Consider the following 72089-nt stretch of genomic DNA (forward strand, 5'->3'; position numbering starts at 1 on the left):
CAAGTCGTATATAGATATATGTAACAAAATCAAGGAAAAGAAAAGCCAAACAAAGAATTTCAAGTGGCAGCCCAAATGTTCGACCTGTTACCAGGCCTTCGTCATGGGCGTGTTGATACATATTATATGTGTGTGTGTCTGCAAGTGTGAGTGCTGCGAGAGACGCTCAGGATGTTTACATGTGTTTTAATGCAATTCTAATTCTAAGTTTACAGCAAATATGAAGCGGGCTAGAGTTATTAGTTTTAAGTGCAACCGTTTAATTCTTAATACATGTGATGTTTTTATGTCTGTGTTCGCCTGACACTGTAAGGCAATTTTCCTTGTTTTTATGAGGACAGTAAACATTTTGAGTCTTGAGTCTATACACTGTACTTTGACTGTGACATCTAACTGACCAGTCTTAATGAGGCCTTAGTGTCTGCCCATAAAATTGCTTCTTTTGACCCAACACTGGTACAGTGGAACTCGCATTGTACGACCCCGATTTAAGACAACCCTTCTTTTAGGACCTGTATTGTACTGCTGTTTGGCTCACGTATTCAATTCTCTTTTCGGTTTTGTTGTGTTTTTCCTTTCTATAAGTTTTATTAAATGATTGATTGATTTGTTTGACAGTATTATGAGACCCGAACGGCGGTGGTTATCAGAAGAAATGGGCTGCGCTTTGTCGGCAGTGAAAAACGGAGATATGGGTTTGCGTTGCGCATCAAGAGCATAATTATAATGGTGTTACTGTCACAACTCTTAAAAGTGATTTAGAAGGAAACAAACAAATTTGCAAAAGAAGAAGTAAAGTTCACAGGAAGACCTTCTACATTAACATCAGAGATAGAACAAGAACTAATCAATAGCATTCTTGAAGCTGAAATAAATTTGCCAACGTCACCTCCATCGTTGTTTTGTACACTGTACAATCATGGAGATTCTGGTCATTATGATTGCTTGGTGTCAGCAGCAAATGTAAGCTTACCTGCTGCTGATGTCCTGCAACGCACAACCACAAGCTCGTCGAAGAGATCATCACGAAAAAAACAATCTTCTCCTTTCAAGCAAAAGCTGGAGATTTCACTTGCAAAAAGGCGTGCAGGTCAACAGAAATGAGGAAAGAATGAAGCTACAAAATCTTCTGCTCAGAGAAACAAGAGGGGAATATCTTCTGATCAGAGGAAAACAAGGAGAACATTCTCGACGATGCGTTCTATCCCGGGGGAAAGCACTTGGTACTGCTTCATGTGTGGCACCAACTCCCCTGAGAACATGATACAGCCAGAGGTGCACACAGTGGGCACACGAGGACTGCGCTGACAGCAGCGGACAAAAGGACTTCGAAATCTGTACTTAGCAATTTTTGTGTGTCTGCAAAATCAGTTCTTAAATCTGTTCTTAGTTATTTGTTTTGAGACTTTATGCGTAATGATTTTTACATTTAGTCAATTGGGCAGGTAGCCCTTTTATATCTATTTGTCAACAGAAGAGGGGTACAAATGAAGCTGCGAAATTTCGTGGTACTGCTTCATGTGTGGCACCAACTTCCTTGAGGATATGTTATAGTGCCAGAAGTGCACACAGTAATCACACGATGACTGCGCTGACAGTAGAAGACAAAGGACATTGTCTGCGAAATTGGTTTTTTGCCTATTTTATTCCTTTTTATATTTAGTCAAGTTTTGACTAAATATTTTAACATCGAGGGGGAATCGAAACGAGGGTCGTGGTGTATGTGCGTATGTGTGTGTGTGCGTGCGTGTGTGTGTGTGTGTGTGTGTGTAGAGCGATTCAGACTAAACTACTGGACCGATCTTTATGAAATTTGACATGAGAGTTCCTGGGTATGAAATCCCCGAACGTTTTTTTCATTTTTTTGATAAATGTCTTTGATGACGTCATATCCGGCTTTTCGTGAAAGTTGAGGCGGCACTGTCACGCCCTCATTTTTCAACCAAATTGGTTGAAATTTTGGTCAAGTACTCTTCAACGAAGCCCGGGGTTCGGTATTGCATTTCAGCTTGGTGGCTTAAAAATTAATTAATGACTTTGGTCATTAAAAATCTGAAAATTGTAAAAAAAAATAAAAATTTATAAAACGATCCAAATTTACGTTTATCTTATTCTCCATCATTTTCTGATTCCAAAAACATATAAATATGTTATATTCGGATTAAAAACAAGCTCTGAAAATTAAATATATAAAAATTATTATCAAATTTTTTTTTTCGAAATCAATTTAAAAACACTTTCATCTTATTCCTTGTCGGTTCCTGATTCCAAAAATATATAGATATGATATGTTTGGATTAAAAACACGCTCAGAAAGTTAAAACAAAGAGAGGTACAGAAAAGCGTGCTATCCTTCTCAGCGCAACGAATACCCCGCTCTTCTTGTCAATTCCACGTGTTCTGTGAGTTCGACAGCTACTTGACTAAATATTGTATTTTCGCCTTACGCGACTTGTTTTTATATTTAGTCAAGTTTTGACTAAATATTTTAACATCGAGGGGGAATCGAAACGAGGGTCGTGGTGTATGTGCGTGTGTGTGTGCGTGTGTGCGTGTGTGTGTGTGTGTAGAGCGATTCAGACTAAACTACTGGACCGATCTTTATGAAATTTGACATGAGAGTTCCTGGGTATGAAATCCCCGAACGTTTTTTTCATTTTTTAGATAAATGTCTTTGATGACGTCATATCCGGCTTTTCGTGAAAGTTGAGGCGGCACTGTCACGCCCTCATTTTTCAACCAAATTGGTTGAAATTTTGGTCAAGTAATCTTCGACGAAGCCCGGGGTTCGGTATTGCATTTCAGCTTGGTGGCTTAAAAATTAATTAATGACTTTGGTCATTAAAAATCTGAAAATTGTAAAAAAAAATAAAAATTTATAAAACGATCCAAATATACGTTTATCTTATTCTCCATCATTTGCTGATTCCAAAAACATATAAATATGTTATATTCGGATTAAAAACAAGCTCTGAAAATTAAATATATAAAAATTATTATCAAAATTAAATTGTCCAAATCAATTTAAAAACACTTTCATCTTATTCCTTGTCGGTTCCTGATTCCAAAAACATATAGATATGATATGTTTGGATTAAAAACACGCTCAGAAAGTTAAAACAAAGAGAGGTACAGAAAAGCGTGCTATCCTTCTTAGCGCAACTACTACCACGCTCTTCTTGTCAATTTCACTGCCTTTGCCATGAGCGGTGGACTGACGATGCTACGAGTATACGGTCTTGCTGAAAAATGGCAGCTACTTGACTAAATATTGTATTTTCGCCTTACGCGACTTGTTTGTTTTAAGGTTTTGTTTTTCAGTCCTTTTTAGACCTAGCCCTTATTTATCTTTTTGTTTTACATTTAAGGCTTAAATTGTTATCCGATTTGTTATTTCCTTGGTAAAAATCAAAATATGATGTTGAAAAAAAGACATTTACATAAAATGGCTTAATCTAAATGTTATGACGTATTTATTTATCTTGTGTGTGTGGCAATGTGTGCTTGTTTGTGTGTGAATGAGAGTGTGTGGGTGTATATATGTGTGTGTGTGTGTGTGAGACACAGACAGAGCTAGAAAGAGAGTAAGGGTGTGTTTGTATGACGGTGTTCCGAGTTTGACAACACAGCGTCCAACCTGGAACAAATGCAGACATTTTTATTATGATCAGTCTGATGAGTTGCCTGACTTTTATTTTGTTTTATGTGGTTCGTTTATTTACTGATAGAGTCTAGTATGTGACAATATAAAGAACGCTTTGCAATATCCATTTTTTTTGTCTGGTACGGCTGTTTCTCCTTTAACTGTTCCAGGTTTAGTGACTTTCCCCTACTATCTATGTCTCTGATATAATGTCATCTAAAAATTTCTATTGGTGACAATTCAGTCCATAAATGATATAAAGAAGTACTAAAGCACATGTTATATTGGTTGTTTTTTTCAAATAAATTCTTGATATCCATAATCAGTCCATGTCACACCCATTTAGTTTCCATGTAATGCGAGGCATATTCTTTTAAATGCTTGTAATGAACAAACGAAACAAACCACTGTGCACTTGTTCCAAGATAATTCTTTCCCTGCGGTAATCGATTTCACAATGATTAAAAGTTCTTCGTTGAAAAAACCCAAACAGTATTCACTCGCGCAACGGATATGGTTTTCACCGGAACATGGCTTTATAAAAAGACCCAGACATCGATCACAATCATAAGAAAATTGTATATCCTTTTCTTATTTGTTTTAACTAGAATTTGACAGAAAGCTCAAGTGAAGGCATTTAGGCAACTCTACTCAAAGACAGACCAATTATGCAGAGTTTTCGTGTGACTTTAGCTCCCCCTTCTCACATTTTATAGAAGAGATTTTGTTTGTTTGTTTGCTTAACGCCCAGCCGACCACGAAGGGCCATATCAGGGCGGTGCTGCTTTGACATATAGCGTGCGCCACACACAAGACAGAAGTCGCAGCTAGCACTACAGGCTTCATGTCTCACCCAGTCACATTATTCTGACACCGGACCAACCAGTCCTAGCACTAACCCCATAATGCCAGACGCCAGGCCACTAGACTGCCAATTTTAAAGTCTTAGGTATGACCCGGCCGGGGTTCGAACCCACGACCTCCCGATCACGGGGCGGACGCCTTTCCATTAGGCCAACCGTGCCGGTATGTAGAAGAGACCGAGAGCAATAGAATGGACTCAGTCTCTGCTGTAAAACTGCCTATGAACTATGAGTTATGTTAGGATCGTGACGCATGAGTAGCAGGCAACACCTGTTATTATCCAAGCATGTCAAGTCAACAACCTTCATCCGTTTTCCATGGGAAATAAACTTGAGTGCAATATTTCTTTACAGGCTCAGTTACAAGTACAGTGGAACCCCATTTTAAGACACCACCCCCCCCCCCCCCCCCAATCAGTTAAAGGTACTGAACTTGTCAAATCCAGGTGCACGGAGCCCCCGGGGCTTTTAGTCATACGTCAGGCAGCTATCCGTTAGAAGAACTACCAAGTTTCATTGACTTGCACCCAAAGAGTCAAGAACTGCGATTTTTTTACGAATTAATTTCGTACTCGGACCCGGCTGGTCTTGACCTATTTTTTGATCACATTATTCTGACACCGGACCAACCAGTCCTAGCACTAACCCCATAATGCCAGACGCCAGGCCACTAGATTGCCAATTTTAAAGTCTTAGGTATGACCACTCGGCCACCCAGTCCCTTTATCTCGTCATAACCTTTGTAAACTTACCTCTACCTTAATTAAGTCTCCCACCTTTTTCACATTTTCTCTTCATAACCTTTGTAAACTTACCTCTATCTTAATTAAGACTCCACCCCCAGCGGGTTAGGGGGAGTTCCATATTGGTTGGGACGAGAAAGAATTTACCCGATGCTCCCCAGCATGTCGTAAGAGGCGACTAACGGATTCTGTTTCTCCTTTTACCCTTAAGTGTTTCTTGTATAGAATATAGTCAATGTTTGTAAAGATTTTAGTCGAGCAGTATGTAAGAAATGTTAGGTCCTTTGTACTGGAAACTTGCATTCTCCCAGTAAGGTCATATATTGTACTACGTTGCAAGCCCCTGGAGCAAATTTTTAATTAGTGCTTTTGTGAACAAGAAACAATTGACAAGTGGCTCTATCCCATCTCCCCCCTTTCCCCGTCGCGATATAACCTTCGTGGTTGAAAACGACGTTAAACACCATGCAAATAAAGAAAGAAAGAAAGAATTGAGACTCCCACCTTTCTCAGCTTTGGGGAGGTCTTAAAGGGGGAAGGAGGGTTTCATTGTACTCAGATAAGCAGATGTTAGACACAAAGAAAACAAGAGGCGAAGCCTTCGAGGCTCACGTAAGAAATCGACAAACAGTAACACAAACTCAATCACTCCGTCACACACACACACACACACAGTAAGCATGTGCAAGAAAGCGAGACACTAGATCTAGATCTGTCTGTCTGCATGTAGCCTACTTACAGGGACACAACTGCCAACTAGTCTCGGCCCGCTCAAAATAAAAAATAACAATGACCGAGACTTTCAGTAATTCCTTCGCGTGACGTCTAACCCTCTTACGCCATACAATGTGACGTCTTCAAATGACGAAATGTTAAAGTTTCTACCACAGACATACACACGCACAAACAAACACACCCGCACAAACGCACAGACAGACAAAGTTACGATCCCATAGGCTACACTTACGTGAGCCAATCAATATCCAAAGTGAACGGTCTAACTTGACTTCTGGAAAAAGATAATGTTGCAGACACGGGTCTAAGGGAAGTAACTCCGTATGAACTCTCGTTCAAAGTGTATAGTAAATTATAAAAGCTGGTGTACTCTGTGGTCTCTGGTGTTACACTCTTATTTCGAGCCGCTATACATTCTGTTTAACTTTGTACAAAAGTAAACGTGCCAAATGAATTCACATGTCTACATGTTGATTAACTGTTTTAAAAAAAGGAAACGAAAACATTCTTTCTTTATTTATTTGGTGTTTAACGTCGTTTTCAACCGTTCAAGGTTATATCGCGACGGGGAAAGGGGGGGGGGGGGGGGGGATGGGATAGAGCCACTTGTTGATTGTTTCTTGTTCACAAAAGCACTAATAAAAAAATTGCTCCAGGGGCTTGCAACGTAGTACAATATATGACCTTACTGGGAGAATGCAAGTTTCCAGTACAAAGGACTTAACATTTCTTACAACACTTAACAAGGGTAAAAGGAGAAACAGAATCCGTTAGTCGCTTCTTACGACATGCTGGGGAGCATCGGGTAAATTCTTTCTCGTCCCAACCAATATGGGACTCCCCCTAACCCGCGGGGGGAAGGAAGTAACTCCGTATGAACTCTCGTTCAAAGTGTATAGTAATTATAAAAGCTGGTGTTGTATGTACTCTGTGGTCTCTGGTGTTACACTCTTATTTCGAGCCGCTATACATTCTGTTTAACTTTGTACAAAACTAAACGTGCCAAATGAATTCTGCACATGTCTACATGTTGATTAACTGTTTTAAAAAAAGGAAACGAAAACATTCTTTCTTTCTTTATTTGGTGTTTAACGTCGTTTTCAACCGTTCAAGGTTATATCGCGACGAGGAAAGCGGGGGGGATGGGATAGAGCCACTTGTTAATTGTTTCTTGTTTACAAAAGCACTAATCAAAAAATTGCTCCAGGGGCTTGCAACGTAGTACAATATATGACCTTACTGGGAGAATGCAAGTTTCCAGTACAAAGGACTTAGTCGCCTCTTACGACATGCTGGGGAGCATCGGGTAAATTCTTCCCCCTAACCCGCGGGGGAAAACGAAAACATAAAATGTATATGAAACTCTCTTTTATTTCTATCAAATCATATATGAAACGGCACTCCAAACTTGACAAAACATCCATAATTATGATATATACACAGGTAAACAGGTGCTCTATCTCTACTTTTCATTTACACACACAAACATACACACACGCACTCATACACGGAAAATAACTTATGCCCACATTCATGTGAACATACATCAAAACTAGTACACTCAATAACTATCACTAACCATGCATCTGCTTATTTATCATGACAAAACGTAGCAAACTTCTCCAAAATGTCTACAGATCCATTGGTCAACAAATGCGTTATTGCTCCCATAATATCAGCAAATGCTACATTTTTTCATGTGAATGTAACGGAGTGTTGGAACACAAAAATCACCTTTGGAGACAAAGTCCAGTCAAACAGGATTGAGAATTTTAGAGCTAGTTTTTTAGCCCTATTAAAACTGTTATGGGAACGCAAAGGTTCCCAAGAACATACAAGCAGTAGTAAAATTGATATTAAAAGTCCTGCGGTTTTTTGCCATTAAGGACTTGAGCAGACCGCAGCAGTCAGACCCAATCACAAACAGAACTCTACATTGCACAGGTGTATAAGAAACGTCGAGCTATTAATAGCTTGCGCTCTTCAACGGCCGACAACTGCAGAGCCTGCTGTGAAGGCTGACGCAGTAGTCTCCCTGTCTCATGTAAAAAGTTGTTTTCACCTCGACCGACTTGCTCAGGCTTTTTACAGAGGATAAAAGCATCCTTCAAGTTAAGTCCATGCAAAAAAAATTAACAGCTTGGCTGCTTTCTGTGCAGTGGGAAATTTTGTCCAATTAATTTCGTGACACCTGTGTCATTCTGCTGAATTAAGCGAAAAATGTAAACTCTGCACGGAATTAATGCAGCCATGCTGTTAATTTTTAGTATATGTTCAAGTGAACGGATGATCTTTTTCCATGTGAAAACGCGTGTGAAGATCTGTGGCGGTGAATATCATCGTATGCACAGGAAAGACGGTACCTTTAAACAACGAGATTCATTTTGAACAACATTTCACAAACAAGTGAATATGATCATCCGACAACTAGTTTACATCATACAGTGAGGACCGTTGACTACCAACTTAAAACAAAAATAAAAAAGTAAAAAAGCCAGGGCACTTACACATTTTCCCAGCTCAAGATACACTGTACGTGCGGTAACTAGATTTCAAATGCTGAAATAAATGCCCACAACGAAACAGAACCCACCTGAAACCACCATGCTAGCTTTCGTATGAACAAAAATTAAATGTTAAATCATAAATGTGTCTATCAGTATCAGCAACTCGACCCGTACCTTCATTGAGAAAAGGTTTACTACCTGTATCTCTTTACTTTTGAAGGAATGTAGAAAATGCATGGATGGGAACCCACATTTCTTCCAATACTGAATCAAAAAAATACGGATCGGATTCAAATCACACACAAAACAAAACAATAATAATAATTGTGATAGAAAAATCTGTATAATATGGGGGGAATCCCTCCCATGATATTAATAACTATCTAACTGCTTATGTCGCTGCCCTACACGCCACCAGGCGTGAAAGGCAGTAAGTAAGTAAGTAACTGCTTATAATTCGGACAATAAATAAACAAGAAGAGCAAACGCTCGATCGAGTCACTTTCGCAGTTCTGAATATTATATGAGGCATCAGATGGACAGGAAGAAATTGCTATTCACAACACAATGAGTCACGTTCACATAAAATTTGAGCCCGGTCACTTTTATAGTTTCCGAGAAAAGCCCAACGTTAAGTTGTGTGTTGCCGAACAGAAAAGGCTAGTTATCTCCCTTGTTTTTCTGATAACGTTCGTAAAAGGCTACAGATGTAAATACTTTGATGTAAAGAATAATCCTACAAAGTTTCAATCACATCCGATGAACTTTGTCAAAGATATAAAATGTCTAATTTTTCCTTTGACGCTGACCTGTGACCTTGAAAAAGGTCAAAGGTCAACGAAACCATCGTTAAAGTGTAGAGGTCATTGGAGGTCACGACTAAACAAAATATGAGCCCGATCGCTTTGATAGTTTCCGAGAAAAGATATAAAATGTCTAATTTTTCCTTTGACGCTGACCTGTGACCTTGAAAAAGGTCAAAGGTCAACGAAACCATCGTTAAAGTGTAGAGGTCATTGGAGGTCACGACTAAACAAAATATGAGCCCGATCGCTTTGATAGTTTCCGAGAAAAGTCCAACGTTAAGGTGGTGTCTACGGCCGGCCGGCCGGCCGGACAGACTAACACTGACCGATTACATAGAGTCACTTTTTCTCAAGTGACTCAATAAAAACTGTCAGAAATTACTTTCTCTTCACACTATATTTACTACATTCAACAAGGTTGATTCCCATCACCTAAACTAAAGACACAAATGAAACCAACAAAACAGATAAATTAACTGATCTGAAACAAATTCACACATGCACGGCTGTGACTTTAACTTTGTAATAAATGTATCACACATCGATATGCAACAATGCTGTAATCTTCATTATTTAATTATTTACTCAACATCGGAACCCATCCACTTCAGCTCCATCCTTTTCTCCCACTCAATAATACCACTCTTGTTTTCTTTCTGTTGGATGGACAAATTCACACATGCAGGGATATGACTTCAAGTTTGTAATACATGTAGCACACATCGATACACAACAATGCTGTAATATTCAGTAATAAAATTATTTACTCAACATCGGAACCCATTCACTTCAACTCCATCCCTTTCTCCTACTCAAAAATACCACATCCTTTCTTTTTTCTTGCCAACTTAACTCTCTTCTTGAACACCAAGTCCATCCTTTATTAATTTTCACAAGAAAATCCACTCGCATTTTCCAAGCATTTCAACAGTTCTTATGAATCAAAAAACAAGAAAGGTATTTTATTTGAATGTTACATTTATAACAAAACAAAACATTACGTTTATTGATCTTCGACCCAGCGGTCTTGACAGACAAACAAACACTTAGAATACACACACAAAATTATCTGACAAATTGTCCATATGCTCAATTATCTCGATTATCGAGGGATTATCTCACTTGTGTCTTCCAAGCGAGCTTCTGGACAATTTTGTTTTCTTTTGTTTTGTATAAATATAAAGTTCCAATAGCATACCTTTCTTGCTTTTGGATTCTAAATTTTGGAACGTTGGCAGTCTATTTGTTTTTGGATAATAGTTCTTATGATTACACAGGCAGTCACGCTGAACTTGCGAGCTAGTAGTTGAGGAGTTTCTTTATTGCCGTCATACACTGCCACTTATCGGGCATGTAGAACGGCTCGAAGACATGGGGGAAAGGTGTGTCGTAACCACACACTCTCTCAATGGGAGCCTCCAAGTTCAGGAAACATTCACTCTGCAAACACACACAAATGGAGAGATTCATGTAGTCAAACAATGTACATCGACTCTTTAATTGCAAAACAGATGATCAATGAAAACTTACAGCTCTTTACATTACTTCAACAGCTGTGTCATTTTAAATCTGACAAATATAAATATGCATTCATTGTTTTCTGGTGGTACAAACTGATTTTGCTTATTAACTTGAGACGAAAGCAAAGTTCAATAAAGTTGAAAAGTGAAGACGTTGTGCACCCTGTATACACACACTATACATGTTCTCTCTTTCACACACACATACACTCTCTCTCTATCTGTCTGTCTTTCTATCTGTCTGTCTACCTGTCCATTTCTCTCTCACATGAAAATTGAACACATACACACACACACACACACACACACACACACAGACAACCACACACACACAATCAAATATTAAAACCAAAAGAAGAAAAGTGGTCAAAGTTAAATGTCACAAAAATGTGCAACGTAATTCAAAACCTCAACATGCAATGACAACAACACCTCGATCTGTCTTACCTGAATTGTGGTAGCGATTTCTGCAGCAAACCCCATGGTCATAGGGGCTTCATGGGAAATCAAGACACGCCCTGTCTTGGCCGCAGACTGAAACAAGACCAATGAGAATATTCATTTAGCAAAATGACAAAACCAGTCTTGAATTCAATGACTGCTGACACAGAGTGAGAAGGATCGAGAAACGAGAGCCAAGACCAAGAACAAAGAAGGACACTGCTGCTTGTTTTCATTTGTTTAAGCATAGACCTTTCTTGCCTGGCGAAACAATGTAGCTTAATTTCTGATACAACATAGCATGCTACGCTGAAAGGTATACAGTTGGCAGCTCTGTATTTCCGGAAAAAAATCTATTATGCAATTGCAAATCTGATTAAATGTCACACAAGAGGTTTGAACAAAAATGTATGCCAAGGAGCAATCTTCAACAATCTGAGCTGTCCTGCACATACTAGCAAGAGTATACAATGCTCTTTAAACTTTTTAGAACACGTGTGTAACAAAAACTTTGATGTGTCCTATTACATCTATTGTTCATGGATGTGTCTGAGTGTGTGTGTACTTGCCTTTCTATGTCTGTATCTGTGTTCTCCTGCTCAACCAAAGCTGTGCTGTGCCTTTTAGCCCATATTGTACTCATCATGAATCACTGAATTCATGAGTTTTCACTGTACAGTGAAACCCCCCTTTTAAGACCCCCTCCTGGCGGGGATGTAGCTCAGTCGGTAGTGCGCTGGATTTGTATCCAGTTGGCCGCTGTCAGCGTGAGTTCGTCCCCACGTTCGGCGACAGATTTATTTCCTCAGAGTCAACTTTGTGTGCAGACTCTCCTCGGTGTCCGAACACCCCCGTGTGTACACGCAAGCACAAGACCAAGTGCGCACGAAAAAGATCCTGTAATCCATGTCAGAGTTCGGTGCGTTATAGAAACACGAAAATACCCAGCATGCTTCCTCCGAAAGCGGCGTATGGCTGCCTAAATGGCGGGGTAAAAACGGTCATACACGTAAAAGCCGTGGGAGTTTCAGCCCATGAACGAACAAACAAACAAACAAACAGACCCCCTCCCTTTTAAGACCTTGTTTTCTCAGTTTTCTTGTTCTTCTTCTTCTGCGTTCGTGGGCTGAAACTCCCACGTACACTCGTGTTTTTTGCACGAGTGGAATTTTACGTGCATGACCGTTTTTTACCCCGCCATTTAGGCAGCCATATGCCGTTTTCGGAGGAAGCATGCTGGGTATTTTCGTGTTTCTATAACCCACCGAACTCTGACATGGATTACAGGATCTTTTTCGTGCGCACTTGGTCTTGTGCTTGCGTGTACACACACGGGGGTGTTCGGACACCGAGGAGAGTCTACACACAAAGTTGACTCTGAGAAATAAATCTCTCGCCGAACGTGGGGACGAACTCACGCTGACAGCGGCCAACTGGATACAAATCCAGCGTGCTACCGACTGAGCTACATCCCCGCCCGTTTTCTCGTTCATAACCTCTGTAAATGTATCCCATTTTTGGCTCACGTAAGTGTAGCCTATGCGATGCTAACTTTTGTCTGTCTGTGCGTACGTGCGTGCGTATGTATGTATGTATGTCTGTGGTAGAAACTTTAACATTTGACTGACCACCGAAATACTAATTTTACCTGGTTATTATTCAAGCAACAGCTTCAAAGTATTGAAGGAATGATCAACATTTCGTCGGCACGTATGTAGTTAAAGTGTGTATCCAACGAAAACGGGTGGTGGGGGGTTTTGGGGGGATAAAAACAGCTGACTGGTTTGTGTCGTGTGTGGTATGTAGACCAGGTCAGGGGTCAAGGTTAGGTCAGATCGTGTAAAGGATTGTGGTATAGATACAGTTATCACCGAGCTGCAGTTCGCCGATTCGGAGAAGACGATTTCACATTGTTCGGTTTCGTAGCTCCAGAAAAATAGATAAAGAAGATACCAAAGGAGATTTCCTACAGGTTAATCTGCACAGCGCGTTTCCAGTGTCTGCGCGAGGAAGCGCTGTCGAAAGCGCAGTGTCGATCTGGCCAACTGGCAGTCGTGTCCCCGTAAGTAGGCTACAGACAGACAGATCTAGATCTAGTGTCTCGCACTCTTGCACCGTGTCACCTATGCTTACTGTGTGCGTGTATGTGTGACGGAGTGATTGAGTTTGTGTTACTGTTTGTCGATTTCCTACGTGAGCCTTGAAGGCTTCGCCTCTTGTGTTTGTTCGTTCATGGGCTGAAACTCCCACGGCTTTTACGTGTATGACCGTTTTTACCCCGCCATTTAGGCAGCCATACGCATGCCGCTTTCGGTGGAAGCATGCTGGGTATTTTTGTGTTTCTATAACCCACCGAACTCTGACATGGATTACAGGATCTTTTTCGTGCGCACTTGGTCTTGTGCTTGCGTGTACACACGGGGGGTGTTCGGACACCGAGGAGAGTCTACACACAAAGTTGACTCTGAGAAATAAATCTGTCGCCGAACGTGGGGACGAACTCACGCTGACAGCGGCCAACTGGATACAAATCCAGCGCGCTACCGACTGAGCTACATCCCCGCCCCTTCCCCTCTTGTTAAGACCTTGTTTTCTCAGTTTTCTTGTTGATAACCTGTGTAAATGTATCCCCTTTTTAAGACCTGATTTTCTCCGATTTTTGGAGGTCTCAAAAGGATGGGTCCACTGTACCAATACTCACGTTCAAAATTGTGTCCTTGTCCCAGGGAAGAATGGTCCTCAGATCGATCAGTTCACATGATATGTTGAACTTGTCTTGTGCCATCTCTGCCACTTCTCGCAACACGTGCACCTGTGTGCCCCAGCCGATCAGCGTCACGTCAGTACCTGTACAAGTTAAACACAGATACAACGTTTTCTTAACAATTATAATAATATAATAATAATAAATGAGCATTTATATAGCGCAACATCATAACTTTTCAATGCTGTCTTATTATAGATGTACATGCCTCTAGAAATGTAACAATTCGATCAAATGTTTTATGTACGCAAGACCTACTCATAAGCGCCATGGGAGTTTTTTCCCAAAAGATGTATCATGTCAACTGTCTTGACAATGTAATTTAAATTTAACTCAACAATGAAGAGTCTGTGAAGCCCGCTACTAACTACAGCCAAACCACGCCGAACTAGTTCGGCGACGTCATCAAATCAGGGGATTCCCCTATTTTTTGGTTGCAGCTGTAACCTTCGCGGTTCGCTGATGCAATCCTGCAAACAGTCGGCGCGTCATCGGCGAACTGACTTTTTATTGATTGAATATTTTTGTATCTTCATCCTTGAAGAGTGACAATACTGACGGCTAGAACACTGTCAACCGATCACGAGTCTTCTCACGTGATATTTCTTGATCATATGACCGGTATCACCGATAAATTTCACCGCTAGTTAGTTCACCGAACCAGGCAAGGTGTAACGTTCGCCGACCTAGTAGTTAGTAGCGAGCTTGAATCTTAACACACACACGCACACACACACACACACAGTGCCACATCCACACACACACACAACACAACCACACACACACACACACACACACACGCATCCCCCTCCCCCCCTCCCACACACACCACGCATCCCCATTCACAATCTATATCTATATACGGCTTGTGTGTGTCTGTCACTTCGCGATGCACGGCCAAAGTTCTCGATGGATCTGCTTCAAATTTGGTGGGCATATTCAGGTAGACCCCAAACACAATCTGGTCGATGAAAATTTTCAACACGTGCTCTAAACGCGGCGCGGTGAACCGATTTTGGTTTTTCTGTAGATCCATTTCCAGTAACTCTTCCTTATCTTCTCCAGTGTTTTGCGCGTTTATCTCCCTTCCTTCGTGTGGCGTCAATCACGTCAACATGTGCCCTAAGCCGGCGAAGCTGGCGAACCGCCACGCTGCATACTCCGTCTCGCGATCCACCCGGCGAAGCGGGTAATCATCTAGTCCTTTATATACCTTCCAACATGACTTCCGCCTTGGACAGAGGAATTTCATAGTCGCCAGTAGGAACATCCTCAATAGCAGCTCTGTAGAGAATCTTAGGCTCAAAGAAGACGCAAGGATTGGGGTCCCTCATGCATGCCAACAACAAACCCTTGGCCTGGATCGGGCCTCTGGGGATTACCACCTGTGTCACAAACACAAAATATTTCAGTTTAGTGCACTCGTTATTTGTCAAAGGAACTATTCCCCAGCTAAAAAAACCATCAGTATGTATATAAAGGCAGGGCCGGACTAGGCTAAGAGGAGGGGGGGGGGGGGTTGCCAGTGGGGGTCAGGGGACGAAGCCCCCTGAAGCTGATGGGTAGGTCATATTCTGAGATAGCAAAATGGTCGCTCCTTGCATGAAACGGCATAAAATAAACAATAATAAAAAATGTTTTAAATAAGTGAGGTACATGTTTAGGCTAGGGGGGAGGGGGGGTTGCGCAACCCTCATAACCCCCCCGGTAGTCCGGCCCTGAAAGGCAACGATTGGATAAATTGAACATCTTTTAAAGCCCAAAAATTCTCTCACTTTCGCACAAAAATTAAATAGATGTTTTGGGAAATTCTTTCCTTCTCCTTTTGCTTCCTTTGGTTGTTCTCTGCTTTTTGCTTTTTGTTTTGCTTTTTGGTTTACTGTTTTCGAATGCGGACCCGAAGAAACCTCCATATGCAAAACTTTTGACACCAAATTTGTGCTGTCCTCATCTTGGTAAGTAAAGATCTCTTTTGTTATTTGTTACCCTCCACAGCGGAATGAGTTGCATGTCACCTTTGCTTATTTTCATATCTTTACATATTCCTAAAGAGTTTTTTATGCTCTATCCAGTGGTGAAAACCGTTTTAGAAAAGAGCGAAAACTTTTCGAGTTACAAGCCTGTGACTAAGGTGACCCTCACACTGTTACCAGACATCCCCCAGACTTATATTAAGCCTAGCGCAGAACCGCGCGAGGTGACATGCGACTCAATCTGTGGTGGAGGGTCACATTTAACATTGTTTGTCTCACCCACATTTTGTTTTTAGATTATAACATTTGAAGAAGAAACAAGTCGCGTAAGGCGAAAATACAATATTTAGTCAAGTAGCTGCCATTTTTCAGCAAGACCGTATACTCGTAGCATCGTCAGTCCACCGCTCATGGCAAAGGCAGTGAAATTGACAAGAAGAGCGGGGTAGTAGTTGCGCTAAGAAGGATAGCACGCTTTTCTGTACCTCTCTTTGTTTTAACTTTCTGAGCATATCTATATGTTTTTGGAATCAGGAACCGACAAGAAATAAGATGAAAGTGTTTTTAAATTGATTTGGACAATTTAATTTTGATAATAATTTTTATATATTTAATTTTCAGAGCTTGTTTTTAATCCGAATATAACATATTTATATGTTTTTGGAATCAGCAAATGATGGAGAATAAAATAAACGTAAATTTGGATCGTTTTATACATTTTTATTTTTTTTTACAATTTTCAGATTTTTAATGACCAAAGTCATTAATTAATTTTTAAGCCACCAAGCTGAAATGCAATACCGAACCCCGGGCTTCGTCGAAGATTACTTGACCAAAATTTGAACCAATTTGGTTGAAAAATGAGGGCGTGACAGTGCCGCCTCAACTTTCACGAAAAGCCGGATATGACGTCATCAAAGACATTTATCAAAAAAATGAAAAAAACGTTCGGGGATTTCATACCCAGGAACTCTCATGTCAAATTTCATAAAGATCGGTCCAGTAGTTTAGTCTGAATCGCTCTACACACACACACACACACACACACACACGCACGCACGCACGCACATACACCACGACCCTCGTTTCGATTCCCCCTCGATGTTAAAATATTTAGTCAAAACTTGACTAAATATAAAAATGAACAACCAATATTCATATCCTACATGTACAGATTTATATCATTTTGTTCTCCTGAGGTTGTGTTTTCTCTGCCATAAATGCATGCGTTGTTGCTTAAGACACAGATTTAGCTCACAAAGAGAGCTAGGCTTTTGCAATGAATCAACAAGTCGCGTAAGGCGAAATTACTACATTTAGTCAAGCTGTGGAACTCACAGAATGAAACTGAACGTAGTCCGCCGCTAGGGCAAAAGGCAGTGAAAGTGACGAGCCTGTTTGGTGCGGTAGCAGTTGCGCTGTGCTTCATAGCACGCTTTACTGTACCTCTCTTCGTTTTAACTTTCTGAGCGTGTTTTTAATCCAAACATATCATATCTATATGTTTTTGGAATCAGGAACCGACAAGGAATAAGATGAAATAGTTTTTAAAACGATTTCGGAAATTTAATTTTGATCATAATTTTTATATTTTTAATTTTCAGAGCTTGTTTTTAATCCAAATATAACATATTTATATGTTTTTGGAATCAGAAAATGATGAAGAATAAGATGAACGTAAATTTGGTTCGTTTTATGAATTTTTTGTTTATAACAATTTTCAGATTTTTAATGACCAAAGTCATTAATTAATTTTTAAGCCACCAAACGAAATGCAATACCGAATTCCGGCCTTTGTCGAAGATTGCTTGGCCAAAATTTCAATCAATTTGATTGAAAAATGAGGGTGTGACAGTGCCGCCTCAACTTTTACAAAAAGCCGGATATGACGTCATCAAAGACATTTATCGAAAAACACGTCCGGGGATATCATTCCCAGAAACTCTCATGTCAAATTTCATAAAGATCGGTCCAGTAGTTTAGTCTGAATCGCTCTATACACACACAGAGACAGACACACACACATACACACATACACAATGACCCTCGTCTCGATTCCCCCTCCATGTTAAAACATTTAGTCAAAACTTGACTAAATGTAAAAAGGTGACACATTACTTCTGTGCATAAAAGTGTGTGTGTGTGAGAATGTGTGAGAGAGAGAGTGTGTGAGAGAGAGAGAGAGAGTGTGTGTGTGTGTGTGTGTGTGTGTGTGGGTGTGGGTGTGTGTGTGTGTGCATGCGTGCGTGTGTGTGTTTGTGTGCTTGTTAACCTTGAGACCAGGGCAATGTGCGAAGAAAGCCTCCACGCTCTGTGAGTGGTAGAGGGCGCCGTGACCCACTGCCATGCAAGGAGTACGCACTGTCAGACTGCCGCAGTCAAACAGGTTGCCGGTGCGATAGCGAAACATGGCTGCCTCATTTCTCAACTGAAAATCAAACAAACACTTTAATCAGATTAAAAAATAGCTGACTTTTTTGTGTGTGTTTTTTTCTTCTTCTTTTCCTCTTCAGTAACAAACTCCCCTATCTGACTGTTGAATTTGATCATGCCCTAATTACATTTAGAAGAATGTTTTTAATTAGTACATATATTTAAATATAATATTAATGTTGTAGTCTTTCGTTTGTCTTATGTTACATGCACCACCACCACAATTTCTCCGTGTGAGATAATAAAGTTAATTTGTTTTGATTTGATTTGATCGTCTACTCACCGGTACTGATCCTACCATTATTATTCTTCTAGTGTTTGTGGGCTTCAGCTCCAATGTCAGGATATTACCCGTGCTTATTTGATCTTGTGCTTGCATGTACACACAAAAGGTGTTAAGGCACTGCATATAGGTTGACCTGGGAGATCGGGAAAAATCTCAACCCTTATCCTACTAGAGGCACAGCTCGGTTTGGAACCCAAACCTTCCACATGGAAGGCTGAAGTCTTAACCACTAGGCTACTGCACCCATCGAACAACCATTCTATAGACTAGGAGGCAGGGCGGGGGTAGGGTGTGTGAATGTGTGCTGCTGCATAACTAAAACTATGCAAAGAGTTATCGATCTCTACCTGGTCAAAAGCGGGAAATATGTAGTCAGCAAACTGGATTTCAGCAATGGCTGTAGATCCAGCTACTGCCATGCCAATACCAAACGCCACAATGCCTTGTTCACTGAGCGGACTGTTGAACACACGATCAGCTCCTGAAAAAAAGAAAAAGAACAAATTGTCAAAATACTGTATGACAGACATGACATGGGCAGCGATCACACTGGCCATTTTTCTAAACTATTACAGTGGAACCCCCCTTTTAAGACCTCTAGAAATCTGAGAAAATCAGGTCTTAAAAAGGAGGGAGTCTTAAAATGGAGGGAGTCTTAAAATGGAGGCAAATTTACAGAGGTTATGAACAGAAATCTGAGAAAACAGGGTCTTAAAAGGGGGCTGCCACTGTATATTTCTTTGCAGGTGTGTTAACGCTATGTCTCACAGAAACAGCTCTCTCTGTTATGCCATTACCAATCAAATCATATCTAAGGCACGATGATTACATTATAACTCCCAGGAAACCCGACCCCTGATGTGATCAATGTATAAATTGTTATCAACTGAAGAGGCATTCTACAAAAAATGCAAAAAAAAAAGTATATTACATTCTCGCCTGACTGGATGATAAATCACACAATATTCGTCAGTTATCTCCCACTTTACTGAATCTTCAACTCAATTCTGCAAAAGATTTCAATTGTCAGGAAGCATACTGTATGTCTCTCCAGCTTATTGTAATATAGCACAAATCTCGATATATTTTTCCTTATAATCAGTACTTTTAGTGTTGTTTTACTCACCATACTTGTCTCGAAGACCAACCGTGCAGCGGAACACACCACCAAATGCAACATCTTCTCCAAATATCACTGTAAAAAAAATGTGTACATTGTTTGTTAATGAAATAAATAAAAGTAGAAAGATTTAGTAGATATATACCAACAAAAAGTATTTAGATTTTCAGAAAACTAAAACAATCCTGTATTCTTGAGCACTTACAATGCTGCAAGGAAATTAATGTAACTAATTAAGTTTATATAATTAATGAAGTAAAATTTTTGGTGTATTATAATTGCACGGCTCTATAAACAGAGCATTTCATAAAACTTTCTTTTTTACGTTCATGTAACAACACGTACAGTTACCCCAGTTTGCAAAGGGACATGCAACAAAGTCAATTTAAACTAGAAGTTTGAACAAAGAATGAAAAGAATAACAGTTTTATTAATTATAGCTATATGAGTATATCAGTATAATTAGACGATGCTTGAAATTTTTTTCGTTTGTTTGCTTAACGCCCAGCCGACCACGAAGGGCCATATCAGGGCGGTGCTGCTTTGACATATAACGTGCGCCACACACACAAGACAGAAGTCGCAGCACACTGACTTCATATCTCACCCAGTCACATAATTCTGACACCGGACCAACCAGTCCTAGCACTAACCCCATAATGCCAGACGCCAGGCGGAGCAGCCACTAGATTGCCAATTTTAAAGTCTTAGGTATGACCCGGCCGGGGTTCGAACCCACGACCTCCCGATCACGGGGCGGACGCCTTACCACTAGGCCAACCGTGCCGGTCATGTTTGAAAATAACTCTGCTGGGTTTGTATGGGTTGGCAAAGAGTGAATACTCTTGCTTTTATTAAGGCAAACTTTACACGTGACATTATAGGCCAGTCACTAGCGATGGAGGGGTGTGTCTAAAACATTTTGACAAGGAGCATGTGTTGAAAGCAACAGTTTTCACTCTTTTACAACTCATTCAAAACTGACAGAGTTCATTCCAAGATCAGACCTGAGCACACTCAAAACGCTCATCAGTAGTAAACAAACCAAATTTCAGTAGTTTTTAAAATGTTTCAGTAGTAAGCTGTTGTCTTGAGAATAACTGGACTTCCAGCACTGTTGTGCCGTTTTCTTCTTTTTTGGTGACAGAGCTGGTGTCTCCTCTTCACTATCTGAATCTCGCACTCTTTTTTTCTTTTCCATGTTTCACTTCAATCACAAGTTGCCACGCAGACGCTGGACGAACTAAGTCTAAGAACAAAGACTCAATGCTGAGAACACGCGCGCTTCCGGTAAATCGGAAAATGTCTTTTCAGCGCAACGGCCAACTAATTGGTCAAAACATCTTAAAACAGAAAAAAAGTACATTTTTTGTTGTTGAGTAAATCATCGGAATTTCGAAATTTTAATTAAAAATCCGTAGCACCGTATTCTGCATATAAAAATCGGAGAAATTATGGAGAATCCGTACATGTGCACAGGTCTGCAAGATCGTCTATTTTGCCAGGAGAAGATGTATACCTGCTGTGGAGTCTTTTTCAAGACAGATATCCAGTGCACTTGTTATGGACTGAAAAAAGTTCATCCGAGTTGTTGCGCCTGAAAAATGCGGACAAAACCATGCACATATTACACAAAGAACCGCTTTGAACAAAATCATCAGGGTACAGTACTATCCAAATTCTAAACTAAAAAAGGCTCAATAAAGGCATGTGCAGTTTGTAATGAAAATTAAAAAATTTCCTAATGTACAGTAATAATTACATCAGAAACAACAATATGTTAAACCCAAACAATTAAAAAGAAGGAAACAAAATGACAATTTAAAAGAAATGATAAAAATGTCACTGAAAATAAAAATAGAGAGGTTCAATATGTGTGTGTGTGTGTGTGTGCATGTGTATACGTGTGTGTGTGCTTGTGTGTGTGAATGCATGCCTGCATGTGTATGGGGGTGTGCACATACATAAATTGTGCACACAAAAGTGTATGATTAATTTATGTGAAAGGAATCTATACTGCCAACTTATTAAAAAAAAACACACACACACATGTACACTTCAAAATTCAAATTCTCAAATGAGAACACTTTGAGTTTGATTATATTTTGAGTTATGCTACAGCTTCACAACTTTCTTGCATCTTTTGTACGACCACTAAGCAACTGAAGCTTATTAAATTTACACACGCACACCCATCTGTACACACTAAACACGACAGCTGGGTTTTTGAAGTTCAATGGTTCATATAGCAGTCTCACACTTCACGGTTCTCCCTATAAGAAGCACCAGATATACTAGTGTATCGAAACCAAGTGCTAGGTACACATTGAATGTATGAAGCTTTGACGGTGTCCCCATTGGAGAAGGATGCTACCTTTCTACTCTGTTTCTCTGCTTGTAGCTTTGCCTCTGCACTGTGCAGGGCCGGACCCAGGGGGGGGGGGGGGGGGGGGTTCCAGGGGTTCCGGAACCCCACCCCTGGAAAAAGCATGTACCTTGCTTTGAGTGTTTTTTATTTACTAGTTTTAGCACCAAAACAATGCTGCTCTTAACCCTCAAAACAAGGCCCAGAATGCACCAGATTGCACAGATTTTAACCGTTTTTCAAAAATTTTCCGGGGGAGCATGCCCCCGGAAGCAGGCGCGCGCTTGTGGCTTCGTCACTTCGCTAATTTGCCCCCCCAAAAAAGGAGGAACCCCCCCCCCCCCCCCCCCCCTTACAACTCATTTGGTCCGGCCCTGCTGTGGGATCATATTAAAAGTTAGGATAGTCAATAGTACTGGTCAAAAGATCAGATATAGGCCTCGCGGCCTTAGACATCTGCAAATTTATCTTATCTTATCTTATTAATAACACTGTTGTAACGGTGATCTGTGCAGTGCCCTTGCTGAAAACTTGAATCAAAATTTGTCACAACGCGTTCACGTCCTTACCATCAGAAGGGTTTGGAGAGTCTGGAACATAGCTGAAATGCACGCCTCTCGATGTAACCAAGGCAACGTTTCTGCCATGCAGTCTATGCTGCAACGACAAACTCCTGACAGCAGACACAAATGTCCTCAGTGTCAACGCCATGTTTTGGTTTTAGAGTGCTCTCCCCTCGGAACATGCGCAAGTTGATCTTGCAAAATGGCGAAAAGGGAAAGAAGTATCGTGGAATATTTTGCCGAACATGAACGCTACCGCTGTGGTTACTGCGGTTCATCTGACACAAACTACTCGCACGGTGAGTGTTGATTAATGTGACAGGCTGTTTTTGGTCTTTCAAAAAGTACAGCTTGCAGTCTTGCTCTCAAAACTTCAGTCAGTTGTCAAGGAAAACAACTCCTGCAGTTTTACTGGAGTTGATTGATTAACAATTCTGTTGAATGGCAGTGTTTGCATCACTGATTCGGATTTTAAGAAGAATCGTTCTGAGAATCACTTGCCAAAATTGTCTTTTTAAAAGTAAGACTAATGGGCGAAGTTTATGGAGAAAAGCAGACTTGATGCTTTGCACTCTAGCCACCCAGGAAGAGGAAAGACCGTAGTAGGAAAGACCGTGTAGTTGGAATCGTTCCTATTTATAGTTCCTTGTTCATCATGTTCCGGAACCGTTAGAAATCAATACTTAGAGATACTTTTTTGAGAACAGTATTTGCAAGTTTGAATATGGATTGTAGACTGTGGAAAGACAAAATTAAGTACATACACACACTTGCGTTTGTGCATGGTTAATCAAATCAAATTAACTTTATTATCTCATGCATGAGAAATTACAGTGGTTGTGCATTTTAAAAAAGAAAAACGAATTACTCCAACATTATTAAAATTTAAATACGTGTGCTCACTAATAAGAATTAAGATTATTATTGACTAAACAATTGTTTTTAGATCTTGTCTTCATCACAGACATTGTCTTTGCAATGTAGTGTGTATTTACATGTAAACAAATGTGTCTGTGTGCGGGATGTTTTTAAATCTATGTTTTATCCATTCCAGGAATGTGGGCACATTCCATGACAGTACAAGACTATCAGGACCTCATTGACAGAGGATGGCGCAGGTAAAGACAGACCTGGGAACCCATACGATTTTACCGTATATTGTATGCATGATTCATTGATTGTCTAGCAGACCTGGCTGGGAACCCATACGATTTCGCCGTATTTTGTACGCCTATTTGTCTAAAATATGATCAGTACCCTTTGGTAATGGTGTTTTTTTCTCCACCGAAATATATTTGACAAATTTCTCTATGAATGCTTAGTTATGTTAACAAATGTGTGACATGAATCTGTACACTTTTCGTATACATGTATACATGTTTACTGTATTGCGTTTTTTTTTTACCCTGCATTGTTTTTTCCCTGTCTTCAGAAGCGGCAAGTACTGCTACAAGCCTACCATGAACATGACCTGCTGCCCTCAGTACACCATACGCTGCGATGTACCGAATTTCAAACTGTCGAAGTCGCAGAAAAAGATCATCAAGAGGGTTAACCGGTATCTCATCACTGGCCAAAAACCTGGCAGCAAGGATTCCGGAGACGACGATTCCGCAAACGCCGGCGATGAAGGACCAAGTGGTGACAGTTTTGTGCCCGGGAAGAAGAGTGAATTTTCCCTGTCGGCAAGTGACGTAAAGAATGATAGGACAGGTGCATCTGAGAAACCGAGCGCATCAGAGAAGAAGGGGAATGTTGGTTCGGAAAGCAAGAAGGCGGACGTCAAAGAATCTGTTGACGAGAAGGCTGATAAAAAGACGTCACCAAAGTCTGCTCCAACAAAAGGTACAGAAAGGAGAGGCATTGATGGAGCATCTAAGTTAATGCATGAAGATTTTGAAACTGTGGAGTATTAATTGTTACAGTGTAAGAGTAAGCCTACACAAAGCAGACAAATAGACAATAAGATGCCATTGTTCACATTGAGTGTAATACTCCATAATACATGTATACATGTTCATAGTCTAAACAAAAAAGTGACTGTGGGTGAGATGAACAAAGTTTTAAAAAAAACTAAAGAATTATGTACTCACAAAACACATACAATACTAAATCAAATGTTTGCTTCTCGAAGCTTCTTCAGGACTAACAAACAAACACAAGACACAGTAAAAAAAAAAAACTAATCTAAAAAACTAACAATTTGTTTTTTTTCTCCAAATTTTGTGTTCATAACCTTTGTAAATGTATCTCAATTTTAAGACTCCCTCCTGTTTAAGACCTGCTTTTTGGAGGTCTAAAAAAAAGAGGTTCAACTGTACGTACACCTTTCAAATCTTGTCCTGCTTGATTTCAAGAGATTCCTTTCTGATTTTCAGGCCAGGGCCCAGACAACAGCAAACCTCCGTGTCGCAAGGCCAAGCAGATACGTCTGGAGAGAAAGATGCAGAAAAGTGGGCTCTCACTGGATGAGATCAAAACAAAGGTCTGTTGAATTTGTCTTCAGTGGTTAACACTTTCTACCCCACCTATGTTGACCAATTGTTTTTTAGCCGAGACCAGTTGTGCTGCAGCAGGTCACTCAGAATTGTAGTAACTGTGTAGAAATTGTGTCGCAGGAATGCAGGCGTTAGATGGACGTTACAGGAAGCGACTGAAGCTAACAGTCTGAGCTAATATATCCATACCTGGTTTGATAGAGCCATCCAGGAACAGACTACTTCCAATTCAGTAGGGGGGCGACTATCCTCAACCCGGTCCCCAGGTGGCGGATAGGGGAACGGCCCCCAGATATGGGGGCCAGCTGCGAATATAGAATAAGCAGTCCCGGACCAACTAGCGGTGTCTCTACCAGGACAGGGTGGGTTGGCAGATGGCACTGACTCCCCTATTAATGCCCTACGTGTCCGATGACGGTTACACCATGCGGGTGAGGGCCGCATTAAAAGATCTAGCATTAAAAGATCTAGCCCCGGGGTGGGACTCCCGGTAAGAAATCCCCCATGTGTTCCCAAGGTTAGGTTTTTGAGCCAGGAACTAAGGGCGGGGTAACCCCGAAAGAAACCTAAGGGCTGAAGTCGGAGGATCTGGGCCAACAGGCGCACCTTAACCAACCACAGATCCACGCAAAAACGCAAAATGAAATGTCGATGGTCGGAAATGCACGCGATGGTGCTCGCCCTGTGAAGTCCCGCCAGGCAGGTGCAGCGCCGGGCTCCATGAAAAATAAAAAAAGAACAGCGAACGACAAGAAGAAGAAGAAGATAAAGCCATATGTGTGGGTACGGATATATCCGTACCTGGGAGACAATGAGTTAAATTGACAGAGCGACAATTTGACTGGCATAAAGTTAGGAAGTAAGCCTAGAGAGGGGTGGGATTTGTAAACAGATCTGCACACATACTTTTTTTCTGTGAATACTTTTATGACATGATAATTATAGCCTATTTTTGATATCCCAATTCATGAACTATATCTCAGGTTTTGGGGGCTAAAATAAGGGGGGGAACCCCACTGGAAGCTTTTTTGTGTCTACCTTGCTCATCCCTGAGAATAAGTTAAGATGTATTTGTGATTGTTTCCTCTTTAAAACTTTTGTTATTATTTAAATTTTGTTCTATTTTTTAGGGGGGGGGGGGGGGGGGGCGAAGGCGAGTGCTGTCATGTCTTTTTAAGAATTCTGTTCAGCAATGCTATTATTCAGTGATTTTGTTGACCTTATGCATCTGCGCTGCAGTAATCAAGAGAGCAGAAGCAACTTGGTGGTTTGGGTTCATGTTACATGTGTTATTGTTGTTGTTGTTAACAGAACCAGAACAAAACCAAGGAGGGGAAAAGTTTGGAAGATATGCTGAACGAACCGCTTAAAGCTGAAAACCCAGCTCACCGATTGGAGGTAAGTCCTTTCCCACGGTTCTTGATAATAATAATAATGAGCGCATTTATTCGGTGCAAGTGCTGCTATTGTTTTAAGTAAAATGCAATACTAAAATACTGAAAAATAAAATACAAAATAAGTGCACAAATAAACATCTTGTGCTTCTAGATCCCTTCTGTCACGGAGGCATCTATATCTATATACGGCTTGTGTGTGTCTGTCTGTCTGTCTGTGTGTTCACGATTCACGGCCAAAGTTCTCGATGGATCTGCTTCAAATTTGGTGGGCATATTTAGGTAGACCCCGGACACAATCGTGGAAAATTTTGAACACGTGCTTGCTCTCAGCGCGCAGCGCTGAACCGATTTTGATTTTTCTGTACATCCATTCCCAGTAACTCTTCCTTATCTTCTCCAGCGGGTATTCATCTAGTGTCATATATATATGACAACTACCTTACCTGTAACTCCTGCACAACTGTAGTTTGTGTGTGTGCACGGACATTGCAGATGAAGCTGATACGTTCCAGCCCGAAGAGCCGCGAGTTTCTGGAAACGTACGTGCACGCACACAAGGTGTACCTCAAATACCAGACCACCATCCACAAAGACCCTCCAGACAAACCCAACCTCAAGCAGTACACACGCTTCCTGGTCGACTCTCCCCTGGAGGTGAATGTTTCTCTCTTTCTTCATCCTTCTCTCACTTCTGCCTGTCTTTGTCCTGTAGGTCAAACTGGTCAGGACCAGCCCTGCGAGTGACGAGTCTCGCTTGACCTTCAACAAGTCGCATCAGCTGTTTAAGAAATATCAAATGACCATTCACAAGGAAGAGGCGCACGAGTGCACTAAAGACGCGTACCAACAGTTTCTGGTCGACTCGCCCTTAGAGGTGACATTTTTTTGTTATTTTGATGTCAAACTTTCTTTGCCTTTTCTCTTGCATGGATCGAGCTAGGTTAGAATTCTGAATCATTCTTTTCTTCTTCTTTTTTAAGCAAAAGAAAAGTGTGTTTTTTTCAATTTTTTCAAAGTTTTCATTTCTTGAAATTTGATATTAAATTCTAATAGAAATACCAGTAATATAAGTAGGGGTTTTTTGTTTTTGTTTTTTACATTTTCATTTCTTATGTTTTCATAGACGTCAAATTTTGCCTATTTCCTAAACAGTTGAGCAGGGTTGTTGCACCAGTTTTAACAGTTGCTTCTTTGCTTTACACTACAGTTATATAGTAATGCTGCTTGCCTTGAATTAAAATTAAACCATACTTTTATCTTAATTATTGACTTGTTATTAGATGTCATAGATTTTAATTGATTTTCATGACATTATTTTACGAACGTTGCTACTTCTTCCTTTTGTTTTCCATCTCCTTTTGTCTTTTTCTTAATCTGGTGTCTATTCATCTTTTTGTTCTTCTGTCTTTTTTTTCTGCAGTTTATGATTCCAATTTAACAGATCTCATTATATTGGCAAGAGCTTTACAAAACGTTATTCTGATGGTTTTAATATCTGACAGGGGAAAGGGTGTCTAACCTGCAGCTTTCACCTTTGAGCTAAACCTTAGCCACACAAGCCAGATGGTAGTACATGTATCTCAGACTAATTTTTGTCCATAACCTCTGTAAATTACCCCCGTTGTAAGACTCCCTCCTTTTTCAGACCCAATTTTCCCAGAATTTTGGAAGTCTTAAAGTTAAAAGGGGGGTTCCACTGTAAAGATACATGCAAATAATCATCACTGTTTTTGTGTACAGCCAGTGATAGCTGAGCCAGGCGAGAGAGGCTTACCTGAGGGCTACGGGTCCTTCCACCAACACTACATGCTGGACGGCAAGCTAATCGCAGTGGGCGTGATTGACATTTTGCCAAACTGCGTTTCTTCCGTCTACCTCTACTATGACCCTGATTACAGTTTTCTCTCTCTGGGAACGTATTCTGCTCTCAGGTAGGTTTTGTGTCTGATGGGGCTGTCAGTCTGTTATATCTGTCTCTCTCTCTCTCTCTCTCTCTGGGAACGTATTCTGCTCTCAGGTAGGTTTTGTGTCTGATGGGGCTGTCAGTCTGTTATATCTGTCTCTCTCTCTCTCTCTCTCTCTCTCTCTCTCTCTCTCTCTCTCTCTCTCTCTCTCTCTCTCTCTCTCTCACAGACACAGAGAGCCACACATACTTGTTTATGCACACACACACACACACACACACACACACACACACACACACACACACACACACACACACACACACATCAAGCAGATGATCCAATAAACCTTGCCTCTCTCTCTCTCTCTTTCATTCTCTGTCTGTCTCTAACTCTCCCTCTCCCCCTCTCTCTCTCTCTCTCTCTCTCTCTCTCTCTCTCTCTCTCTCTATCGCTCTCTCTCTTTCTGTCTTCACACTCTCTCACAAAAACATTGACACACTCACACACAGAGCTTCTCCTCTGGGTGACAGTCACTATACTTCAGACAGAGGACAGTTGAATAAACTGTCTAAATCTTCTCTGATCCAAGAATGTTTGCCTTACATGGGTTGAATGGCATGTAATTGTGTATGCACTGTGTCTTTGACAACAGAGAGGTGGCGTTTGTCAGAGAGCTGCACAGGATGGTCCCAGCACTGCGGTTCTACTACATGGGCTTCTACATCCACTCCTGCCCCAAGATGAGATACAAGGTTTGTGTGTGTGTGAGACAGACTGTCAGATAGACAGACCATAAGAGTGAGAGATAAGATAAAACAACAGAGAGGTGGCGTTTGTCAGAGAGCTGCACAGGATGGTCCCAGCACTGCGGTTCTACTACATGGGCTTCTACATCCACTCCTGCCCCAAGATGAGATACAAGGTTTGTGTGTGTGTGAGACAGACTGTCAGATAGACAGACAGTAAGAGTGAGGGATAAGATAAAACAACAGAGAGGTTGTGTTTGTCAGAGAGCTGCACAGGATGGTCCCAGCACTGCGGTTCTACTACATGGGCTTCTACATCCACTCCTGTCCCAAGATGAGATACAAGGTTTGTGTGTGACAGACAGTCAGACAGATAGATAGATAGACAGACAGACAGTTAGTAAGAGTAAGATAAAATAAGAAATATTGGAGGGAAATGGGTGTAAGCATTCTTCTTCTGCATTTGTGGACTGAAATTTCTACGTACACTAGTGTTTTATGACCGTTTTTACCCTGCCATTCAGGCAGCCATACGCCGACTTTGGGGGAGAGTAAGCATTCAAAAGTGCACTTTTACATGTAGTTCTCGTCTGATTAGGGGTTTGTTCTACATAACACAAATATACATTCACTAGATGAATACCCGCTTCGCAGGGTATGGCTTCGCCGGGAAGAAGTCGAGCCGTTAGCACACGAAAGGGAATAAGGCACCAGCAGGTCTGCACATACCTGGGAGATCAGAAAAATCTCCACCCTTAACTCACCAGGCGGTCACGGCCAGGATTTGAACTCACGACCTTCTGATTAGGAGGCCGATGTCTTATCCACTACGCCACTGCGCCTGTCAGACCCTGACAGTGTGTTCTACTGCAAAGACCATGTGGTCCTCATACTTGTGAACGTTTCGTGTTGTCTATTATAAAACATTTAATAAACTAACCTTGTTGTCGTTGTTTTTGTTTTGTTTTATTAGTTTTTTTTATGTGTTTTGTTTTCTCTCTTAAATTTCATGGACTGTAACGACCCTTTCTTATTCTTTTTATGGACAGGGTCAGTATTACCCATCATTCCTGGTGTGTCCGGAAGCCTACACCTGGGTTCCCATTGAACGCTGCGCCCCAAAGCTGGACGCCAGTCATTACGCTCGGCTAGAAGAACCTGGAAAAGGTAGGCAGAAATCCCAAAACTGATAGACTGCAGACATTTTTAAAAAACAGATAACTTCTAATATTCCAAAATTCTGAATCAAAAAGTAAGAATATTATCTGATGAAGTGAGCAAAATTTATCTGATAATTTAAAAAACAAAATCTAATTCATTTCGTCATTCCTTTCGGCAACGGTACTGCCTTGCCGGAGATCGAAAAACATTTCCAGATAAGCTTAATGTTCATCTCATATTAATTGTTCCGTTGTCTGTCTACTATGAAGGCCATTTGGTCGATGATCTTGTGAATGTATGTATTTGTTTTTTGTAAGACTCCCTCCTCTTTAAGACCTAATTTTCTCACATCTTGGGAGGTCTTAAAAGGGGGTTCCACTGTACACTACATTGGGGTGTGCACGTTAAAGATCCCATGATTGACAAAAGGGTCTTTCCTGGCAAAATTGTATAGGCATTGATAAAAAATGTCCACCAAAATACCCGTGTGACTTGGAATAATAGGCCGTGAAAAGTAGGATATGCGCCGAAATGGCTGCGATCTGCTGGTCAATGTAAATGCGTGATGTATTGTGTAAAAAAATTCAATCTCACACAGCATAAATAGATCCCTGCGCCTTGAGTCCGAGTCTCGAGATACGCGCGCGATATAAGACTTCATATATATATACAAGCAGGATCCCCAAAATTAACAACAAACTTGAAATGCATATATTTGCTGTGTGCAGAGGACCCAGAGACCCCAGTGGACATCAACAGAGTGTTAGTGCTGCACGACCGCGAGGCCATGGCGTACGAAGTGTACAGCTTCATGGAGAAAGATGCTCACGACGAAGATGAGGTCAAGGAGTACGCCGCTTTGGTTGGAATGACCTGCGCTCAACGCATGCTGCTCTTCAGGAAATAAGATTGTCAGGATCGATTTTGGTACTGCGCTAGGTGTAGGACGTTTTAAGATGAAGGACGTTTTAAAATGATGGACGTTTTAAAATGATGGACGTTTCAAGGGAAAAGATATTTCAATGTGATAGACATATCAAAGGTAAAGGACATTTCAAGGTCAAAGCCATTTCAAGGTTAAGAACATTTCAAAGTCAAGAACAGGTTTTATTGCATGCTGAGTACACTAGTTAAAGGGTAAAAACATGGAACTTAACTGATTTTGCATTTCTAGATACAGAACTGATTTTTGTCAGACACTTTTTTGGTTCACTAAGTACAAGCCCATTGTGCAATTTTCTAACAGAGAATTTGTTAGTATATATACATAAAACAAGCATCATCTTTATGCCTCTCTGAACAGTAATGTAAGGAGCATGGTCTAATCACTGTGTACATGCATGTGCTCATCTGCACACGTTTTTTCAACCTTTGTCCTTTCTCTTATGTTCCACACCAAAGCTGGTCTGGTTGAACTATATGTCATCTAGAACAGAGCTTCAGGTGCAGGGCCGGAATGTATGTGTCGGGGATAGAGACTTCAGCTCGGGATAAACTCTAATTCAGCCCACTGTAAAAAAAAAAATCCCAATGCATGAGTCGAGGTTAGCTCTATCCTCGTGCTAAAATCCGGGTCAAACTATCCCCTTGTTTTGAAGCTGACAAGTCTTTTATCCGGGGGTTAGGTGAAAAACAACATGGCAGCGGTCGCACTTCAAGTGCGAAGAAACCATGTTTTCACATACAGGAATAACCTGTTTAATGTGTTTGATGATATGAACTGTAAAAAAAATGTCGATTTTGCCGCGGAAATTTCTGTGATCACTGACAGTGTTTAAAACGAATTTGAACTTCAAGTCGAAATGGCGATCCACCCACCCCCTCCCTTTCCCTCCAACTTACTTCACTTGAATCCTAGAACAAATGTCCTTGTTGCGCCGCATTTTGCCTTACCTAAAGTGAATTTGCACAAGAAAACAACAACGCGAAGAAAACAATGGCACGAGAACAAGACCGGAACCAAGTTCGAAGAAACATTTCGTTACGCTTTTCATGACGTCAAGGTCTACTCGGGTCATTTAGAACAGAGCGATGTCACCTTTCGAACGTGGATTCCTGAATTTTTTTTTCTGTTTATTTTTTCGTCTTTACACCTGTTCCTTGTCCCGTTGTGCTCTCACGCCGCCCCGTCCCTGCACTCACTGTTCCAACCACCTCTGAATTTCGTTCCACTGCCAGACTTGTCGATTTTACAGACGCTCCAGGGGGGGATGTCGGGTCGCTGCGGTAGGCTACCCTCGGAAGATGACACTGCACTTCTGCTGAGTCACTTCGACGGTGTTCAGTAGTGGGTCTGTCCCGAGCTAACGGACGCAGCCCACTACCTACTATGCCCCCTACTAACGACATTGACTTTTAAGTCGCGGAGCCAGACTGAGTGAGCGTCCCCTCCAGAGAGCAGACCGCCACCACGTCCCTCCGTCGACCCCCCAGAACGTCACACGTTGAAGACTGACAGCAGAACTACTATTCAGGGAAGGATCGAACAGGAACACTGAGACCAAGGTCACCATGAGAGCTCCGGGCATGAAGGGCCACAAGAGCAAGGACAATTTATATTTTGGATGATTAATGAGATGAGGATGATTATAATGATGATGCTTTGGATTTCCAATTTGGTTTGAGACTACGTGACAGGGCAGCACTCTACGCTTACTGTCATAATATATCCTGGCATCAACCAGGCCCGAGAACTGCCGCACCTGCGGTGTTGGTCAGGTATACAGAACCTGAGCACCCTCAAAGTCGCATTCGTTAAGTGAATGACACTCGGCTGTGTGATCCCAGCCTTCCCATAGGAACCATAGCACTTCCACTCTGGGTAGGAGCCGACCGTAGCCCGAAAAACCCACATGACCCTGATGGGATTCGAACCCACGACCTCCCGGCCCACAGCCCGATGCGCTAACCACTGCGCTACGGGGGCCGGTGGATTCTTGAATTTAGAACGGCCTTGACATTCTATCATGCGCTGAGATGCGGAAATCCCCATGCCAAAAATAGATCGAGGGGAAAGCTCGGGTTAGTTATCTTTACTGTAGTCTCGACACATGCATTGTGCTAAAGTATCGATGATATCCTGGGGATAGATAGTCCGAGCTAAGCTTTTATCCCGGGTTAAGATAGACCTCGATACATACATTCCGGCCCTAGACTATACATAAACTTCAGACTTCGGGCTGAAGTCAGACTTTTTGTGTAAGCTCCAAGGATGACATTTTAGATTATTTGTGTGTGTGATTATTCCCAGAATACATTCTCTATGAGAAGCCTGTGTCATTTTCAGACTTTTTTGTGTGCATCAGTGTTCTCATGACTGAAGATAAAGTCTGCTATATACCCAAGATCAGGAGTATACAGTCTGAGAGTGTTAAATATTCTGCGTTCTTTTGCTTGGTTTGATTGTACTATATGCCAGGCTTTGGATTTGGCAGACCTGTTTACCAGTACGATTTGGGCGTATTTTGTACGCCAAATTATTATCGGTACGCAAATACGCGACACACGCACAAAATACGCCTAAGAAAAAGTCTAGAATACGTTTTCCGGTGTTGGTGTGCTGATTACGGGATGGTACAACTGATACCGGTTTCGGTCGAAGGGAGATAACCATGACAGCGAGTCTTCAGCTGTGGAAACCTTGTTCAGTTGTTGGCACGTGCGATCGTCTGGACAATTGTGGCAAAATGAAGTGGAAAAATGTGCCAGTTTCGGATGACTGTACCAAATCTAAACAGCAGAAGCAGCAGATGTCCAAAACTCACCTGGACAAGGTTGCAAAGAAATCCGCTGAAAGCTGCCAAGGAATTATGAAGTTCATTCCCGCAAAGCAAATCCTGCCAGAAGTAAAGGCTGTAGTCCGTGCTGAAGCAATGTTTTCTGAGATGATTGTAAAAATGAACTTGCCACTGTCAACCGCAGATGTTATTTCACGAACTTCATCTTTTCATTATCAATCTGTTTGCATTTGGAAGACACTGGTTATAAGGCTATAAACTTACAGGTAAATAAAATGTTTTATCCCTGTTGTATTGGAAGGAGTTAAATTCTGAAGATGTTCACACGACATGCTATTCTTACACAAACACGTTTGCACCCACGCGTACATTTTCCCTAGCCCATATGGCTTTGCTTGCAAAGTACACCAACTTTTTGAAAAATACACTCACCTTTTTGGGAAAGTACTCTTGCCTCGGGTTTAGGGTAAACAGGTCTGATTTGGTCACAATGGTTATCCTCTACATTTGGTCCTCAGGTTTTGTCATGCTCAAAACTCTTGCTCCATTATAGAGCTTCCCTTGTAAGACTTTGTAACCCCCCGCGGGTTAGGGGGAACAATTTACCCCATGCTCCCCAGCATGTCGTAAGAGGCGACTAACGGATTCTGTTTCTTCTTTTACCCTTGTGAAGTGTTTCTTGTATAGAATATAGTCAAGCAGTATGTAAGAAATGTTAAGTCCTTTGTACTGGAAACTTGCATTCTCCCAGTAAGGTCATATATTGTACTACGTTGCAAGCCCCTGGAGCAATTTTTTTATTAGTGCTTTTGTGAACAAGAAACAATTAACAAGTGGCTCTATCCCATCTCCCCCCCTTTCCCCGTCGCGATATAACCTTCGTGGTTGAAAACGACGTTAAACACCAAATAAAGAAAAGAAAAAAGAAAGAAAGACTTTGTTTTCTATGTCGGCGTTTCTATGATTGATCCGTATCCTTGAGAAGGATGGCTTATATCTTGTAGCTGAGCTGTGTGGTAGTCATAAAATCTGTTGTACGCAATTCCTGATGACTTTTTGTGTGTGTTATCATGGGTGGGGTGGGGATGATTCAGATGTTTTTAGTTTTCAGATCTGTGTTTATAGGGGCATGTGTGCATTCAGTAATATGGTGGCATATTTGTTGGTCTTTGCTGAAAGATTTTGAATTTTAAATTTTGCATAAAAATGTATGAGCTCACTATCAATCATCCACATTGTTTGATCCTATTAAGTCCTGAGACATGGTTTTGAGTGCTTTTGTACATTGGTATTACCCTTATGTAATTGTATTGTGTAGATCAGATTACATGCGTGATCAATACACAGAGGTGCCAACTCCAAAACCATTCCTCTCAGTATAATTAAACAAATCTGTCAGTATAATTTGAGTCAACTTTCACTATTTTCAACATTCACAGTACAGTGACAAACGCACACACAAAAAGTCTTTGGTGTTTCTTGTTATTTGAAATACTACTTTTTATCTAGTTACTCTTCTACCCTTACATAATTATGGTGAATAATGTTGTTTTTTAACATTGTCTAGCAGAAGAGAAGCGTGCACATTTACCAGCTGATATTTTGACAGAATCAACAGCTCGTATCTTCTTGTGAATGGGGATTATGATTGCTGAATTTTTATGAGCAAAATTTGTTGTGGTTATCATAATTCCGTTTCTTTTCTTTGACAGCATAAAATAATTATAATATGATGAAATTAGGGAGGCGTAAACAGTGGGTCCCATTATGTAAGGCTCCTCTGATGAGAGGGCACCACCCTTGAAAGGACAACTTTTATTCTTTATTTCTCTATTGGCCAAAATAAACTTTACTCGACTGGCCACCTGCAATAGAGGGACACCTTCCAAAGAGTGTCCTTCCATCTTCTGTAGTTGTACATTTATGGCTTTGCATTTATAACTGTTAGTTATATATGGTGATGGAATTAGAAATGTGGTTAGATTGCTATAATACAGTGTCAACAGTAAAACGAGAACTCCAGCTTTTCGTCAGTAAGTGTTTTGTTGCAAGGAGGAATTTGGTTGTGTATGTACATTGATATTCTTTGCGAGTTAACAATGACTGACGATAGTAAATGGAGATAACTGCAGTTGACTGTGTTTGCCTGTGTAAAGATAATTATTTTTGTGCAATTCCTCTGCAAAAGAGAGCTTAGCTGCATGGTTGTACTGTAGTGTATGCCTCAGTTTTATTTGAAGATAGAAATAATTCATTTGTTTGTGCATGGGGTAAAAAACAGTAGTTAATTGTCATCCACTTTGTAGAGTAATTTTCACTGATATTAATGTGTTGATATTGTTCACTGCTTATAGGCTGATGCTTCATTAAACCGCTGTGATACAAATGTGATAACTCTGCTGACGACTATATAATTATTGCCATTAATTTTCTGTTTTCTTCTGATTCTCTCTCTCTCAGTCTCTCTCTCTATTTTTGTTTCTTTGCTTCTGAAAGTGTCTGTGTCTACATGCTGTTATCAACAGAGAAGCAGAGAGAGGAAAAAAGACAAAGAGAACCACTGTGTGCGTGTGTGTGTGTGTGTTAAGCATTTGTGATTGGTCAAACTCTTAGTTGCTTGGATGGAAGTTTATACATGTAATAATTGAGAAATGCACATGCACACACAAAACACACACACGCACAAATAGAGTGGAAATTAAAGAACAGTTAAAATCATTACTCTCTCTTTAATAATTATGGACAACATGTGCAATATTTCTCAGGTTAGGGCCATCAAAACTTTGGTTTCAATCTCTACACACAGTTCATTATATAGAGAATAACTTTACCAAGGATATTCTCAAACTAACAACTGAAAATGAAATTAATTTCATCAGCACACAAATCATGCATATATACTTACCATGTCAACACAATTACATGTGCAATGTACAGTACTAAAAATAAAATGAACACGATGCAAACCAAACTAAAACCGGTAAATGGGCAAAATGAGAGTATATATAAACCAATGAAGGAAATATTTTCCTCCTGGGCGAAAATAAAGTGTGCTTATAGTCTTCAAACAAACCCATGTTATACCATCACCCTCGATTACTCTCACTTATTGGGAGGAAAAAAACAATTGCAAAGCATAACAATAAGAGAAAATGTGCGCCCCACCTACTGATCCTACTTATACCTACTGATCCTACTTATACCTACTGATCCTACTTATTATAACACATGCCTCTGCAAATATAATATGTACTTTCACCCTGAAACCAAAACCAAACTAACAAAAACACATGTAATTAAAAATTATTTAAAAAACACACACAACAAAAACAGTGTCACTGCCCTACACACATATTTTACTCCTGTGCTGTGGAAAAAAAAGTGTTCAAAAAGTTCACTCATGGGACAATATGACCAGCGCAAGTTGAAACAAAAACACTTATTGAACCTAACATTTTAGCAAACTTCTGGAAAAGTAACACACCTTACACTTCCATATTCGATTGTGGAATTGTAAAGAATCTGTCCAAAAGCAAGACGCTATATTTGCTTCAGGTTTTACAACACACGCCAAGACACCAATAAAGGCTTTCGACATTATTCAAAACCAGCAGTACATGAATAATGACTGCAGATATGTGGCAAAAAAGAAGTCTGCAGACAACAGTGCTTAAGTTTTACACAAAATATCTACTGAGCACTATTCTCTCATGTCTCTGCAAACTGGCAGTTACAAAAATATCTCAATATATGAGTAAGAATAAAAAAAAATACACAACCAGCGTCAGCTAAAATCTGCAGACGGAATATGTGCAGCTTAACTCATTCGCTGCGCGTCGGAACTGGAATTCCGACACCTGTGTTTAGCGTTGGCTGCGTGCCGGCACTTGAGTTCCGACGGATATCACGAATTTTTAACGGTGTAAACAGTCCTGCTGACCAAGGGAAACAACCCCTGCAATGAACTTCTATCTGTCTACAGTGGTACCATTCACTGTAAACAGTTCCTTCCCTTAAATTGTTGGGATTAATAAAAATTTTGTTGACGGTGTGCGACCCACGTGTTTTGACTTTTCCAAGATGGCGGATCGTTCTGCTGAGACGTAGTAACTTGAAAAGAGTGCTAGAACGTGTTATTCAGTACGGTTCTGATCTTGACCTCAGTGATTTTGTTTGTTTGTTTATTTGTTGCTTAACGTCCAGCCGACTACGCAGAGCCATATCAGGACGAGGAAGGGGGGGATGAAGGGGGCCACTTGTCAAGCGATTCCTGTTTACAAATGCACTAACCCATTACTTGTGTCCCAGCAGGCTTTAGTAAAACCAAATTAATACCTACTGGAAGATTACCAGTTTCCAGTATGTTAAAATAGGCCCAACCTATCCACTGCTGGACTTACATCAGAACACTAACAGATTAAACTATACATGAATCGCGAGACAAGCGGCAAGAGAAGAGATTTTTGGAAAAAATACAGGTGAATGAGCAAGAAGGCAGAAAAAAGAAAAGAATTCATGAAGAAAAAGAGAGCATGACAGGAAAGAGGAACCAAAAATCTACCTAACAGCAAACTAGAAAGCTCCTGCGGTTCCAAAAACAGGAGGGGCCTTTAATTTCATAACCGCAGTGCCCCACTGCGGGAACCTCAGTGATGATGATAGTGGAGATGATATTTTAGATTCTGGTGACGATTTTGTGCCAATGGACGATCATTTGGGTGATGATTCGGGCAATGCAAGTGTCGATCATGACATTGTGTATGATGAACCCATGACGTAGAAAGTTTTTTTGTTTTGCTTCAAATTGGATATTTTGCGTGGATATGAAGACAACAAAAGGTATGTACTTTCAAATGTTTCATATATTTTCTAAAAGAGTAAGTTTCAAACTTTGCAAAAACATAAGGTATGTAAGGTTATCTTGTGTTGTTGATTTTTAATATTTTTTTTTCAAAATGGCTCTAAATCGCGCGTTGGCAGGGAACACAGGGGAAATTTAGCTGCGCAGCGAATGAGTTAACAATATCTGTGGCATCATTTGAGAAAGACATACAATGTACCCAACAACAAAAGACATGGTAAGTTGTAACTTGCTGTACAATATTACAACTACAAGAGGGGGATATCAATATATACTACAAGTTGTAAATGTACAGATTAAAACAAAATAAATCAGACGATATCAACAACATTAGAACCCAACTAATCAGACGTCATTACATTAAAACTGGATAAATCAGACTATATCAACAACATTTGAACCCAACGAATCGGACGTCAACACATTAAAACTTGATAAATCAGACAATGTCCATGATCAATTTCTTGCAGTCTCAAACACATCAGGGATGAACAAAACCACTGCTATCACAGATGCACAAACTACAAACACAGCAATCTCTTCACGCCATTTTCTGTACAATCAAAGATGTACAGTGGTACCTGCTATGAAAGGACACCCTTGGGACCAGCCAAAACCTGTCCTTACATTGCAGGTGGCCTGTCATGACAGGTATATATTTTGGTTGAAAAAATAGACACCGGAACATGTCCTTCGTTGAAAGGTGTCCTCTGGTCGGAGGGGCCTTACATCACAGGTGTAACTGTAATTACAATTATACACATAAATGCTTTGACAGAGAGAGAAGAAATAAACAGCACATTACAATCACAAGCAAACTGTTCTTCAACTGACAGGTTTTCAACAGAACTAAATACCATTCAAGCTAACATCTTTATCAACCTTCCAAAAAGTCTGCTAAAGGATCAAGTGATTATCTTTGACAAAAAACAAATAGTTTCCGATCTCCAACAAAGATACACGAGCCCTATGTTCACTATATAAGTAAACCTTCTGTGATGTAACAAACTAGATGCTGCACTGAATCATCAGGTATCAAAGTAACCTGTCACAAAGGTAATGTACCAAAGTAGTGTGTGTCACAAAGGTAATGTACCAAAGTAATGTGTGTCACAAAGGTAATGTACCAAAGTAATGTGTGTCACAAAGGTTTGTTTGTTTGTTTATTTATTTGTTGCTTAACGTCCAGCCGACTACGCAGAGCCATATCAGGACGAGGAAGGGGGGGGATGAAGGGGGCCACTTGTCAAGCGATTCCTGTTTACAAATGCACTAACCCATTACTTGTGTCCCAGCAGGCTTTAGTAAAACTAAATTAATACCTACTGGAAGATTACCAGTTTCCAGTATGTTAAAATAGGCTTAACCTATCTACTGCTGGACTTACATCAGAACACTAACAGATTAAACTATACATGAATCGCGAGACAAGCGGCAAGAGAAGAGATTTTTGGAAAAAATACAGGTGAATGAGCAAGAAGGCAGAAAAAAGAAAAGAATTCATTAAGAAAAAGAGAGCATGACAGGAAAGAGGAACCAAAAATCTACCTAACAGCAAACTAGAAAGCTCCTGCGGTTCCAAAAACAGGAGGGGCTTTTAATTTCATAACCGCAGTGCCCCACTGCGGGAGTCACAAAGGTAATGTACCAAAGTAATGTGTGTCACAAAGGTAATGTACCAAAGTAATGTGTGTCACAAAGGTAATGTACCAAAGTAATGTGCATCACAAAGGTAATGTACCAAAGTAATGTGTGTCACAAAGGTAATGTACCAAAGTAATGTGTGTCACAAAGGTAATGTACCAAAGTAATGTGTGTCACAAAGGTAATGTACCAAAGTAATGTGTGTCACAAAGGTAATGTACCAAAGTAATGTGTGTCACAAAGGTAATGTACCAAAGTAATGTGTGTCACAAAGGTAATGTACCAAAGTAATGTGTGTCACAAAGGAACATGTAATGTACAAAAGTAATGTGTGTCACAAAGGTAGTGTACCAAAGTAATGTGTGTCACAAAGGTAATGTACCAAAGTAATGTGTGTCACAAAGGTAATGTACCAAAGTAATGTGTGTCACAAAGGTAATGTACCAAAGTAATGTGTGTCACAAAGGTAATGTACCAAAGTAATGTGTGTCACAAAGGAACATGTAATGTACAAAAGTAATGCACCTTTCTTATTGGCACTTCTTTTCTCAATTCAGCAATTCTTCCGTCTCACAAATGTTTATAATGTTATACATGAATGTACTATTCTAGCAGCCTGTGAACCTTATCTTATTGATCAAAGTTGAGAACACACTAAAATCGTCACTCCACACGGTACACAGTGCAAATAGGTGCCGCAGACACAAGATATTTACAATGTATGACGATGAAGTTTTCCTTGTATAAGCGTATACATGTAGCATAATTAGTATGATGGAGACTAGGAATGACAGGAGATATATCTGTTGTATTACCGACACATCATTGTGCTGCCTGCAAGATTTCAGCCAATAAATAGCACGTTTTATATAGAGTACCAATCCTCAAACCCTTCAAGACTCCCTTTCAATCAAGCAATGTTGTTCCCAGACTCGCTGGAAAATAGGTCAGTTGTATCTAGATTTAGCCTTCACCGTACTTCCTGGGTCGTGAACCACCCCAAAAAGTGTCTGTATCTCTTCAACAATTGGGAATTTTTTATTGAGACTTTATGTAATCACCAAACACCATAGAACCTTCCTATCGACTATTTTTTTTTAAGAATTGTCTTTGTAAACAAACAAACAAATGACGTCATTTTAACTACACAGTCCGAATGTTGCGGGAATGGACGACCGATATAGAATCAAACACGGATTGTTATTGTGTTTATCACTATTTGGATGGTGTGGGTCGTGCACCACCCATACTCTGCAAAGAGGCATTAAAAAGTGTATCCCTATACCGATGGCGTGGGTCGTGTACGACCTATACCTTTTATGTTGAATCCTTCTTTAGAAAGTATGTGTAGTCCAAAGCGTGATCCGGTGAAGGTTAAAATATGCATAGGTCCAACTGTTCTGGCTTTATCCGCTCAGCAAGATTGATCAGGAGACCTTCTACATGTCAAAACTGATGGACGGTTGAGCAGTTACAAAGTGTTTGAAACGTGGATTGTCAAAAATTAAGTATGATAAGTTCTATACAGATAACACTTAAAGGGCTAATAGACTTCTGCTACACTGGCAGTTAGCAGGGTTAAAGCACCTTGGCGTCCATCATCTGCTGCCAGCGTTTCATTTTACTCTGTTTCATGATGTACACAATTTAGCAATAAACAAACTAAAAAATGTATTTTTTACAAGTAAAATGACTATTTCTAAGAATACTCACCTCAATTTAACTAATAGGAGTTACCTTACTTACGAGTGCTAAACTGAGAAGCGTCCTATGTTACCAGTACTAGACTGTAAACAAGGTCGCTAACTCTAGATTTCCGTCGGTATACCATTTAGGGGAGTAGTCTCCCTTTGTCGGTAGTACCTCTCTGCGCATGTGCCAATGCCCATAATCCCCAGTTTCAATTCGAAGCTATTAAGTCAATAGCGGGGTTGGTGGGAGGGTCTCTGGTTAAATTGAGGTGAGTATTCTTAGAAATAGTCATTTTACTTGTAAAAAATACATATTTCTTTCGAATACATCACCTCAATTTAACTAATAGGAGAATAGATAACAGGCTGGAGGGTTGACTTTCGATCGGTAATCTAGTGTCACCTCACCCGACTCAGCCCATTTGTCCGGAATCCCCCCTGTAAAATCGGGGGAAGAAAAGGATAGATCATCGGACTGAGAAGCAAGAAATCCTGAGTCGGGCGAGTGGCAAGTTGCATTGTTGCCACTGTGTCAACTTGCTCCAGAAAGGGACAATCGAAAGAAAGTCCCACCTGTCAATGTAGAGCTGGTTTCTACTCGATGGTCGTTACTATTCCTCTGATCACTTGTCTTTATCAATGTTGGGTTATGGTTATGACTTGCCATTATGCGCCTTGAGCGACCCAACTCCCCAGCAACGTAAAGTTCTGCAGGCGGATCAGGTGAACGACCTAAAAGATGAGGAATGGTCAGAGATAACAATTCCTCTAATACCTTGAACTTATCACCAAGGTGCGTCTCTGCGACTGATCCTCCATTTAAGGGAGATTGACAGAGTTTCCAGAGATCCTGTAGAATTCTGGTCTGAGGCACCACTTTCCATGGCAAACAAATGTGCCAGTCGCATGAATGAATATATATATCCTCTCTGAATTTACCTCTCTAATGAGGATGGTAGGCACAGATACCAGTGTAAATTCAGGCTGACTTAGCTGTTCCTCCTGCGTGACAGGAAGTAAGCGCAAGTGCGCTCAGCAGTACGGTCACTGTCTGCACCTTACCTGTGCCTGTCTCAACGCATGTGGGGGCTATAAGCCTACCCTTAATGGTTATAGGTACCATTTGTCCTAGAATAGCCAGTGAAAGACAGCCAGCTGTATTGCCTTTACCCAAGGGGAAAACCTGCTTCTTACTTAGAAATTCCACACTTATAGCGTGAGGGGGTCCCCAGTGACCATGGGCATCTCTGAGCCCTTATTGGCTGAATGACCGCTCTTGTCTTACTCAAGAGGGTGCCATGCCTGGCATGCAACTCACTGAGAGGTCCCATTTGTGATTTCAGCAGGACCGTTTTCTGGCTTGATCAGCCAGGTCCTTGATCTAGGTTTTCTGTAAACATGGTTGTAGGTGGCATCTGCTGGGTTGTCTGCCCAGCATAGGTTTTGTGGGTTCTGGGACACTCCAGATTTCTGTAGAGCTCACAAGTTCTTAGATGACTATGCAGTGATGTTCTCCGGCCTATGGCCGAAGGTGCACTATCTTGGGCTGATGCAAAGTTCTGCCCCCTGGTAGTTGAACTCACAAAGATGTCTTATGTTGTGATCTCAGTAGTACTTCTGCCTAGATCACCCAAGTCCATATCTGGATTTTCAGTAGGCGAGGCTGTGGGCGGCAAGTGTTGCATTGTCTGACCAGCATAGCTTTGTGAGCTCTGGGGCACTTCAGCTGTTTGTGGAGCTGAGCTCTAGGGTGACTATGCAGAGTTGTTTTCAGGCCCCTGCCTGAGGCAGGAGGTGTACTCTCTTGGTCTGATGCATAGTTCTGACTTGACAAAGGTCTTAGTCAGCACCCGAGTTGCCACGTTTCTCGCCCAAAAACGACGCGTAGCCGTAGACTGGGAGTGAGTGAGATAGGCTGGTGTGGTATTCCTGGCTCCAGCTAGGATCTCACTGTGTCTCTACCTCAGGCTCTTCGAGCGAGGGAGAAAAGGCTGGTGTGGTATTCCTGGCTCCAGCTAGGATCTCACTGTGTCTCTACCTCAAGCTCTTAGAGTGACACAACTTATACTCACCCAATAACCTTGTGTCACCGTAGACTGGGAGCGAGGGAGATAGCCTTGTGTGGTATTCCTAGCTCCTGCTAGGATCTCACTGTGTCTCTTTCCTCCAGCTCCTTTAGCTTTTGAGTCCAGGCATCTGAGAGTCTACATATGGATGGGATGGACACATTCACCCACTGTCAAAGGTATTGCCGCACTCATTATGCCTTTCGGGGGAGGAATACCTCTAGGTCTTATCTCTGTGGTCCAGGGATCTTAGAGCGCCAGTTGTAAGAGGCAAACGAAGCTTGTCCAATTCAAGGTTCGGTTGGAAGGGGTGGCTGAGCCTTCCCAAATCCAAGTGTGTCTGTGGCCGTACCCAATACCCCTAAAGGTAGAGGAAGCTCTTCTTGTTCCAGGAAAATTTGACTCAATGATGGAGGGACGTATGGTTTACCCAGTCCAAGATGTCTGGCAGCACTAATCAATCCGCATGGGCTGAGAGGTCCTCCTTGATCTATGAAATCTGGCCCATGGATCTCATAGTGCGGATGGCTGGCCAGACCTCAGACTATCTCTCAGTGTCCTTCCTGGAAAGTCCATGGAAAAACGGGCGGAGTCACCTCGGGAGACATTCCCTCTTTAGTCAAGTCTGTCCGTCTCTGAAGCATGACGTAGGTTGAGTGCTGTCCCTGTTGAAGGGTTTTGCCTTGACTTGGTTTGTTTGTTTGCTTAACGCCCAGCCGACCACGAAGCGCCATCTCAGGGCGGTTCTTGACTTGTTCCAAGGATGATAACCATGAGGTTTTGTAGCCTAAGGACTGCCTGACCCTGGGGTAGGTTGTCTTCCAAAAGCTGCTGATCATCTCAGGGGCACCTGCCCAGTGATCTTAAACGGCCCATCCCTTCTCTAGGACGTCTACTGTCGTCTCTCCTGTTGATGCTTCTGCCAGAGTTGTTACCATTATCAGTCGAGATGTGACCTGTTACAGGTGTCGGACATCCTCTGTTGAGTGTCGACTGTACAATCTGACATTTCTATCATCATCCCCTGGCTGATGCGGGTGTCAGATGACATTCAGGAAGAAAGGGCAACTCTTACAAGTTGTTACGCTGAGTCCGTCCACAGGTCATGAAAGCATTCTGTACTTGACGATCTCAGAGCACTTCTTCCCCCGTCTCTGCGTTATCTCCAACAGCTCCCCGCCTTGTGATGTAGCCTGAACATGCTCACCCGTGTTGCCCGACGCTTGTATGGCAAGATTCTTGGGCCTGTTACCCTGTTGAACAAGCTCCACTCCAAGTGTGAGTGATCTTCAGAGTCGTTTCCTCAGGCAAATGTCTTGAGACACTTTGATTCCTCTTATCTTGGTACGCAGTGTCTGTCTTGTAGCTGTGTATCCGAAGGAGACATCTAGAGACCTCAAGAGCTTGCAGTATGCATGGAAACTGATGTGACTACTATACCCTGTTCAGTTGTCCACCGCTGTTTGACTGGTGATCTGTATGCAGATTGCAGGTGCCATCTTGTTACTGGTAGGGCGGCTCCCCTGTGTGAAGGTTGTAGCCTCTAACCATTAGCTCTCCATTCCAGGTGATGAAGATAACTAGGAGGCTCTAGGCATTCTCCTCACACTCCCAGACTTCTGTGTAGCCGGGCACTGCTGAATATGGTCAGGCGTGAAGTGTTGGTCTAGTTCCAAGAGCGTTAAACATTAGGTCTTCCTCAGTCCGTCAGGAGGTGGTAGACAGGCAATGGGGGGCGGGAGCTGTCCTTCCGGTGCTGAAGCATCGCTACAGGCAGTTTGCAGCACTGAATACTGGTAGTCAAAATGCATGAAGCCACCATCAGGATGGGGAACCCTGGCAAAGAAAGTGGTGGGAGGGGCCCAGTCCTGTCAACAGCCGTGTTTCGGGGTCACCTCAAGGGAGAGGTTGCAGACGAGGCTGTAGCTACCTCAGGGAGATTCTACTCGTGTTACGCCCAGTGGACGTCTTGCCTGACAGCTGGAGGGTCTGTCATAATAGTGGAATTACGGGAGCTAAAGGGGTACCACTAATTGCAACAAAAATGAAATCAGCACAGACTGGCAGACAAAGTGTCCTTTAGTACCCAGTTCAAAATCTAAGCCCTGAGGTAATGGAATAAGTGAGTTATCGGATCAGAAAAGTCATGCAATCACACGGAACAAGCAGATTTGACTGGTTTGGCCTGCCGTCGCAAAGCCGGAAGTTTATGCGCGCCATGCACTCAAAGTCTAGTCGAACGTGCTTCGCGTGGCCACATGCAAAAAGGTGAGTAATCGATAATCTTTACGTTTTTATTCGTCCTTTAACATTTTTACCACTTCATTTTCTCGGCTGCATGTGTAGAATGCTAGCGCTAGTTCTTTATTTATGCCATACGAATGCATTGGAAAGAAAAAAGCCTGATATGCAGACGACCTAGCTTCGCTAAAAGTTCGTCTGCTTCCAGACAGCACAACATGAGTCTAAAACTTGTTTTACCGTTTCAAACGTGCAGATAATCTTTGCAGTTGATATGCTCAGCATCACAAATACAATTATGAAGTTAGATTAGAAAAAAATGTATAATATACTCAAAGAGCGTGCGAATTGTTGATCGTGCTTCCAGTATGTATGGTAGGCGAATGCTGTCAAAAATAACCTTCCTGTTGCACTGTTCGGTGATGTTTTATTTATGTTTTTTATGTTATTGTCGCCATTGCTGACACTTTAGGCACTTCTCTGATGGAATGCTATCTCGATAGCCTTTATTTGATGCGTAAATCATTAATGTTATCATTTTTTTCTACAGTCACCTGCTTTCTGAGCGAAAACCTTGCTCTACACCAGTGACCACTGCGAATGAGACAAGAATGAGGTAGGTTTGACATATCAGCAATTTATATTAAAGGCTAAAAAAAAAAAGTTTTCATAAAAAAGGCTTAATAAAACAAATCCCGTATATATTATATTTTCAATAAATCATGTTTCAGTGGAACCCCCTTTCTTAAGACCAACAAAATAATCTGAGAAAACCAGGTCTTAAAATGGAGGGTCTTAATAAGGGTGTTTCACTGTATTCAGGATATTATATAATAAAATATGCTGTACTACTTAAAGACAAAATTAATTAACGTCTGGACAATTATACACACAGTGTCAATCCAACTGCTTCATTTAAGTTTATGTTATAAATGTATTTTTTTCCAGATCATGGAGCGGTTGTGTATCCTGTGTGGAGGCAGCCTTTATTCAGGGGAGCAAATCGTCATTCCGCAACAGAAGGGAAGAGACACCATACACAGAGTCAGTACCCAGCGTGGTGATTGAATTGTTGTTGCAGAGGGGCAGGCTGTGCATGTATGTTGTCGCAGTTCATATACGAACAAGCACAACATAGCAGCCTACCTTCGTGGGGAAAAAGATGAAGATACTGCTGCAAATTTGAACCAAGGACTGCGGTCAAAGAATCAGCCCTTTGATTTCAGGAAATGTTGTTTATTTTGTGGCATGCATGCAGAACTTGTTTCAAAACGAGGTCCAACAGTACTTCCTGTTCGCACTTTAGATTTTCAGAAGACCGTCTATAGAATCTGTGCTGAAAGAGCAGACTAATGGCCTGAAAAGGTAAAAGGCAAGATAGAATTCGTCTCGGACCTTCCAGCAGCTGATGCTTTGTACCACCAATCATGCAGCACCAATTTTAGAACAAAAAGGAAACTTCCAAAGTGCTTTGAATCAGACACTGACAACAAAAGACCAAAACAAGGAAGACCAGTCGATGAAAAAAGAGCAGAAGCGTTCAGAAAAGTTGTCAATTATCTGCAAAAAAACGATACAGAAGTCACCATCATCGACCTCATCAGAAAAATGAAAGAGTTTACATGTGGTGACTGTTATAGTCACTCAAATATGAAAGAAGAATTAAAGAAACATTTTGGTAATGAAATTATCATCACAGAAATGGATGGGAAAGCAAACGTGGTAACATTTCAGAGGACTACATGGTCTATTCTTCATTCCTTTTATTCGACACCTGAGACGACCAACGAAGAAACTCAAAAAGACAACATCATCAGAGCTGCTGCTGAACTTATCAAAAGTGACATTAAGAAGATAAACACCAGCAGAAAAGAATACCCAAGTCCAGACAGCACTTTCTCAATTACAGCAAACCTTGATTTTGTGCCAAAATCCTTGCAAACTTTCCTCGGAGAGATCTTCAGTGGAAAGGACACTGATGTGAAGGTTGCTTCAATCGGCCAAGCAATTATGCAAGCAGCTCGCCCAAGAATTTTAATTGCTCCACTGCAGATTGGTCTTGGAGTTCAGATGCACCACTGTTTTGGTTCTGTACTCCCTTGGATTCAGCTCCTCTTACAGAGAAGTAAAGACGGACGAAATGAGTGCGGCTGCCACCCAGGAGATAATCGTGCCAGCCACAGATGAACATTTCATGCAGTACATGGCAGACAATGTCGATCATAACACTGGAACAATTGATGGCCTGAATACCTTCCATGGAATGGGCATGATTGCTTCCATAACCCCGTTCATCAAAAAAAGGTCGTCCATCGCTCTGAAAACAGAGGTTAGGCTGGAGGAGGTCATGAAGAAAGCCCGTGTCAAAATCAGTTTCTACGATGAGAGATGTGAAGGCCTGGCAAGTCTCACCTATGAGAAGTTAAGGACAGTCCTAGTTGAAGACCCTACCAAAGAAGTTGAAGTCCTATGGAAGTCAGCATGGCTGCTCAGTCCTCAGAGACCGTTCTGGTCAGGAGTAATGCAGGCCGTCCACAATGGTGACTTTCCAGGTCAGTCATCTATTGTCTTCTTGCCGATGATTGATCTCAAACCCAGTGACAAAACTTGTATCTATTCAACGCTGTTGTTTCTTTCTGCTGAAGCTAGGCGATACAACAAAACCCCTGTAGTCACTTTTTGATCAGCCCCTGTGGTGGAAGGCCCTCAGCATCATATCAGCAGAAGCAGCTTTCAGTGAGCTACGTTCTGTAGTTCTTCGGCTTGGTCCCTTCCACATGGAGATGAGTTTTCTCGCTTGTATAGGACATCTCATGGCGGAAACTGGCCTGTACGATGCACTATGCACTGTGTATGCCCCAAATGCTGCCAAAGCACATCGGACCTACCAGCAGCACCAGCAGCTCTTCTGAAAGTGATTCGGTGTGCATGCAAGACTGACAGTGACACAAGAAGATGCAGCTGTCGTAAACACGGACTCGTTTATTCGCCTGGGTGTGGAGAGTGTCGTGGTGCCAGTTGCTCCAATTCCCCGTCCAACTTTACTGAATAAGGCGAGGCATATTGAGAAGCAGAGGTGAGAGAATATTAAAGAGTGTGCGTGTGCTTGAAAGCACATGCGTGTGTATTTTTCTGTGTGTGTGTGTGTGTGTGTGTGTGTGTGTTTGTGTGTGTGTGTGTGTGTGTGTGTGTGTGTGTGTGTGTGTGTGTGTGTGTGTGTGTGTGTGTGTGTGTGTGTGTGTGTGTGTGTGTGTGTGTGTGTGTGTGTTTATGCGAAAAAGCACTCGGGATTCTATTTTCAACGCGTTTTGTGTCAACTACTGCCGTCATAGATATTAAATAGCTGCATTTCTGAGTCCTCTGAGCCGAGATCTTTCTAACGAGATGCAACATGATAGGCTTATCTTGGAGAACAAAACAGTGTCTTCTTCCACTAATGTATGACGTCACTAATATGCAAATTTCTCGATTGTGCCGATAGTTTGAAACTTAGATTTTGCACTGGGCACTAACCAGACTGTTTTGAGAACATTCCCGCAAAAAAAAATTTTGTTGCAAAAACTGGTGGGTTGAAGCATGATTTTTGGCACGGTAACCGCACTATAAGCTGTCGCAACGATCCTGGGAGTTATCAGGGCGAAAAGGAAGCCTGTCTCTTCCTGTGCTTACTGGAGGTATTCCCCCAGAGCGCCCGACATTGTCTGTTTGGTAATGTCTACGTATATATAAATACATGTCAATATGACTTAATTCCCCCTCGTACTGATAACGGCATGGATGTGCCAAGAGTTTATCCAGTACCTTTCTCATGAGAGTAGCCGCTCTGTCTAGGAGGCATAGTTAATTGTGTGTTGTAACAACATCCGTTTAGCAAATATGTTATATTTTCCATAATATGAAATGATAAACATTGTATCCCTTGTATGAACCTGACTAGAGCCAGTGTTATTTAAGGGCGGCCTCTTATTGTTAGGTCCTGTTGTCTACTTCTGAGAACCTAGTCGTAGGATTAGGTGACAACAGTAGAGATGTGGCCTTGTTAAAGGTCAAAGGCTTAGGTTTTGCCTACGAACCAGGAATAAGTAGAGGCATGACAACATTATAGGAAGCTCCCCTGTGAGTATTATTCAGAGCCTTGCTCGATCTTGCATGTTGTGAAAACTCAGCTGAGTGTAATACTCATGTGTTAACAACCAAGTTTATTCATGCCCCTAAGGCATGGTTTCAACTGTATATTATTCATAACATGTCATTCAAGTGTAATGTACATCAATTGTGCACTGGAACAGAACATAAGTATATATGTGTGCCTGTTCTAATTGAATTTGAAGAGCTGTCTCCTGGCACTGTGGTATCAACAGATTTTAGCTGAGTGTAAATCTCAAAGTGTAAACACTTGAGTTTATCCATAAGTTAAATCTTTTACCACTCAGATAGCTGATTTAAACACTCCATGAAAATGGAATTTGTAACATCAACTGACTTCTTTGATACCCTTTGCCAAGAAAAAAAGGATTATATCCCAATAAAGATGTCCCATCTGTGTTTGCATACACTTTAATTCTTCCTTGTCAATTTTAAAAAAAAATTTTTTTTTTTTTTTTTAATATATATATTTATATATATATAATGTGTATGTATGCACGCATACAAGTTTACAAGTTAATCAAGTTAAGTTGGCAAGGAAAGTATTCTTTATCCAATTTGAAGAAGTACCACCACGTGGTCTCTGTGAGTCCACCATGATCATCTGATAAAAATACCAAAACCATAATCTGCCAACCGCAGAAAACATCGTTTCCCAGAAACATAGGAGAGAGAATTACTTGCCTTTCTCTGAGAGTAAAGGAAGTTCCCTCCGTAAAATTCCCGGAGGCGCATATCTCAATCTCAGTGTTTGGTTTTCTTTCCAAGCGGGCGAGGTTTGTTGTTGTTATTCTTCGATACAACCCGCTTTCAGTTCTATCAGCGTTCAAGCGTACTGCGGTCCGTATCTACGCTGCCCGCAAAAGTCATCGCAGTTTGTAATGACCGAAGTATTCATACGCCATATGTAACATTCGCGGGCGCTCTGTGCCTTCAGTTCAATCAGCGTTCAAGCGTACTGCGTTCCGTATCTACGCTGCCCGCAAGAGTCATCGCAGTTTGTAATGACAGAAGTATTCATACGCCGTATGTAACCTTCGCGGGCGCTCGGTACTTTGTACGCCTAAAAATTCGGATCAGAAATGCGCTTCCGGTCGGGATAACGCGCATGGTAAACCTCGCTGTAGTCGATAAAAAGCTGTTAAAACGCAAAAAACTTCCGGGTAATTTCGAAGTTGAAGGTCTTGTTCGTATTCCTACATTGATGTGTAGGGTGACCTGCCGTTGCTTTCCATTGAAAGCGGCAAGGTAAGTTATCGTTCGCGGAGTTCTATTGCGCCAATGAAACCGGTCCAACCGCTGTAAATATCTGTTCGACATTCGTAACGACTGAGTAAAGAATAGTTGTCGTTCAATTGCATGTTCACTATTTAAAAAAGACAAGTAACGGAGCCTGTTAGGCTCTGTGTGTCAACAAGGTATCATTGATGATTGAAGTACCTTCTACTTATGACCAAGTAACTTTGTTACATTTTTAAGCCGTTTCACTTTCATTTTCACGGTTCGTTACGTTGTTCAACGTGATGAATCATTGAATGTATACGGGCGTAGTAATCGCCCTTAAAAAGGAAAGCCCAAACCGTGATTGAAGGTGAATGTTGTAGTTCCTGTGAAGGAAGTCTTCTTAGACGGGAAAGGTCTAAATACACGTCTAGCTCCCCGTAGCAAGAAATTGAAACTGGGGATTATGGGCATTGGCACATGCGCAGAGAGGTACTACCGACAAAGGGAGACTACTCCCCTAAATGGTATACCGACGGAAATCTAGAGTTAGCGACCTTGTTTACAGTCTAGTACTGGTAACATAGGACGCTTCTCAGTCTAGCACTCGTAAGTAAGGTAACTCCTATTAGTTAAATTGAGGTGATGTATTCGAAAGAAATAAATGTAAGTGAAAATTGCAGCCACCAATTCCATAGCTAATACCACCTTAAACAGACAAACATTAAACACTTACGAACCACATTAACAAACACACACACACACACACACCAAACACACACACACCACACCACACCACACAAAACACACACACACACACACACACTTTCTCTTTCTAGATGACAGATGCAATTCGTCTAAATCAAAGCAGTACTGAAAGGTGCAACGTCTTGTCATACATAGCATAAGCAGATTTCCAAGCTGGACACAACAAACTTCTGTTCTCCAGCAGGAAAACGTAATACCCTCCTTTGGTATACAGGCTGGCTTTGGTTCAAACTATGCCCGCCAGCAGCGTGATGATAATACTGTTTGAAGTTCATATTTCATGAAAGCTCTCTATGCTCCTGAACTTGTTTGTTTGTTTGCTTAACGCCCAGCCGACCACGAAGGGCCATATCAGGGCGGTGCTGCTTTGACATATAACACACACAAGACAGAAGTCGCAGCACAGGCTTCATGTCTCACCCAGTCACATTATTCTGACACCGGACCAACCAGTCCTATAGCACTAACCCCATAATGCTAGACGCCAGGCGGAGCAGCCACTAGATTGCCAATTTTAAAGTCTTAGGTATAACCCGGCCGGGGTTCGAACCCACGACCTCCCAATCACGGGGCGGACGCCTTACCACTAGGCCAACCGTGCCGGTCTCCTGAACTTGCTTTGCCACCTGCAGTCCACTGCACGTGAAACAAACAGTCCCCTCTCTGGCATATTTCTTGTACTACCAGGTATTGCCAAAGTGCCTTTTGCTGTCTTTTGTCCGTTTTGTGTCTCACCTGATTTCTGGTGTTTGCTTGTGTGTCTGTCTGCCCACAAATTTAAAATATTCGCCCTGAAGGCCATTTCTTGAACAAAATTGTTAAAGTCCTAACGTATTATAACAGAACACTAACAGCTCCCAAAAGACCAATATGTCCATTTTTTTCAACAATGACAACAAAATCAAACCACAATCTAGAAGGGATTTTTCTTCGGCATGGCAATTCAAAAGTTCTCCTGGCAGCTTTAAAGCTGACAAAAACAGCAAAACCACTCATTAACCGAAACATACAGTCAACTACTTAACAGATGCCTTATCAGGTCATTATTCAAAAACGTCATACAAATGGCAAGGTACAGAACACAATCATACAGGATATCAACAAAGGGTTTGCTAACATTCGGTCAGATAGAACTGAAGAGAACTGAAAAAAACGACACAACTCCAGTCACGCTTGCACATTCATACTGGATATCAACAAAGTATTTGCTGACATTCGGTCAGACAGAACTGAAGAAATGACATTTCTCCAGTCATGTGTGACTGGAAGATGTAGTACGCTTGCGATTCCACAGGGGAGCGGCCATGGGTCCAGAAACTCGCTCAACCGTGATGAACTCGTCAAAGCGCTCATGTGCGTGATAATGCTTCAGCAGTTGAGCAATGGCCTCTTCTTCCATCTGAAATAGAAACAGTTGCTTTGCATAATTATGCATATTTAAGGTGGCATTGAAAGAACTAACAACGTTGGACACTAAGTGTTCTTTGGGAACAAACATTTCTGAGGTTTAATAAACCTTACTGACATTTCTATTAAAAGCAGCCTAAAATCTACACTCTCCTCACACAGGGGTGGGACTCCCTTGTGATGAAAAAAGAGGAAATCCCTTTATTTTAGGGGGGTTCGGGGGCATGCTCCCCCAAAATTTTGTTAAATGGTACATTAAAATCTGTGCAATCTGGTGCATTTTGAGACTAAAATTCAACTCGTTTGGATCAGGTAAAAAAAAGACATTCTCCTCACTCCCCCCCCCCCCCCCCCCCCAATAAAAAACCCAAACCAAACAAAAAAAACCACTTTCACACAACAATGGTAACATTGTAATGGTGCATACTTTTGTTATGAACCATGTATCCATAATCCAATACTGGCAATAGTATGATTCAATGCATTGAAGCTCAAAATGACTATTAGTTATCAGGAGTTTTCAGTCAGCACAATTTAACTCTCAAGCCTCCAGTGTTCTGTTCCATCTTCACTTCTCTCCATATCATTCAGTCAACAAGTTATAGATACTGTGATGAAATGGGACGCGGAAAAATAGATTACTCCAACGGAGTTCGTAAGTTGTGTCCTCGGATATCCACGGATTTGCGGAAAAGTCCCACCCCTGTCATAACAAGTTCTGAAATTCTGTCGGCCCTCAGATTAATTTCTGTTTCAAACATCAAATCACAGACACCCCAAGAACAAATTCCTCGTCCGAACTAGAGACATGCTGGTATCTGAATATTTTTCCCTTGTCAGAAATTCTTCCCTTGTTTTGGCAACTGCAACTGAACGTTCAAATACAGCTACACACTAAACAATTTTTACCAAGGAAGTCAGCTGACGTCCTACAAGCAGGTGTTAATATCCTGTATTTTGAGCATTTTTCTGGTAACTTACCAGAAATGTCCCGGTTAACGCAATCCTTGATAGATGCATGACGGGCGCAGTGGCGTGGTGGTAATCAATCAATCAATCAATCAATGAGGCTTATATCGCGCATATTCCGTGGGTACAGTTCTAGGCGCTCTGCAGTGATGCCGCGTGAGATGAAATTTTATACGGCCAGTAGATTGCAGCCATGTCGGCGCATATTTACCTTTCACGGCCTTATTCTGAGTCACACGGGTATGGTAGACAATTATTAACTGTGCCTAAGCAATTTTGCCAGGAAAGACCCTTTTGTCAATCGTGGGATCTTTAACGTGCACACCCAATGTAGTATACACGGGGGGTGGTTCGGACACCGAAGAGAGTCTGCACACAAAGTTGACTCTGAAATAAAGTAAGACGTTAGCCTCCTAATCGGAAGGTCGTGAGTTCGAATCCCGGTCGCCTGGTGGGTTAATAATTGTTCCGATCTCCCAGGTCAACTTATGTGCAGACCTGCTAGTGACTTAACCCCCTTTGTGTGTACACGCAAGCACAAGATCAAGTGCGCACGGAAAAGATCCTGTAATCCATGTCAGAGTTCGGTGGGTTATGGAAACACGAAAATACCCAGCATGCCCCCTCAACGAAAGCGGAGTGAGCTGACTATGCTCTCCGAGTATAGTGTGGGGAACCCAAATGGGCAAACGAGCTCACACGTAACCAGACTATTCTGGAACGCTGAAGAAGAAGAAGATAGATGCATGAAACAAACCTGAATGAGGTGGAACCACCCTTTTAAGACCACGTAATTTAAGACTCATTCCCTTCTAAACCCCTGTTTTCTTGGACTTTTTGTTCATTACCTCTGTAGATTTATCCTCATTTTTGTTAGACCTGATATTCTCAGATTGTTCAAGGTCTTAAAAGGGGGGTTCCACTGTACCTGAATGAGGTGGAGAGGTTTCTGCGAGGCTTTCTCCAGGCTGCGTTTCTGATGTTCCTGGTCCTCGACAATGGCAGAGAAACAGACGCTGGCGCCAGCTCCCACTGGTGGGCTGGTGGCCGCCAAGCGTTGCCATGGGTTTTCAGGGGGGCTGGAGGCTGCTGGGGGTTCTGTGGGGGTTGACGGGATTGCCTGGGGTTGAGAGGGGGTACGGGCTGGTAGACCCCAGCTGTGGAAACGAAAGATGTACATGAAACACAGCCGAGCTCCAAAAATATGTGGGGGGAATAAACTTTCAAAATCAGCTACAATTCAACCATGATACAATTCCTCTAATAGCCCTGAAGAAAACAAAAGAAGTATGGCAATTCATGTACTTTGAAATGAAGAAAGTCTTCATCCGGTTTGCAAAAAATACTCTGTATGTTCACTCTGCCTGCTTTGTTATCTGCTTTCAATGCAGCTCGCACAATCTCTCAATGATCACACTTCTCTAAACAGACAGACAGACAGACAAAAAGAAGAAAATATGAAAAGTCAAAAAGACAGACAGACAAGACAGACAGAAAGACACACAGACAGAGAGGGCTGATTCATCTAGACCAAAATGAAAGCCTACCTGAAGCTGGTTGCAGACTGTGCTGGATTCTTGGAGACAGGTGTGGGCGGTGATTTACCCATCGAAGCAACACTGTGTTTCACGGCGGCTGCTGACTGACTGGGTGGTGACGTAGCCAGCAGTGCCTGACGAGGCGGAGTGGCCTTCACCACGGGGATTGGCTCGGTGGTTCGTTCCTGCAGCATCAGGTCTCTGAACGACTGCACCACCTTGTTCATCGAGCCCCTGCAAGAAAGCAACAGTGTTTCATCAGAATCCTGTCACTTAACAGTCTGGTCATTTTATATGATTAACACGCTAGTGAAGAATAAAGCATACTGGCTAACGCTAAATACACAACAGCTGTTTGGTAACACCTGGAAATTGGGTGAGCTGCACACACACACACACACACACACACACAAACTCTCTCTTTCTCTCTTGATTCCTGCCTACTTAGCTGAAGCACACCTTTCTGAAGAGATGCAAGCAGAAAAAAGACATGCATAATGTAAATCAACTAAAATCCTACAGACGATTCAAATTACAATCTTTGTTTACTTATGCCCGTGTGGATCAGGCAAGCAGACGCAAGAACATGTCCTACAGACTTCATCTCACCAACAACCTTGACAGTCTAGCATGGCGACAGGAACACAGAAGAAGTTTACTTGCCATGGACACACAGGAGGGGAGGCGACAGGGGGTGAAGACGGGGAAACTGGAGCGTGGCTTGTGTCATGGTTGGCTGATTTCTGGGCCTGGGCGGCTTTGTTCTGCTGCTTCTTCAATTCTTTCCATGAGAACTTGCCGCATCCCTTGGGTTTTGCACTGTACAAAATCAACAGAAAACTAATGGTCATTCTCGGTAGCTCAGATGGTAGAGCAATGGACTTGTGATCTGCAGATCACAGGTTCAAATCCGGGCTGGGACAGACATGGGGAAACTTTATGAACCCTTAGGAAGGGTATCCATGCCCCACCCTCGTGTCACCACAGTGGCATGTATAAGACCTCAATCATTCTGCCATATGTGCACGTAGTTGATTACACCCAAACAAGCACACACCTGGGTAGCATGACTTTGTTGCTGCTAGCTTTTAACTTGAAGGAAGCGACTCGAATTTCCAAGCAATGGGATAATAGAATAATGGACATAGAAATTCTATGGAAAAACTATATGTTGTGGATGTCTTTCCTGGCAAGCTTTCGCTATCTGTTAATCTCCTCAAGTAATGTCACTGAAGTTGTTCTTTAAGTAAATAATCAAGTAGTAAAATGTTGCGAACAACAAGAAAGTCTGTAGAAACAAGTTTTGCCATTTTACTTTTTTTTTTAAAGATGTTTGGTTCATATTCTTTGTAAATGTACTGCCATTTTACTGACTCACTCCCTATCAGACCTGATTTTCTAAGATGTTTGGTTCATACCCTTTGTAAATTGACTGCCATTTTACTGACTCACTCCCTATCAGTCCTGATTTTCTAAGATGTTTGGTTCATATTCTTTGTAAATGTACTGCCATTTTACTGACTCACTCCCTATCAGACCTGATTTTCTAAGATGTTTGGTTCATACCCTTTGTAAATGTACTGCCATTTTACTGACTCACTCCCTATCAGACCTGATTTTCTAAGATGTTTGGTTCATACCCTTTGTAAATTGACTGCCATTTTACTGACTCACTCCCTATCAGTCCTGATTTTCTAAGATGTTTGGTTCATACCCTTTGTAAATGTACTGCCATTTTACTGACCCACTCCCTGATCAGACCTGATTTTCTAAGATGTTTGGTTCATATTCTTTGTAAATGTACTGCCATTTTACTGACTCACTCCCTATCAGACCTGATTTTCTAAGATGTTTGGTTCATACCCTTTGTAAATTGACTGCCATTTTACTGACTCACTCCCTATCAGACCTGATTTTCTAAGATGTTTGGTTCATACCCTTTGTAAATGTACTGCCATTTTACTGACTCACTCCCTATCAGACCTGATTTTCTAAGATGTTTGGTTCATACCCTTTGTAAATTGACTGCCATTTTACTGACTCACTCCCTATCAGTCCTGATTTTCTAAGATGTTTGGTTCATACCCTTTGTAAATGTACTGCCATTTTACTGACTCCCTCCCCTATCAGTCCTGATTTTCTAAGATGTTTGGTTCATACCCTTTGTAAATTGACTGCCATTTTACTGACTCACTCCCTATCAGTCCTGATTTTCTAAGATGTTTGGTTCATACCCTTTGTAAATGTACTGCCATTTTACTGACTCCCTCCCCTATCAGTCCTGATTTTCTAAGATGTTCGAGGTCTTGGAAGGGGAGTCCACTGTAGTACAGAATTCTTCCAGCTCACCTTTGAGTGGATTTCTCTTCCTCTTCCATGATGTTTCTGAGACTGATGCCGCTGGCCGCAGTGGGACTTACTGGACTTTGCCCGCTGGGACTGACAGGACTCGGCAAAGGTTGGCCACCCTGGGTGGTCTCCCTGGTTTTGGTGTCGCACTGCAAGGGGGAGGACAGGTTGAAAGACAGCCAGCGTCGTGACTTGCCGGGTTTCTGAATGGCGACTCCTTTGCTGGGACTGCTTGGCTGTAGTGGGAAGAAAGCCGTACTGTAAGAAGCAATCTGTTCTTTCTCAAGAGCGAAATGTAAAGCTAAAAGGGTCAAGCTTCCGCGTAATAAACACCAATTAAACAGTTCATTTGATTGTTCAGTACTACAATACAGTGGTACCTGCGAAGTGCGGCCCCTCCGATGAGAGGACACCTACAAATAGCATAAGTAAAAGGGATATAGTTGATGTAAATGTTTAACTATGCAGTTCTTACTATCTCATTTGAGGATGAAAGTCGCTTGTTCATTTCAATGCTTGTTATTCTCTCAGGTGCCAGGAGATCGGTTCCGTATAACTCTCGCTTACTCTATTACACATGTTGTATGCATTTAGAGCGCTTACTTCCCTTTGGTTATTTGATCTTACCATCTCATGTCTGCTCTGCACAGACACATCCTCAGTCTCCGTGTCTTCCTCCGACTTGGCGCTGATGTCAGAACTGATGGAAATCCGTCGCTCTGCCATCAACGTACTCGCACTCGGCTTGCTCCCTCCCCCTGCAGGGGGCGTGTCTTCGCTGGCGCTCTTGGTTCGAGTCTGGCGCCGTCTGGACTTGGTCTTCTTGCTAGTAGAGTCACGAGGTTTGGAGGATGGTTCGGCTTCAAACTCCGCCGTCAGTGCGGCGAGGAAGTCTGAATCGGGCCCGTGGCTCCAAGGTGTGATGATGCGACTCGACATTCTATCCACCTGGTGATTAGAAATATATTTTTAGATTTGACACACATTTAGGTACAGTGGAACCCCCCTTTTAAGACCTCAAGCAATCTGAGAAAGTCAGGTCTTACAAAATAGGAAGTCTTAAAATTGGGGTAAGTTTACAATGGTTATATTAAACAGAAAGTCTGATCAAATTACAGAATTATGATGAGCTTACCTGAGTAAGTGAAGTCTAATTGTAGTTTCATCGACCTCAATGTAGAGAGGAAAGGGATTAAAATAGGGTCTGAGAAAGGAGGGAATTTTACACTGGGGGGTCTTAAAAGGGGGGGCGGGGGACCACTGTATTTTGCAGAGAACATTCACAGAAGTAATCAAACAAGTCGCGTAAGGCAAAAATACAACATTTAGTCAAGCTGTCAAACTCACAGAATGAAACTGAACGCACTGCAATTTTTCAGACCATATACTCGTAGCATCGTCAATCCACCGCTCATGGCAAAGGCAGTGAAATTGACAAGAAGAGCGGGGTAGTAGTTGCGCTGAAAAGGATAGCACGCTTTTCTGTACCTCTCTTCGTTTTAACTTTCTGAGCGTGTTTTTAATCCAAACATATCATATCTATATGTTTTGGGAATCAGGAACCGACAAGGAATAAGATGAAAGTGTTTTTAAATTGATTTCGAAAATTTAATTTTGATCATAATTTTAAAATTTTTAATTTTCAGAGCTTGTTTTTAATCCAAATATAACATATTTATATGTTTTTGGAATCAGGAAATGATGAAAAATAAGATGAACGTAAATTTCGATCGTTTAAAAAAAATTTTTTTTTTTACAATGTTTAGATTTTTAAGGACCAAAGTCATTAATTAATTTTTAAGCCACCAAGCTGAAATGCAATACCGAAGTCCGGCCTTTGTCAAAGATTGCTTGGCCAAAATTTCAATCAATTTGATTGAAAAATGAGGGTGTGACAGTGCCGCCTTAACTTTTACAAAAAGACGGATATGACGTCATCAAAGACATTTATCGAAAAAATGAAAAAAACCGTCCGGGGATATCATTCCCAGGAACTCTCATGTGAAATTTCATAAAGATCGGTCCAGTAGTTTAGTCTGAATCGCTCTACTAGAGCGATTCAGACTAAACTACTGGACAGTCTACACACACACACGCACAGACAGACAGACAGACAGACAGACAGACACACACACACCACGACCCTCGTCTCGATTCCCGCTATATGTTAAAACATTTAGTCAAAACTTGACTAAATGTAAAAAGATTGTACAGTATCAAGGAGCAGTGAGAGAGACATGCACCAGTTGCCGTCAAGTCTGCTGATTAACTTGGTTATGCAGCTAGAGCAAAATTGGTCAGTCCTGCATCCACTCCCATTGTTATTTACTTTCCATATAATCCCTCACAATCATGCCTCACTATTTTTACCCTGGCTATTGTAGCTTTGGCAAATAAACAAGACACTGGACAAGATTTTGTTTAACTTATCATTAGGAAGACTACTAGTCTTTTGTACAGAACAGAATGAGGATGCATTTCAACCTACAATTTATACAGAAATAGGGGGAAAATACTTACTGAACTCTTGTAATAGTCTGTAAGCTCTTGCATGGTATCATCACCCACCATGTCTAAACTCCTGGTGAAAAAAGGAAAAACAACAATAGTTACTCCAGTCACACATTTTCATTGGCCTTGTGCTCATACTTTTGCATTCTTTTTAATACTTTCTACCCCACCTATGTTGACCAAGTTTATTTTTAGCCGAGACCAGCTGTGCTGCAGCAGGTCACTCAGAATTGTAGTAACTGTGTAGTAACTGTGTATCAACACGCTGGAATGCAGGCGTTAGATGGACGTTACAGGAAGCGACTGAAGCTAACAGTCTGAGCGGATATATCCGTCCCTGGTCAGATAGAGCCATATGAGTGGGTACAGATATATCCGTACCTGGGAGATGATGAGTTAACCTGCTCAATAACACATATGCAGCATACTTCAGTTCTGAAAAAGTTGTAGAACTACCATAAACAAAAGTGACTGTTCAGTGCAACCTCCCTTTTTATATTTAGTCAAGTTTTGACTAAATATGTTAACATCGAGGGGGAATCGAAACGAGGGTCGTGGTGTATGTGCGTGTGTGCGTGCGTGTGTGCGTGTGTGTGTAGAGCGATTCAGACTAAACTACTGGACCGATCATTATCAAATTTGACATGAGAGTTCCTGGGTATTAAATCCCCGAACGTTTTTTTCATTTTTTTGATGAATGTCTTTGATGACGTCATATCCGGCTTTTCGTGAAAGTTGAGGCGGCACTGTCACGCCCTCATTTTTCAACCAAATTGGTTGAAATTTTGGTCAAGTAATCTTCGACGAAGCCCGGACTTCGGTATTGCATTTCAGCTTGGTGGCTTAAAAATTAATTAATGACTTTGGTCATTAAAAATCTGAAAATTGTAAACAAAAATAAAAATTTAGAAAACGATCCAAATTTACGTTTATCTTATTCTCCATCATTTGCTGATTCCAAAAACATATAAATATGTTATATTCAAATTAAAAACAAGCTCTGAAAATTAAATATATAAAAATTATTATCAAAATTTTTTTTCGAAATCAATTTAAAAACACTTTCATCTTATTCCTTGTCGGTTCCTGATTCCAAAAATATATAGATATGATATGTTTGGATTAAAAACACGCTCAGAAAGTTAAAACGAAGAGAGGTACAGAAAAGCGTGCTATCCTTCTCAGCGCAACGAATACCCCGCTCTTCTTGTCAATTCCACGGGCACTGCCTTTGCCACGGGCGGTGGAGTGACGATGCTACGAGTATACGGTCTTGCTGCGTTGCGTTGCGTTCAGTTTCATTCTGTGAGTTCGACAGCTACTTGACTAAATATTGTATTTTCGCCTTACGCGACTTGTTTAGTTTTACTACCTCTAAACTTCTGAGAAAATCTTGTCTTACAAAGATGGAGTCTTAAGTTTGAGGCAAGTTACAAAGGTTTTGCACAAAAGACTCTTTCTTTATTTGGTGTTTAACGTCGTTTTCAACCGTTCAAGGTTATATCGCGACAGGGAAAGGGGGGGGGGGGGGGGGGGGGGGGGGGGGGGATGGGATAGAGCCACTTGTTAATTGTTTCTTGTTCACAAAAGCACTAATCAAAAAATTGCTCCAGGGGCTTGCAACGTAGTACAATATATGACCTTACTGGGAGAATGCAAGTTTCCAGTACAAAGGACTTAACATTTCTTACATACTGCTTGACTAAAATCTTTACAAACATTGACTATATTCTATACAAGAAACACTTAACAAGGGTAAAAGGAGAAACAGAATCTGTTAGTCGCCTCTTACGACATGCTGGGGAGCATCGGGTAAATTCTTCCCCCTAACCCGCGGGGGGTGGACAAAATACTGAAAAAGCAAGGCCTTAAAAGGTAGGAGGTCTTCATTTAGGGGGTCGCAAAAGGGGGGTTCCACTGCACCTGCTCTCCAGCAATACAGGAAGGTTGAGCGTGATAAACTGCTGACAAATAAAAACCTTGTCTATAACTTGCCAACACACTTGAGTTGCGTCAAAGATGAACGATGACAGTGGAGAACTAGTGTCATTGTGTGTACCTGCTTTCCAGCAATACAGGAAGGTTGAGCGTGATAAACTGCTGACACGCTAAACGCAGCTGCGAAGCGTTGTAGGCTGTAGCGATTTCCAGCAGTTCTCCAACATTCCGCAGTGTCACTGAAACACCAGTTACAGAAACAGTCAGTCTGTCAACATAACTAAACTTCCATTTTAAGATCTCAAACAATCTTAGAACATCAGGTCTTAAAGAGGAGGGAGTCTTAAAATGGAGGGAATCTTAAAATGGAGGGAGTCTTAAAATGGAGGGAGTCTTAAAATGGAGGGAGTCTTAAAATGGAGGGAGTCTTAAAATGGAGGGAGTCTTAAAATGGAGGTAAATTTACAGAGGCAATAAACAATGGCTATTTTCATGTTACTGTAACCCACAAAACTCTGACATTGTTGACATGATCTTTCCCATGCGTACTTGGTCTTGTGCCTTGAATGTACATACAAAGAGGAACAAGGCACTGACAAAGATCGGAAAAATTTCCACTCTAATCCCACAGCCAGGATTTGAACCCCGAACCTTCCATATAGAAGGCTGACGTCTTGACCACAGGCTATTGCATGTGTGTAAGTAGTAGTTGAAGACTCACTCTGGCTCGTCAAGGCCACTTCACACATCTCCTTGAGTCGTTCCACCAGAAGCTGGTCCGCCACAACCAGTACGTTACACACCAATTCCAGGTCCTGGGTTTCTGTGACCAAAAAAAAAACCACGTTAAAATGAACATTAGTCAACTGCATGATTTGTTTCCATCTCCAATACTTTATTATCCCATTGCTGGACAATTTGAGCCGCTTCCTCCCAGTGGAAACAGAATTTTCTGTTCTTTTTTGTTACAGAAATGGAACACGCAAACTATAACAGGTCACCAAGACTTAACAGAAAGCTCACCAGCAACGACTGATGACTCATCCTGGTACACAAAGTCCAGCAGAATTTCCAGAATGTCTCCAGGTATGGGAAGCGACAGGGACTGTGTGTCCGAGGTCTGCACACCACAAAAAGCACAACGTCTATGATCATGCAGGACTACAGTCATGACGAGCTAGGGCTACAGTCTTACAGGCTGATACAGTGGAACCCCCTTTTTGTAAGACACCCCGATTGAAGGCTCCTTCCCTTTTAAGACTAATTTCGCAGATTTTCTGTTCATAACCTTTGTAAATTTACCCCCTCATCGAAGGGGCCTCACATCTCAGGAACCCATGTAATAATTCTTGCAAACAGAAACATTATCATCAGCAAATAACACTGTAAATTGATACAGAAGGATAAGCACAAAAAGAGAAAATTACCTCGATCCATCCACTTCCCAGCATGCTGTGGAAATATTCCAGACGAGCGGCCAACACACACTTGTGACACTGTATGGTGGTACTGTCGTCCGCCCGGATACATACGTCGTACAGCTCTCCCCTGATTAGAAAAAAAGTGTTAACACAGTCCTGTCATACACATTTTCCTGCACACAAAAAAATAAAAAATAAAAATGGTCACAGAACTCAATTTGAGCAACCCTTTGACTTGCTGGTTAAATTTCTTTTGATTTTTGCATTAAAAAAAACATTAAAAAAAACGCCATCTTTCTCACAATGAGGTGGTAGGATTCATTAGCTTTCTATACATGTATTTAATAAACAGTCCGCAAGGAAAAGGCACAAGTTCATCACCTGCTCCAAAGACAACATTTATGGAATAAATCCAACTCACAATTTTGTTCTCTCATACTTGATGTGAGGAGACTGAAGTTTCTTTCCACTTGACTGAATCACGCCGCTTACACACTTGACTGCTTCCAACCTGAAAAAAGCACACACAACAATGCAATTGTCTCAAAGCATATACAGTGGAACCCCTTTTTAAGACCCCTCAATTTAAGACACACAAACCCCCTTCTTTTAAGACCGGGATATTTTGGATTTTCTGTTCATTACCTCTGCAAATTTACCTCCATTTTAAGACTCGCTCTTTATTTTAACCCTGATTTAGTTAGGTTTTTGGAGGTCTTAGATGGGGTTCCACTGTACAAGGATCTACTGGTTGTGCTGATTCCTCTTGTAAAAGAGATCATATAGTAATTAACAAGAATACTTACAAATACAGTTGAACCTGTCTGAAAGGACCACCCAAGGAACCAACACAAAGTGCTCACCCCAAAGGAACCCCAACAAGTTTTGTGTGTGTACAATTTTACCTTTTCATAACAACTCACAACTGCATGTCTTATAAGCGTAGCAGTATCCCAGTAAACACTTATTGTATCAGAATTGCTTACTGTTATATTCTACACACATAAAAACATACACACACAAAAGGTACACTGGGAAGTTAGGACATCCTTAACAATAAACACTCCAAAGGTTTTATAAATCAACTTCTTCTTTTGCATCGGCTGCAACTTATACGTACATAAACACAAGTGGGTTTTTACCCCCAACCTACCCCCCACCCCTCACTTGCCCCCATCCTGCCATTTAGGCAGTCATACTTCGATTTCAGAGGATCACAAATGATCAAACAAACACCCACCTCTTGGACAAGCCTTTCACACCAAATCTGCGTGCCGCTTCCTGCAGGACTTTCACCGGATCTTTCCCCCTCTGTCTTCCTCCTCCTCCCTTCTCGTCCCTCTTCTCCTCCTTCCCGTTCTTTCCTTTCTTCCCGTGCTGGTGCACCTCGTACGCTGACACAGACTTGCCTTCAAACAGGATGTTGTCTGCATCCTCTGTGTGACTCGTGCCATTTCTCACGCCTTGCTTCTGCGGGTGAGTCAAATGTACCTAAAGAGTGACATATAAGATTATTCATCCTACATGCGTGAGAGAGACCACCCATTAGATCAATAAACCATCTCTTTACACGTTTTTAAGCATGAAGTTTACCATGTTAACTGAAAAAGGAAACAAACTTGCATCAGTCTTGAATAGCACTACCGGGAACAGACTACTTCCAATTCAGTTGGGGGGCGACTATCCTCAACCCAGCGGGTCCCCAGGTGGCGGATAGGGGAACGGCCCCCAGATATGGGGGCCAGCTGCGAATATAGAATAAGCAGTCCCGGAACAACTAGCGGCGTCTCTACCAGGACGGGGTGGGTTCGCAGATGGCACTGACTTCCCTATAAAATGCCCTACGTGTCCGATGACGGTTACACTATGCGAGTAAGAGCCGCATTAAAAGCTCTTGCCACGGGGTGGGATCCCCCGGTAAGAAATCCCCCATGTGTTCCCAGGGTTAGGTTTTTGAGCCAGGAACTAAGGGCGGGGTAACCCTGAAAGAAACCTAAGAGCTGAAGTCGGTGGATCTGGACCAACAGGCGCACCTTAACCAACCATAGATCCACGCAAATTCACAATACCGTTTATAATACACATGTACACACGCAGCCACATGCACTTTCACTCAAACACACACAAACAACCATACACACACACACACACACACACTACACAACACACCTTGCTTCCTACGGTGAGAAAGTCACAAGTGTCCGTGTAGATGAACTTCAGCAGCTGCTCCATAACGTCGGGTTCAACATCTGTGACATCAATGACAGGCTTTTCATCAGAAAGGTCTGGTTCTGTCGCCAAGCAGGGGACTTGTTTGCGGAAATAATCTGCACGTGACGCTAGGATGAACATGTGAGCTGGCCACCTGTGCTCACCAACCTGGAATGAAACAATTGAAATTCATGAAAGATTTGAAACATCAGAAAAGAATGCCTTGTATTTCAACTTTTTGATCAGTATTGTGTAATTGGTTTAACTCATTCGCTGCGTGTCGGAACTGGAATTCCGACACCTGTGTTTAGCGTTGGCTGCGTGCCGGTACTTGAGTTCCGACGGATATCACGAATTTTTAACGGTGTAAACGGTCCTGCTGACCAAGGGAAACAACCCCTGCAATGAACTTCTATCTGTCTACAGTGGTACCATTCACTGTAAACAGTTCCTTCCCTTAAATTTTGGGGATTAATAAAAATTTTGTTGACGGTGTGCGACCCACGTGTTTTGACTTTTCCAAGATGGCGGATCGTTCTGCTGAGACGTAGTAACTTGAAAAGAGTGCTAGAACGTGTTATTCAGTACGGTTCTGATCTTGACCTCAGTGATGATGATAGTGGAGATGATATTTTAGATTCTGGTGACGATTTTGTGCCAATGGACGATCATTTGGGTGATGATTCGGGCAATGCAAGTGTCGATCATGACATTGTGTATGATGAACCCATGACGTAGAAAGTTTTTTTGTTTTGCTTCAAATTGGATATTTTGCCTGGATATGAAGACAACAAAAGGTATGTACTTTCAAATGTTTCATATATTTTCTAAAAGAGTAAGTTCCAAACTTTGCAAAAACATAAGGTATGTAAGGTTATCTTGTGTTGTTGATTTGTAATAATTTTTTCAAAATGGCTCTAAATCGCGCGTTGGCAGGGAACACAGGGGAAATTTAGACGCGCAGCGAATGAGTTAAACAAAATTTTATCCTTGAGTACGCTAGTACTAGGGCTCAGCAGACTTTAGTTGTGTGTCTGTCTGTCTCCACTTAACAGCTTATTGCTGGGAAACTACTGGGCGCAGTTCGTTCAAAAGTTGATACACTAACTTGATAATAGGTCCGATTGATCGTATTAAAACTTCATAATGTTACCTGGGACCTAAATGCGAAATAAACCACAAAAACGACTTGGCCGTAGGAGGAGTTTACACCGGCGGGGCAACACGCAGCCATTGACCTGATAGAACAGCCGAACGCGTCACACAAAAATACGTCATGACAAAGTTACACGCAAAGCGAAAGAGACTTTGACGTCATTTACTTTTGTTCAGAATTTTCCGTCTGTTCCTAGCTTGTCAGTGAAGACCTGACGTGAGTAAGCTTACCCAAAACGTCTTTGTTCTCTATTCTCATTGCAGCTGTGAAATAATCAGTCTTGTGTCTCGGTCGTGTAGGTACAGAGTTTGCTTCTGCAATCATTGTGTTCGTGTTGATGACGGCTTCATAAGACAAAATAATAAGTGAATCTATCGCGAGGAAGACGTTTATGTACAAATCACCGAACCCAACCCATTTTTGGGGGTGCGTATCGCTGCATTTTTCTGAAGAATAAACTGCATGTGGTTAATTTCATCCGTTTAATGCTTGTCGAAACATATCTGATCACAGATGAGGTCGCAGTTTGTTGGTTGAATCTATGAATCGGCCAGAGATAGATCTGCATTTCTGGTCAGAAACCAACATTCACACCACAGACATTCCAAACATTTATATTTATTGAGCGAGCCAGTCTGAAGAGTACTCGGGTCCAGCGCGAGCGTTTTTTATTCAATTTTTATCATGACAAAAAAACAATACATGGCTTTTAAGATAACTAACTCAAGCATATCATGCTTATTTTAAGCAATCCTAGTAAGTACATAAAAAAAGGTTGACATGATGGAGGACTAAATACATTAACTCATTTCAGAAAATGATAACAAACAAAAAAAATTTGTTACGCAAACAAACAGAAAAGGGAGGGGGTGGTAGTACAGAAGGTGGAAAAAAATAAATAAATAACACCATGGGGCACGAATGAACAGAAATAAGCATTAGGGAATAATAAGAATATTTGAGCGCCGTGTAATTGTGTGAAATGTTTAATTTGAATGTCCATTGCATTTTGTAAAGCGCCATGAGACTGCTGTTTGGTGGTGAAAAGCGCTATAGAATAATGTTTCATCATTATAATTTTAATTATTATGGTATAAGTTAAATACTTTTTTAGAAACAAAGCTGCCATCTTAAATAAAAAATATATACTGCTTCATAAAAAGTTCACAAATACTCAAGATTTTTTCCCCAGTCACAGCTGCAACACTTCCCGATGTTTGTCTTGGTGCGATTTTAACCTCTCTACTGACCTGCACAACACAGTCGTGGATGGCGTCGTAGAGATCAGCTTCCTCCATCAGCTGCTGGTACTCTGTGTGAATCAGGGACTCTGACACTGTGGGAACATCTGTCAACCTGGAATACAACAAAGGAATAAAGCATTACCAGGGATTGAAATGGAACAAGATGAAAAATGAGGAAATTTTGACAAGTGGACTATCCACGTGGCTAAGCACAGTAAAGACGTCCTCTCAAGGGTCCATGGCCTAACCCATCCCCACCTCCTCCTCCCTTTCAACAGAAACATTTAGAAACAAAAAAATGTACAAAAGCAAATTGCCTTACCACTAAAAACAAATGAATACATGTGACCTTAAGCTTTGAGAAGTCGGGTTTTTTTTCATTAAGCAGCAACAAAAACGATCTTACCATCCATTTGGCAAGGCTTGCATAATGGCAAAGTTGCGGCCCTTGACGTCACAGGCCAACCCACTGGCTCGGTGAATCGCCGGTAAACGCCTCAGTGAAATTTCCTCCACTTCATCTTTCAGCATCAGGTCTATCAGCGATATTTTGCCAAACTCTGCCTCTGTAACAAACACAATTAAAAACATGACAGAGGGGTTCTGAACATGCACACAAAGGAGCTTCTTCGTCTTCTTCTTCTGCTTTCATGGGCTGAAATTCCCACAAGTTTTACGGGTATGACCATTTTCACCCTGCCATTTAGGCAACTATGCGAACTCTGACATGGATTACAGGATCTCTTATAAAATAATTTTCTCAGACGTTTTTTCATAGTGTCACTAAATTTACTTCCACCTTACCAATCTCTCCCTCTCTCTTAAAGAGATCTTAAAATAAAAGTACCACAATATCCCAACAAAATTGTTAAAAATCTACCGTACTTTCCGGGTGACAAGGCGCTTCGTTATCTAAGACGCACCCCCTTCTTTTTAAAAAAATTTGTAATCCAGTCACCCATTGGACGCAGGGGGCCGATAGGGCGCACCAAAATTGAAAAAGTATACCGTTAGTCGAAGAATGAAAATAAGCCGGCGAGATCAAAGCCAGGTTCATTGTTTATAGACACGACCTTCTTCCCAGGGGTCAATGACCCAGTTTTTGCCATGAGAGGTGGTTCCTGTCATATCTGAGAGAGGAAACACTTCCTGCTTCGGGGTCAGTGACCGGTCAGTGACCGAGTTTAACAGAGTCGAACTCTGTGTGTGCGGCGAGATCAAAGACATTGTGATAGCTGGGTGGCCTTGTTTATAGACACGACCTTCTTCCCAGGGGTCAATGACCCAGTTTTTGCCATGAGAGGTGGTTCCCCTGTCATATATCTGAGAGAGGAAATACTTCCTGCACCGGGTCAGTGACCGGTCAGTGACCGAGTTTAACAGAGTGGAAATAATTATGTGTGCTCTGTGTGTGCGGCCAGATCAAAGGCAGGCATTGTGATAGCTGGGTGGCTTGAGAGCTCGAGGAAACTTGGCCAGGGCAGTACCTAGTAGCTGAAACATGCATTATCACAAGTTGGTACTCAGGCGGTCTCTTTGATTTTTTTCGTATTTCATACACGGATTAGACGCTTCGTTATACAAGACGCAGGGGTCGAACTCGAGGAAAAAAGTCGCGCCTTATGACCCGGAAAGTACGGTACTCAACAGCAACACACCAATAAAAACCAATGTAGTTAGTTACCTTTGTTGTTATCTTTTCCAGCGTCTTTGCTGATGTGAGCCAATTTCTTTCCAGACGGGTAGCCGGTGAAAGCCTCCCCCTGGTCAGTCACCAGCAGGAGACCGGCTGTGTTGACCGCTATGTCGGTGACCGTTACCTGGCGACGTATGGCAAAGTGGCATCGCTTCAGGCTAGGACTGCCACTCCGCCACATAAACACCTGTGAACAATGTCACACCATATTACAAGTGAGCACCACTTTCTTAATACTGCTTATCGAACATGAAGGAGTTTCTGGTTCCTGATCAATTGAATTTTTGTTCTTATATTGTCGTGAAAAAACACATCAGAAAAATGATTAAACGTTATTTTCATATTTGGCCATCCCCTGAAAGCGGCGTATGGCTGCCTGAATGGCGGGGTAAAAACGGTCATACACGTAAAAACCCACTCATGCAAAAGTATGAGTGAACGTGGGAGTTTCAGCCCATGGACGAAAAAGAAGAATAATATTTGGCCACACTGCAACATTTGACACAAATTGAGACAGTCATTGTTCGAATCAAATGAAACGGTACTCTGTATGACAAGCCATGGCTTATTTCAAAACATGATCAAATAGTTATGTCATATACAAGAAACTTCTCTCACCTTGCCAGCGCTGTTCAGCATCACGACCTTTACCTCAAAACCTCCCTTCTCTCTCAGGACGTCAAGGTCAGAGTTGTGGTCAAGGTTACCACCACACAGACACAGCTTCTCTATGTCCAGCCACCTGACCAAAAAAGTGCAAATAATTAAATATATATGCATTTTTCATTTTCCTACAATTTCAGCAC

General features: G+C 41.6%; 3 protein-coding genes and 1 long non-coding RNA gene across 4 annotated transcripts in view; 1 reads left to right on the forward strand and 3 right to left on the reverse strand.

The window, feature by feature from the left end:
* Positions 1-9659: 9659 nt before the first annotated feature.
* LOC138962778 (2-oxoisovalerate dehydrogenase subunit beta, mitochondrial-like) lies at positions 9660-23062 on the reverse strand. The gene is made up of 9 exons (XM_070334734.1): positions 22769-23062; positions 21354-21431; positions 19841-19909; positions 19062-19195; positions 18268-18423; positions 15236-15407; positions 13960-14105; positions 11265-11351; positions 9660-10737 (listed from the first exon to the last, which is right to left on the reverse strand). Exons 1-9 carry the CDS (start codon positions 22908-22910, stop codon positions 10597-10599), a joined length of 1125 nt encoding a protein of 374 aa, XP_070190835.1. The 5' UTR covers positions 22911-23062; the 3' UTR covers positions 9660-10596.
* LOC138962777 (arginyl-tRNA--protein transferase 1-like) lies at positions 22956-36227 on the forward strand. The gene is made up of 10 exons (XM_070334733.1): positions 22956-23061; positions 23817-23880; positions 24195-24607; positions 25141-25247; positions 26572-26658; positions 27150-27311; positions 28398-28588; positions 29214-29313; positions 30357-30474; positions 31197-36227. Exons 1-10 carry the CDS (start codon positions 22965-22967, stop codon positions 31373-31375), a joined length of 1518 nt encoding a protein of 505 aa, XP_070190834.1. The 5' UTR covers positions 22956-22964; the 3' UTR covers positions 31376-36227.
* Positions 36228-36914: 687 nt separating this feature from the next.
* On the reverse strand, positions 36915-41030 carry LOC138962780 (uncharacterized). Its single transcript, XR_011454601.1, has 3 exons — positions 38851-41030; positions 37409-38364; positions 36915-37370 (listed from the first exon to the last, which is right to left on the reverse strand). It is a non-coding gene; the product is annotated as an uncharacterized lncRNA (long non-coding RNA).
* A 9557-nt stretch (positions 41031-50587) lies between these two features.
* Positions 50588-72089, reverse strand: part of LOC138962773 (inhibitor of Bruton tyrosine kinase-like) — a 33265-nt gene continuing 11763 nt past the window's right edge. The window contains exons 10-27 of the mRNA XM_070334722.1: positions 71902-72025; positions 71272-71470; positions 69994-70153; positions 69594-69699; positions 67146-67355; positions 66217-66467; positions 65398-65487; positions 64983-65103; positions 64579-64675; positions 64277-64378; positions 63677-63794; positions 61627-61687; positions 59734-60054; positions 59107-59342; positions 57421-57576; positions 56767-56991; positions 56148-56376; positions 50588-54242 (exon numbers count right to left, since the gene is read on the reverse strand). Coding sequence (XP_070190823.1) covers positions 54096-54242; positions 56148-56376; positions 56767-56991; positions 57421-57576; positions 59107-59342; positions 59734-60054; positions 61627-61687; positions 63677-63794; positions 64277-64378; positions 64579-64675; positions 64983-65103; positions 65398-65487; positions 66217-66467; positions 67146-67355; positions 69594-69699; positions 69994-70153; positions 71272-71470; positions 71902-72025 — 2953 coding nt within the window. The 3' untranslated portion in view covers positions 50588-54095. The remainder of the gene's footprint in view (positions 54243-56147; positions 56377-56766; positions 56992-57420; positions 57577-59106; positions 59343-59733; positions 60055-61626; positions 61688-63676; positions 63795-64276; positions 64379-64578; positions 64676-64982; positions 65104-65397; positions 65488-66216; positions 66468-67145; positions 67356-69593; positions 69700-69993; positions 70154-71271; positions 71471-71901; positions 72026-72089) is intronic.

The sequence above is a fragment of the Littorina saxatilis genome, linkage group LG3 (assembly GCF_037325665.1).
Source record: "Littorina saxatilis isolate snail1 linkage group LG3, US_GU_Lsax_2.0, whole genome shotgun sequence".
In the NCBI taxonomy this organism is placed as follows: Eukaryota; Metazoa; Mollusca; class Gastropoda; order Littorinimorpha; family Littorinidae; genus Littorina; species Littorina saxatilis.

Coding starts and splice junctions, on each gene's coding strand:
- LOC138962778 (XM_070334734.1), bottom strand. CDS start 22,910: ATGGCGTTGACACTGAGGACATTTGTGTCTGCTGTCAGGAGTTTGTCG. Junction 19,196..19,840: donor TGGTCTTCGAGACAAGTATG/GTGAGTAAAACA, acceptor TCTTTTTTTCAG/GAGCTGATCGTGTGTTCAAC. Junction 14,106..15,235: donor GGCGGAAGTCATGTTGGAAG/GTATATAAAGGA, acceptor TAACTTGTACAG/GTACTGACGTGACGCTGATC.
- LOC138962777 (XM_070334733.1), top strand. CDS start 22,965: ATGGCGAAAAGGGAAAGAAGTATCGTGGAATATTTTGCCGAACATGAA. Junction 23,062..23,816: donor TGACACAAACTACTCGCACG/GTGAGTGTTGAT, acceptor TATCCATTCCAG/GAATGTGGGCACATTCCATG. Junction 30,475..31,196: donor GCTAGAAGAACCTGGAAAAG/GTAGGCAGAAAT, acceptor TGCTGTGTGCAG/AGGACCCAGAGACCCCAGTG.